At 43.9% G+C, this 72,089-nt stretch overlaps 1 protein-coding gene across 1 annotated transcript; it reads left to right on the plus strand.

Annotated features, from left to right (window-relative positions):
• Positions 1-15,144: 15,144 nt before the first annotated feature.
• On the plus strand, positions 15,145-58,614 carry HAL (histidine ammonia-lyase). The gene is made up of 20 exons (XM_073650688.1): positions 15,145-15,515; positions 16,550-16,610; positions 17,777-17,804; positions 22,366-22,440; positions 25,063-25,135; positions 25,224-25,290; positions 26,919-26,956; positions 27,037-27,162; positions 27,414-27,553; positions 27,792-27,839; positions 40,083-40,230; positions 40,309-40,404; positions 44,354-44,412; positions 44,846-44,926; positions 46,687-46,752; positions 46,852-47,017; positions 47,157-47,291; positions 55,059-55,167; positions 55,262-55,331; positions 58,269-58,614. The coding sequence occupies exons 1-20, from the start codon at positions 15,269-15,271 to the stop codon at positions 58,434-58,436; spliced, it is 2,001 nt and encodes a 666-aa protein (XP_073506789.1). The 5' UTR covers positions 15,145-15,268; the 3' UTR covers positions 58,437-58,614.
• The last annotated feature ends 13,475 nt before the right edge of the window (positions 58,615-72,089 follow it).

Genomic DNA, 72,089 nt, shown 5'->3' on the forward strand with positions numbered 1-72,089 from the left:
CCTGCCCCATCTGTCTCCATCCTGCCGCATGTATCCCATGATACTGCCCTATTTGTCTCCATCCTGCTCATCTGTCCCATGATCCTGCCCCATCTGTCTCCATCATGCCCATGTGTCCCATGATCCTGCCCCATGTATCTCCATTCTGCTCCATCTGTCTCCATCCTGCGCCATCTGTCTCCATCCTGCTCCATGTGTCCCATGATACTCCCCCATCTGTCTCCATCCAGCCACATGATCCTGGCCCATCTGTCTCCATCCTGCTCCATGTGTCCCATGATCCTGCGCCATCTGTCTCCATCCTGCCCCATCTGTCTCCATCATGCCCCATCTGTCTCTTTCCTGTTCCATGTGTCCCATGATCCTGCCCCATCTGTCTTCATCCTGCTCTATGTGTCCCATGATCCTGCCCCATCTGTCTCCATCCTGCCCATGTGTCCCATGATCGCTCCCCATCTGTCTCCATCTTGCTCCATGTGTCCAATGATCCTGCCCCATCTGTCTCCATCTTGCCCCAGGATCCTGCCACATCTGTCTCCATCCTGCTCCATGTGCCCCATGAACCTGCCCCATCTGTCTCCATCTTGCTCCATGTGTCCAATGATCCTGCCCCATCTGTCTCCATCTTGCCCCATGATCCTGTCCCATCTATCTCCATCCTGCTCCATGTGTCACATGATCCTGCCCCATCTGTCTCCATCCTGCCCCATGTGTCCCATGATCCTACCCCACCTGTCTCAATCCTGCCCATGTGTCCCATGATCCTGCCCCATTTGTTTCCATCCTGCCCCATGTGTCCCATGATTCTGCCCCATCTGTCTCCATCCTGCCCCATCTGTCTCCATCCCGCCCCATGTGTCCCATGATACTGCCCCATCTGTCTCCATGCTACCCCATGTGTCTCATAATCCTGCCCCATCTGTCTCCATCCTGCCCCACATGTCCCATGATCCTACTCCATCTGTCTCAATCCTGCATATGTGTCCCATGATCCTGCCCCATTTGTCTCCATCCTGCCGCATGTGTCCCAGAATGCTGCCCCATCTGTCTCCATCCTGCTCTTCTGTCCCATGATCCTGCCACATCTGTCTTCATCATTCCCATGTGTCCCATCCTTCTCAATCCTGACCCATCTGTCTCCATCCTGCTCCATGTGTCTCATGATCCTGCCCCATCTGTCTCCATCCTGCCACATGATCCTGCCACATCTGTCTCAATCCTGCTCCATGTGTCTCCATCCTGCCGCATGATCCTGCTCCATCTGTCTTAATCCTGCTCCATGTGTCCCATGATCCTGCCCCATCTGTCTCCATCCTGCCCCATCTGTCTCCATCCTGCCCCATGTATCCCATAATCCTGCCCCATCTGTCTCCATCCTGCTCTTCTGTCCCATGATCCTGTCCCATCTGTCTTCATCATTCTCATGTGTCCCATGGTCCTGCTCAATCCTGACCCATCTGTCTCCATCCTGCTCCATGTGTCCCGTTATACTGCCCCATCTGTCTCCATACAGCCACATGATCCTGCCCCATCTGTCTCCATCCTGCCCCATGTGTCCCATGATCCTACCCCATCTGTCTCAATCCTGCATATGTGTCCCATGATCCTGCCCCATTTGTCTCCATCCTGCCCAATGTGTCCCATGATCCTGTTTCACCTGTCTCCATCCTGCGGATGTGTCCCATGATACTACCCCATCTGTCTCCATCATGCTCATCTGTCTCATGATCCTGCCCCATCTGTCTCCATCATGCCCATGTGTCCCATGATCCTGCCCCATGTATCTCCATCCGGCTCCTTATGTCTCCATCCTGCCCCATCTGTCTCCATCCAGCTCCATGTGTCCCATGATACTGCCCCATCTGTCTCCTTTCTGACACATGATCCTGCCCCATCTGTCTCCATCCTGCTCCATGTGTCCCATGATCCTGCCCCATCTGTCTCCATCCTGCCCCATGATCCTGATCCATCTGTCGCCATCCTGCCCCATCTGTCTCCATCCTGTTTCATGTGTCCCATGATCCAGCCCCATCTGTCTCCATCTTGCCCATGTGTCCCATGATCCTGCCCCATCTGTCTCCATCTTGCCCCATGCTCCTGCCTCATCTGTGTCCAACCCGCTCCATGTGTCCCATGATCCTGCCCCATCTGTCTCCATCTTGCCCCATGATCCTGCCACATCTGTCTCCATCCTGCTCCATGTGTCTCATGAACCTACCCCATATGTCTCCATCTTGCTCCATGTGTCCAATGATCCTGCCCCATCTGTCTCCATCTTGCCCCATGCTCCTGCCCCATCTGTGTCCATCCCGCTCCATGTGTCCCATGATCCTGCCCCATCTGTCTCCATCTTGCCCCATGATCCTACCACATCTGTCTCCATCCTGCTCCTCGTGTCCCATGAACCTGCCCTCATCTGTCTCCATCCTGTTCCATGTGTGCCTTGATCCTGCCCCATCTGTCTCCATCTTGCCCCATGATCCTGCTTCATCTGTCTTCATTTTGCTCCATGTGTCCCATGATCCTGCCCCATCTGTCTCCATCCTGCCCATTTGTCCCATGATCCTGCCCCATCTGTCTCCATCCTGCCCCATCTGTCTCCATCCTGCCCCATGTGTCCCATAATCCTGCCCCATCTGTCTCCATCCTGCTCTTCTGTCCCATGATCCTGCCCCATCTGTCTTCATCATTCCCATGTGTCCCATGATCCTGCTCAATCCTGACCCATCTGTCTCCATCCTGCTCCATGTGTCCCGTGATACTGCCCCATCTGTCTCCATACAGCCACATGATCCTGCCCCATCTGTCTCCATCCTGCCCCATGTTTCCCATGATCCTACCCCATCTGCATCAATCCTGCATATGTGTCCCATGATCCCGCCCCATTTGTCTCCATCCTGCCCAATGTGTCCCATGATCCTCCTGTTCCACCTGTCTCCATCCTGCCCATGTGTTCCATGATACTACCCCATCTGTCTCCATCATGCTCAACTGTCTCATGATCCTGCCCCATCTGTCTCCATCATGCCCATGTGTCCCATGATCCTGCCCCATGTATCTCCATCCGGCTCCATCTGTCTCCATCCTGCTCCATCTGTCTCCATCCAGCTCCATGTGTCCCATGATACTGCCCCATCAGTCTCCATCCTGCCCCATGATCCTGATCCATCTGTCGCCATCCTGGCCCATCTGTCTCCATCCTGTTCCATGTGTCCCATGATCCTGCCCCATCTGTCTCCATCTTGCCCCATGATCCTGCTTCATCTGTCTTCATTCTGCTCCATGTGTCCCATGATCCTGCCCCATCTGTCTCCATCCTGCCCATGTGTCCCATGATCCTGCCCCATCTGTCTCCATCTTGCCCCATGCTCCTGCCCCATCTGTGTCCATCCTGCTCCATGTGTCCCATGATCCTGCCCCATCTGTCTCCATCTTGCCCCATGATCCTGCCACATCTGTCTCCATCCTGCTCCATGTGTCCCATGAACCTACCCCATATGTCTCCATCTTGCTCCATGTGTCCAATGATCCTGCCCCATCTATCTCCATCTTGCCCCATGCTCCTGCCCCATCTGGGTCCATCCCGCTCCATGTGTCCCATGATCCTGCCCCATCTGTCTCCATCTTGCCCCATGATCCTGCCACATCTGTCTCCATCCTGCTCCATGTGTCCCATGAACCAGCCCCATCTGTCTCCATCTTGCTCCATGTGTCCAATGATCCTGCCCCATCTGTCTCCATTTTGCCCCATGATCCTGCCCCATTTATCTCCATCCTGCTCCATGTGTCACATGATCCAGCCCCATCTGTCTCCATCTTGCCCCATGATCCTGCCCCATCTGTGTACATCGTGCCCCATCTGTCCCCATCCTGCCCCATGTGTCCCATGATCCTACTCCATCTGTCTCAATCCTGCATATGTGTCCCATGATCCTGCCCCATTTGTCTCCATCCTGCCGCATGTGTCCCATGATACTGCCCCTTCTGTCTCCATCCTGCTCTTCTGTCCCATGATCCTGCCCCATCTGTCTTCATCATTCCCATGTGTCCCATGATCCTGTTCAATCCTGACCCATCTGTCTCCATCCTGCTCCATGTGTCTGATGATCCTGCCCCATCATCTGTCTCCATCCTGCCCCATCTGTCTCCATCCTGCCCCATGATCCTGCTCCTTCTGTCTCAATCCTGCTCCATGAGTCCCATGATCCTGCCCCATCTGTCTCCATCCTGCCCCATCTGTCTCCATCCTGCCCCATATGTCCCATAATCCTGCCCCATCTGACTCCATCCTGCTCTTCTGTCCCATGATCCTGCCCCATCTGTCTTCATCATTCCCATGTGTCCCATGATCCTGCTCAATCCTGACCCATCTGTCTCCATCCTGCTCCATGTGTCCCGTGATACTGCCCCATCTGTCTCCATCCTGCCACATGATCCTGCCCCATCTTTCTCCATCCTGCTTTGTTTCTCATGATCCTGCCCCATCTGTCTCCATCCTGCCCCATGATCCTGCCCCATCTGTCTCTATCCTGCCCCATTTGTCTCCATCCTGCCCCATGTGTCCCATAATCCTGCCCCATCTGTCTCCATCCTGCTCTTCTGTCCCATGATCCTGCCCCATCTGTCTTCATCATTCCCATGTGTCCCATGGTCCTGCTCAATCCTGACCCATCTGTCTCCATCCTGCTCCATGCGTCCCGTGATACTGCCCCATCTGTCTCCACACAGCCACATGATCCTGCCCCATCTGTCTCCATCCTGCCCCATGTGTCCCATGATCCTACCCCATCTGTCTCAATCCTGCATATGTGTCCCATGATCCCGCCCCATTTGTCTCCATCCTGCCCAATGTGTCCCATGATCCTCCTGTTCCACCTGTCTCCATCCTGCCCATGTGTCCCATGATACTACCCCATCTGTCTCCATCATGCTCAACTGTCTCATGATCCTGCCCCATCTGTCTCCATCATGCCCATGTGTCCCATGATCCTGCCCCATGTATCTCCATCCGGCTCCATCTGTCTCCATCCTGCCCCATCTGTCTCCATCCAGCTCCATGTGTCCCATGATACTGCCCCATCTATCTCCATCCTGCCCCATGATCCTGATCCATCTGTCGCCATCCTGCCCCATCTGTCTCCATCCTGTTCCATGTGTCCCATGATCCTGCCCCATCTGTCTCCATCTTGCCCCATGATCCTGCTTCATCTGTCTTCATTCTGCTCCAAGTGTCCTATGATCGTGCCCCATCTGTCTCCTTCCTGTCCATGTGTCCCATGATCCTGCCCCATCTGTCTCCATCTTGCCCCATGCTCCTGCCCCATCTGTGTCCATCCTGCTCCATGTGTCCCATGATCCTGCCCCATCTGTCTCCATCTTGCCCCATGATCCTGCCACATCTGTCTCCATCCTGCTCCATATGTCCCATGAACCTACCCCATATGTCTCCATCTTGCTCCATGTGTCCAATGATCCTGCCCCATCTGTCTCCATCTTGCCCCATGCTCCTGCCCCATCTGTGTCCATCCCGCTCCATGTGTCCCATGATCCTGCCCCATCTGTCTCCATCTTGCCCCATGATCCTGCCACATCTGTCTCCATCCTGCTCCATGTGTCCCATGAACCTGCCCCATCTGTCTCCATCTTGCTCCATGTGTCCAATGATCCTGCCAATTTGTCTCCATCTTGCCTCATGATCCTGCCCCATTTATCTCCATCCTGCTCCATGTGTCACATCATCCTGCCCCATCTGTCTCCATCTTGCCCCATGATCCTGCCCCATCTGTGTACATCGTGCCCCATCCTGCCGCATGTGTCCCATGATCCTACCCCACCTGTCTCAATCCTGCCCATGTGTCCCATGATCCTGCCCCATTTGTTTCCATCCTGCCCCATGTGTCCCATGATTCTGTCCCATCTGTCTCCATCCTGCCCCATCTGTCTCCATCCCGCCCCATGTGTCCCATGATACTGCCCCATCTGTCTCCATGCTACCCCATGTGTCCCATAATCCTGCCCCATCTGTCTCCATCCTGCCCCACATGTCCGATGATCCTACTCCATCTGTCTCAATCCTGCATATGTGTCCCATGATCCTGCCCCATTTGTCTCCATCCTGCCGCATGTGTCCCATGATACTGCCCCATCTGTCTCCATCCTGCTCTTCTGTCCCATGATCCTGCCCCATCTGTCTTCATCATTCCCATGTGTCCTATGATCCTGCTCAATCCTGACCCATCTGTCTCCATCCTGCTCCCTGTGTCTGATGATCCTGCCCCATCTGTCTCCATCCTGCCCCATCTGTCTCCATCCTGCCCCATGATCCTGCTTCTTCTGTCTCAATCCTGCTCCATGTGTCCCATGATCCTGCCCCATCTGTCTCCATCCTGCCCCATCTGTCTCCATCCTGCCCCATATGTCCCATAATCCTGCCCCATCTGTCTCCATCCTGCTCTTCTGTCCCATGATCCTGCCTCATCTGTCTTCATCATTCCCATGTGTCCCATGATCCTGCTCAATCCTGACCCATCTGTCTCCATCCTGCTCCATGTGTCCCGTGATACTGCCCCATCTGTCTCCATCCTGCCACATGATCCTGCCCCATCTGTCTCCATCCTGCTTTGTGTCTCATGATCCTGCCCCATCTGTCTCCATCCTGCCCCATGATCCTGCCCCCTCTGTCTCCATGCTGCCCCATAATCCTGCCCCATCTGTCTCCATCCTGCCCCATGTGTCCCATGATCCTAGCCCATCTGTCTCAATCCTGCCCATGTGTCCCATGATCCTGCCCCATTTGTCTCCATCCTGCCCCATCTGTCTTCATCCTGCCCCATGTGTCCCATTATCCTGCCCGATCTGTCTCCATCTTGCCCCATGTGTCCCATGATCCTACCCCATCTGTCTCAATCCTGCATATGTGTCCCATGATCCTGCCCCATTTGTCTCCTTCCTGCCCAATGTGTCCCATGATCCTGCTCCACCTGTCTCCATCCTGCGCATGTGTCCCATGATACTACCCCATCTGTCTCCATCATGCTCATCTGTCTCATGATCCTGCCCCATCTGTCTCCATCATGCCCATGTGTCCCATGATCCTGCCCCATGTATCTCCATCCGGCTCCATCTGTCTCCATCCTGCCCCATCTGTCTCCATCCAGCTCCATGTGTCCCATGATACTGCCCCATCTGTCTCCATCCCGACACATGATCCTGCCCCATCTGTCTCCATCCTGCTCCATGTGTCCCATGATCCTGCCCCATCTGTCTCCATCCTGCCCCATGATCCTGATCCATCTGTCGCCATCCTGCTCCATCTGTCTCCATCCTGTTCCATGTGTCCCATGATCCTGCCCCATCTGTCTCCATCCTGTCCATGTGTCCCATGATCCTGGCCCATCTGTCTCCATCTTGCCCCATGCTCCTGCCCCATCTGTGTCCATCCCGCTCCATGTGTCCCATGATCCTGCCCCATCTGTCTCCATCTTGCCCCATGATCCTGCCACATCTGTCTCCATCCTGCTCCATGTGTCCCATGAACCTGCCCCATCTGTCTCCATCCTGCTCCATGTGTCCCATGATCCTGCCCCATCTGTCTCCATCCTGCCCCATGATCCTGATCCATCTGTCGCCATCCTGCTCCATCTGTCTCCATCCTGTTTCATGTGTCCCATGATCCTGCCCCATCTGTCTCCATCCTGTCCATGTGTCCCATGATCCTGGCCCATCTGTCTCCATCTTGCCCCATGCTCCTGCCCCATCTGTGTCCATCCCGCTCCATGTGTCCCATGATCCTGCCCCATCTGTCTCCATCTTGCCCCATGATCCTGCCACATCTGTCTCCATCCTGCTCCATGTGTCCCATGAACCTGCCCCATCTGTCTCCATCCTGCTCCATGTGTCCCATGATCCTGCCCCATCTGTCTCCATCCTGCCCCATGATCCTGATCCATCTGTCGCCATCCTGCTCCATCTGTCTCCATCCTGTTCCATGTGTCCCATGATCCTGCCCCATCTGTCTCCATCCTGTCCATGTGTCCCATGATCCTGCCCCATCTGTCTCCATCTTGCCCCATGCTCCTGCCCCATCTGTGTCCATCCCGCTCCATGTGTCCCATGATCCTGCCCCATCTGTCTCCATCTTGCCCCATGATCCTGCCACATCTGTCTCCATCCTGCTCCATGTGTCCCATGAACCTGCCCCATCTGTCTCCATCTTGCTCCATGTGTCCCATGATCCTGCCCCATCTGTCTCCATGTTGCCCCATGATCCTGCCCCATCTATCTCCATCCTGCTCCATGTGTCACATGATCCTGCCCCATCTGTCTCCATCTTGCCCCATGATCCTGCCTCATCTGTGTCCATCCTGCTCCATGTGTCCCATGATTTTGTCCCATCTGTCTCCATCCTGCCCATAGTATAACATATGATGGTGTGATTATAGTCCGTGCTCCTCCGTGTACAGATGACGATACCAATGAATAAGGTTACATCTTTTAATCAATGGCTTAAAATACAACGCGTATCATGGACGTCCTGTCCACTTCCTCAGGTAAACATTGGTATCGTCATCTGTACACGGAGGAGCTCAGACTGTACTCACACCATCATATCTTATACTATGTGCTTCAAGATTCCCTGCGGATCGGTGTTTCCTGCAGCCCTCCAATACGCTGTTTATATAGGTTGTGCATCATCACAACTCAATAAGGTGAGCAAATTTTAATCACATCACGATTGTGTTACCGGGTAACAGCGCTATTTGCGCCCCTCTCCCTACTTTTTCCATCCTGCCCATGTGTTCCATGATCCTGCCCCATCTGTCTCCATCCTGCCCCATGTGTCCCATAATCCTGCTCCATCTGTCTCCCTCCTGCCCCATGTGTCCCATGACCCTACCCCATCTGTCTCAATCCTGCCCATGTGTCCCATGATCCTGCCCCATTTGTCTCCATCCTGCCGCATGATCCTGCCCCATGTGTCTCCATCCTGCTCCATGTGTCCCATGATTCTTCCCCATGTGTCTCCATCCTGCCCATGTGTCCCATGATCCTGCCCCATCTGTCTCCATCTTGCTCCATGTGTCCCATGATCCTGACCCTTCAGTCTCCATGAAAAAAGTAAAAAAAAAAAAGATTCTCCTTACCTGGTCAGTTTAGTACTGGAGACCGGGTCTTAGTGTTGATCCCCATGGTGGAAAGTAACTTCCTGGCCAAGTGGCAAGGGCCATACGAGGTGGTTGAAAAGTTGAGTGATGTGAACTACAAGGTCCACCAGCCAGGGAGAAGAAAGCTGTACCAGATATACCACATCAACCTGCTTAAACTGTGATGAGACCGGGAACCGGTGGAAGCTACGTGCCTGAGGGCCAATCCTGGAGCCAAGGTCGAAAATGTCACAGTGGCAGAGACACTGTCACCGGCTCAGAAACAACAGTGCCGAAAACTGCTTCAGCGGAACCGAGACCTGATTCGGAGTTGCCAGGACGTACGCAGGTTGTTGAGAATGAGATCTTAACTGAACCACATGTTCAGGTGAACCAAAGTCATAATGAATCCCTGAAGCCTGCCGCAAGGTGATTTCGAAGGAGATGAGGAGAATGTTGAGCCTGCGCGTCATCGAAGAGTCAAAGAGCGGCTGGTCCAGCCCCATTGTCCTTGTGCCGAAGCAAATGGAGAGTGGCGTTTCTGTAACAACTACAGAAAGCTAAATGAGGTGTCCAAATTCTACGCATATCTGATGCCATGGGTTGATGAACTCATTGAGAAGCTAGGGCCAGCTAGACACATCACCACCCTGGACCTAATGAAAGGGTACTGGCAAATTCTCCTGTCCCCAAGTGCTAAGGAGAAGACTGCCTTCTTTACACCTGATGGGTGCTTTCAGTACACTAGGATGTTGTTCGGTCTGCAGTGAGCCCCAGCCACCTCCCATGGATCATATCCTTGCCTCTCACAAAAAGTGCACTGCAGCTAGCTTGGACAACATTGTGATCTTCAGCCCAGATTGGGGAAGTCACTGCAGACGGTCCAGGTGGTACTGGATGCGCTGAAGAAGGCAGGATTTACAGTAAACCCAAAGAAGTGCGCCTTGGGGAAAGAAGAGGCAAAATGCCTGGGCTACATCGGCGGAAGGGGCGCAAGTGAATAAGGTGGAAGCAATCCAAAACTGTCCACAACCGGTCTCCAAGAAACAGGTTCGGGCATTTCTGGGAATTGTGGGATACTATCGGCGATTTATCCTGAATTTCGCCAAGATAGCCGCTCCCCTGACCGACCTTATTAAGGGCACGAAGACGACGATGGCTAAATGGTCTTCTGAAGCAGAGATGGTGTTGCAAGAGTTCAAGCTCGCCTTATGTAAGCAGCCGGTCTTGCTCGCACCTGACTTCAGTGAGGAGTTTGTGGTCCAGACGGAGTCGTGATGTCCCAAGAAATAAATGGGGAGGAACATCCCATCCTGTGCCTAAGCAGAAAACTCTCTGCTTGTGAGAAAAACTACGCCTTTGTGGAAAAAGAGTGCTTGGCCATCAAATGGGCAATTGACACCCTGAGCTACTACAGGTTAGGCCGAAAGTTCAGGCTAGTGTCAGTCCATGCACCCCTGAGATGGATGAGGGAAAGGAAGGGGAAGAATGCCCGGGTGACTAGGTGGTTTCTAGCGCTCCAGGACTTTAGTTTTCATGTGGAGCACATACCCAGTTTAGACTTCCCTGTTTGGTGACTGAAGGTGCCAAAGTCCCCGGCTTTGGGCAGAGGGGGGAATATGTGACAAAGTCATTGGCAAAGTACTAGAGGGGAGATATGTTTCATTGAGGCTATTAGCTTTAGTGATTTGAAATCTGGAAGTTTGCTCCAGCACATTAAGTGCTGAGTGAGGTTAATCGGCCATTTTAAGGGCTGGATTTTATGTGAACAACCAAAGAGCGGGTGGGAGGTTGTTCACTATATCTCTACCCCCAGGGTATGGTCTGGGCTATAAATAGCGAGGCTTTTGAGTCATTAGGTGTTCAGTGGGTCTGGAGGCGACACCTCCAGTGTTTGGTTAAACTGTGCTGAACCTGGTTGTATCCTGAGCGGATGGATCCCCGCAGACATACATTGGTTTATGCCGTACTTTAATAAACCAGAGAGATTTAAAGTGACAGCGCTCCTATTTCTACCTCCGTGTGCAGCCGAGTGAGCCGATTTACCACAATATATATATTCCATGCGTTGGAATCGGATGTGTATATACTATATGCTCACTGTGAGTTCCCCAATAACTGGCCTAGTAGTGAAAACAGTCGTGGCCTCATCCATCACTTGTCAGTCAATTGCGTAATCGTCCTGACGATTGGAGGAAGCAGAGTGTTGTTCCTTGACAAATTGGAGGCAGCGGTGGGATCTGCATGATTCACTCTGCTCTTATCCCTGACAGACCAGATTAGACTTTGCCAAAAAACATCTAAATAAGCCAGCCCAGTTCTGGAAAAGCATTCTTTGGACAGATGAAACTAAGATCCACCTGTATCATAATGATGGTAAGAAGAAAGTATGGAGAAAGCTTGGAACAGCTCATGATCCAAAGCACACCACATCCTCTGTAAAACATGATGGAGGCAGTGTGATGACATGGGCATGCATGGCTTCCAATGGAACTAGGTCAATAGTGTTCACTGATGTTGTGACTGAGGACAGAAGCAGCCGGATGAATTCTGAAGTGTACAAGGCTATACTTTCTGCTCAGATTCAACCAAATGCAATAAGGTGGATTGGACAGCACTTTACAGTACAGATCGACAATGACCTAAAACATGCTACAAAAGCAATTCAGATATTTTTTAGGGCAAAGAAGTGAAATATTTGCAATGGCCAAGTCAATCACCAGATCTCCAAACCAACCCACAAACAAGCAACAACTGAAGTCATTTGCAGTAAAGGCCTAGCAAAGCATCACAAAGAAGGAAACCCAGCGTTTGGTGACGTCCATGGCTTCCAGACTTCAGGCAGTCATTGCCTGCAAAGGATTCTCTACAAAGTAGTAAAAATGACCATTTTATGCATGATAAAGTTAATTTGTCCAATTACTTTTGAGTCCCTGAAATGAGGAGGCTTTGTAGAAAAACTTTTCACAGGATGTTTTTGTTCAACCCCTTTAATTAAACCTGAAAGTCTACACTTCAATTATATCTCAGTTGTTTTATTTTAAATCCACAATAGTAGCATGTAGAGCCCAAATGATGACGATTTAGTCCAAATATTTCTAGACCTATCTGTATATACTGTAACTTGTGGTTATCTAAGCATGGGAGCGTCAAGATTTTACGTCTTTAGGATAGATGCAAAAATGGCGATGGCGATATTGCATGTATTACTATGAGATCGCATATTCACTTGCAGATCTCATGCATTTGTGATATTGTGATCATGAAAATTCTAACACTTTGACTTTTAGGGAAAATTTTGTGGTTTATCTTCTGCCTGTTTGCTACTATCTCAGTTAGCATATCACATGCAAGCTTATGGTGCAACCTTGCAGTAGACTGCATGACAACCCACAGTTGTGGACCCTGGCTCTCTGGCACATGACTTCCTCTGATCTTGCTTTTGTTGCTATAAAATAGGGGGCACGTAAATAACATTCTGTGGCACTGTGGCATTTTAACGTGATTTAGAAAAAATGGCAGCAAAGACCATGGTGTGTTCAATGCAGTAGTACACCCTATGTCTGTTCATATATTTCACATCAGAGTCCTGGTAACACCTCATTTATGCCCTGTAATATCTGAACACTGTTACATTTCACTGCACAATCAGTATGGAGATAGCCACATTATTCAGGAGTTTACATTCTACAGGAAGACCAAATCTTTTCTTTGTAAGCTTCCTCAATAACAAAGAGATGCTAATGATCAGGTAAAGTGAGCTGCCCCTGTGTAGACAGGCTGTCTCCAGTCCGCACAATGTACAGTATATCAGAATGGGACAATGAATATGCAATATTTCAATGCTATCTCTGTAATAATCTGATATAAGAAAAAAACAATCCACTGATATTTCCGTGATCAGGGAACATAATCGCTTCTGTGTCTTGTAGGGCCAGGATTTTTGGCTTTAGGAACCCCCCGGAAATGTAATATGGACCCTAATTATGGATGTATCACAGTCATGTTTGGTGTGTCTAAGATGGGAATAATATCTTTTGAAATATGGGGGTCTTATAATTCTACTAGGAGGTTCCTATGGGAAAATATCCCATAAATTAGAATCATATCCTGACACCATATAATTAACCATCCTCCTCTCACCTGACCAGGAGGAGGGCTAGAGGGTCTAGTTGGGACCTTTTCAAATCTCTCATCAAGAGACATCAAGGGTCAGAGCCAGGAGAGGCAACTATTATTATAGACCTGTCTTAACCTCAGCAGTTCTTTCCTGCAGGATTTCTCAACAGTAAGCGGTCTTTTTATTTTATCCCCTTGTTTTTGTAACTGATTTGCCTTCGTGTATGTCTTTTTATGTCATCATTTGAGCATTTTTGTAAGTAATCTACCTTTTGTATAGTAACTCTAAAAAGTAAACCGTTTATTGCATGCTGCCCTAAGCAATACCCACAACTTTGAAGTGAGAAAGTTTAACTGAGCTGTGTTACATGTGAATGATAGAGTGCTATAAGTTGACCCGTTTGAAGCTAACGTGCAGGGAGTGCATATGTACGGCTGCTTTACCCATTGTAGGCATCTTACCAGCCTAAGAAAACGGTAAGTGATGGCAGCTAGTAGTGTGTATGTGTGAATTGGCTTGGGGGTGCGCTCAGACCATTTTTAGCCTATTGCAATAAGTGAGTGTGGGAAGTAGAGTAACCATTTACAATCACAATATGAGTTACAATGGGAGTGAGTGATCAATTTATGTAAACATTTATTGTGCAATTTAAAAATCTATATAACAAAAAAAAAAAGATTTCAACTCCATGATAGATGCTTCTAATGGGATAAATTCATTCCAGGCTGTTCAAGAACTACACAAATGCAACCTAATATAAGAAGTACATTAAATGGATTTGACTTGTAAATATGTCACTGCAAGGTCGGTTCAGACAGCCAAATTTTGTGGTCTATATCTGGATTGTAATGCACAGACCAGCAATAGGTCTTCTAATCCGAACTAACAGCCTTATATTTATCTTGTGATACACGCTCATCTGAACTTGGACAAATAATGCTTAATGAGCACATAAAAGCAGCAAAAAAAAAAGAATACAGCGGACTTATAATTAATCATTCAGCAAATTTGAAAGTCTGTAACATTTTCTCAGATATGTACCTTAACTAGGGATTTGTAAACCCAATTTCTTACTGTACATTCAAAAAATAAGGAAGGGGACAAATGTAACCAGACGTGCAACAAATAACACTGTCCTCTCTGCAAAGATGACAACAGGTGGTGCTCAACAAGAGAAAGGCAATCCAGTAAAAAAATAAGGAAGAAAGGAAAAGAAACATTCACCCTGTGTCTTTATTTTGAGTAAAAAATGTGGCAGCTAGGGTACAGCTGGTGCCACCTGTTGTCATCTTTGCAGAGTGGATGGTGTTATTTGTGGCACGTCTGGTTACATTTGTGCCAGTCAGTAGTTGCCCACCCATAGCCTTCATACACATTTTTAATTGTACTTTACTGCAACTTTTCAGTTTAGAGTCTGCCACATGGGAACATAGGATACGAGCAATTTGTAAAGGCAGCTTCAAATGTTGTAAAGTATAAAATATGTATGTGTGTGCATTTGACAGCCCGTGGTTTATGAAATTTAGACATGCATACCGATCATGCATATCCTGCAAATCTCATGCAATGTTAATGTACGGAATGGAATGTGCGCAATTTTGTCCAACAGTAATTGCAGAAATCCAACTGATGTCCCTCTTGACAAGTTTCAACAATCATGGTTATTGTATTGCACACCAGCAGAGCCTCAGCTCAATATGCTGAATATACATGTATGTATGTGTGTGTGTGTGTGTGTGTGTGTATATATATATATATATATATATATATATATATATATATATATATATATATATATATATATACACATTTTAGTTACTCTAAAAACAAGACAGGGTGTGCCTTACTGCTTTGCTTGTAATTGGTCACCCCCCCTTAATCATTAACTTTAAAGGCAGAGTTGGTGACCTGTATGTCTTCACTAATGACATGTCAGTTTAGGCAGCAAAACTAATTCTGTACATCATCTTTTGCAATCAGAGTAGCTGCTTCTCTGTCAAGAAATATGTCAAGATACACAGTGCATGTGCGAGGAGAATGGCTATCGGTGCCTTGTAAGGATCCCTCCAAAACCATTAAATGTCTGGGCAAGGAAGCTCTAAGGAGGTACATCAAAAATAAGCCGGATAATGGAGGCTTTGCAACTCTGGAGAATGTGAAGTTTTACCTGCGAAGATGTAAAGGTTTGGGCTTACTGGACCTTGATGACAAACTAGAAGATGCATTGGAGGATAATGAGTTTGTAGAAGTCGGTGAGTTTACAAGTATTTTTATATGTATAACTTTGAAACTTTTTATTTTTATTTTTTAGTAATGGTAAATTTCATTTAGGGAATTTAAATATACAAGTTAATGCATTGTTTCGTTAACTAAAGTAAATAAAAAAAAAACAAAACAACAGAATACAATATATTATTGTATGTTGATGCTAGCTTAGGTAGACAATGTGAATCAACATTAGGGCCCGAAGTGTGTACACGGACCTTGTACGAGACACATGAAGTCCTCCCTTGGTGTTTCTGAACTGTAGGTTCTTATCCTGAAGTAAAGTGCTGTGGTTCTAGGGGCGAATATTTGTGTAAAACTGGATATTTTGGAGCTTGTGCCTTATTTTACTTATTACAAATTAATCTATGAGAAATCATTGTGTGCTTGCATAGGAAATAAAAGGTTCACAGAGACATAATGCGGGCCCCTACTTGTCAAAGATGGATGGGTTTTCTCTACTGATCTGCACAATATGTTTAAAAAAAAGAACATCTATTTTACTTCTAGATTATGTCCACACTGAGTCTTTAGAGGAGTTTTATGGAGCAGATCTGCTTCAAAAAAATGCTTGGAAACCTCTTGCTATTCATTTCTATGGAAATTCTACTTCGCTGTTTGTACGAGGAGTTTTTGGATAGTTTTTTTTTTTTTTTCCCTGAAGAGAAAACCATCCATTGGACAAAAAAAGTGCACGTGAAAAGCTAGGCACAAATCAAAAGGGTGCAGCAAACTTTAAGAGAGAGACTACCAGAATTGTTTCAGGAAACATTTCAGGAAAAGTAAAAAAGTCTTCCAAAAACTTCTCCCCCACAAAAAAAGAGTGTTTCCTGAAGCGGTTTCCTCTTGAAAAACGTAATTTATTTAACTAAAAAAAAAAACCTGTGTGAACATAGCTTTATGTTTCTCTCATGCAGTATGATGTTAGTCAATATTTTGCAACCTTTGCACTGTGTAAAGAGGCTTAGTCTCCTCTTTTTACTTTGAATCTTATTTTTTTTCATTCTCTCCTCTGTTATAGTTGTGGAAGGTGATGTGATGTCACCAGATTTTATACCATCTCAGCCTGAGGGTGTCCATTTGTATCCTTTACTGAACAGAATTATACAATTATAGCCAGGAGCACTTTAATCATCTCTATATCCATCAATTGTCATAATACACTAGAAAACTTCCATTTATTTAAATAGCATTGAACAACATGAATGCACAAACTGGTAAGATGAGACTTAAGGCCCATTGACACTGGCGGATAATCTAGAAGATTCTAATGCCAATGACTTATTGTTAATGATAATTGTGTAATGTGATTGGGCTGAGCGACTTAACGATGTGTCCAAAAATGCTCGTTCTTCGTGCATAAAATCGTTTAGGTGAGCGAAAAATATTCTCATTTGTCTTTTGAATATTGTGTAATGTAAATGTAGATTGGTTGCTCATTCAATAATTTAACTGCCATAAAGGAGGAATGGAACGATCATTATTCAACCATTTCATTCACAATTCACGTCCTGTGCAAACACTTGTCTGACGTCATTTGCTGGTCGTGAGTCTTGATCTCATCATTCAAAGTTAAAACAATTATCTGCATGTGTAAACGAACCTTTAGACCCCTGCAAATTGTCAATGTGTAGATGGTTATCATTTCTGATGGAGTTTGTAGTAAGCCTCATGGTGGTTTTATTTTAACACGTCTACACATAATTTACACTATCAATCTTTTACTGTAAACTATACACAATCCCTAATACAGTAGAATTCCTTTATTCCTATTTTAATGGCACTTATTAGATGAGAAGATATCATAGCGAAGCATATAAACCCCATTTGAAACATTGGGTAACCTTTAGGAAGACTGCCATGAGAAAATTAAATTCATGGTAACATATTGGGACATATGTATAATGCTAAAAACGCCAGAAATCTGGCATCATTTTTACCCCCCAAAAAAGTTTTCTATGAGCTTCACCATATTTATGTGTTTTAAACACTTTCTGCACCTGATTTGTTGGAAAAGTAGCTTGATAAAGGGGTACAAATTTCAGGTACAAAGTTAGTATACTAATAGGTGCTATGAATTTATATTTTTTGGATTATCGGATTTCAGATTAAAGAAATTTCTCCATAACTATCTTTGTAAATACTGTTTTTTTATTGTAACTTTATGCATGATAAATGTACATGTATATAGATGGTCTATATATTGTCTTTCAAAATTTGCCTTGAAATTTCATTAACAAATACATAGATATAGCAAATATAAAGAACCTGACCAGGTAAGTTGTTAAAGACCTGTTGTACTATATACAACTTCTGTGTCTTAGTTTTTAATTTAATAAAAATAATTCTGCACTGATGAATGAAAGTATACATATAAAAGACAAGTAAGTGTATGAAGCACATATCATGACTCTGTAAACTACAAAGACTGCTAATCTATTAGGTGTATTGTGAGAAGCAAAACAGCTGGAAATTTAAGAAAAAAAAAGTGCTATGGCAGAGGGAGGTATGGCCACAGGGGGTAAATCAGCACCTGGGGTCTTGATTGACTCATGAAAGCCTCTAGCTGCATGTGAATGCAGCTAATCAGTATGGACCATCCTTCCCATTCATACTAAACACAATTTGAGACTTGAATAGTTTGATGTCCCACAGATTGTAGGTTATTTAGGTTTGTCATAAGAACATTTTTAGGACATGACTATTTCTTGTTTCCTCATAAGCTAAATTTGCTATATTTATTACTGGAAGATAAAGAGGTTGGAAATGTCAGTATGTGACTGCAGATTGATGAATCTTGACAGTGTGCATACTTTGCATACTGACAATCATGTGCTCACTAGACATATCTGACTTCTATCAAATCTCTTTTTGAGAGAAACCAGATGACTCTAGTTGGCATGAGACCTCAAATATGCAAATCACATTCATGCAGTCACGTGACCACACACCCCTACAGGGAATACCGGGGAATTGTGACAGCAATGCCAACTATCACGATTCAGCAGTTTGCAGTTACAAAGAGTGACTGCAGATTTTTCATTTCAGCTTGGAGAACCCCTTTAAATAAAGAATGGGCAAAGGGTTCATGACAGTCAAGAGCTGATATTGACAGGAGATATATTCAGTTTCTGGATCCAGCCATCCGCCATGCTTCTCTGCCTCTCTTTACCCAGAAATCCACTGCCAAGTCCGTTTGGTTCATATGTGAGATTCATGCAGTCCTTGTATTACCTACAATGAAAGAACTAGTTTTTCACTTTCCAGGATTGTCAAAATAGCATATCAGACTCCTGGCAGGATAGGAAAGTCTCTGTAAAGCCTGAGACTGATTGCTCCTTTGCTCCTCCTGGATCATACATTTTCTAGCACTAATTTCTGCTAATAAAATTATGGAAGTGACATAAGACAAGTCACTGCTTAGTGGTATGCAGAATTCTGGTGTACGGTCCTGCGCAAAAGTTTTAGTCAAGCGTGCAAAAAATGAAGGCTGTGGGTGGGCAACTACTAAACAGCACAAATATAACCAGCAGTACAACAAATAACACCGTCCACTCTGCAAATGTGGTGGTCAGCATGAAAAAAGACAGGTGGTGGTCAACATGAAAAAAGACAGGTGGTGGTCAACATGAAAAAAGACAGGTGGTGGTCAGCATGAAAAAGACAAGTGGTGCTCACCATAAAAAAGACAGTCCAGTAAAATTATAGGGAAGAAAACAAAAGTGGCACTCTTCATAAGTTTCTTGTATCTTTATTTTGAATAAAAAATGTGGCAGGTAGGATACAGCAGGAAGAAGCTGGTACATGTAGGCCATCGCAGGACCACCTGCGACATCAGCAAGGAGGTGGCGAAGTCATGTTTTGGGCTGGAATCATGGGGATGTCCAGGGTCCCTGAATGTGTGAAAATGACCTCAGTAAAGTATGGCCACAATCCTTTCCTGACCTCAATCCTATTGAGAACCTTTGGAATATCCTCAAGCAACAGATCTATGAGGGTAGGAGGCAGTTCACATTAAAACAGCAGCTCTGGAAGGCTATTCTACATTCTGCAAAGAAATTCAAGCAGAAATTATCCAAAATCTCCCAAGTTCAATGGATGCGATAGTTGTGAAGGTGATATCAAAGAAGGGGTCCTATGTTAACATGTAACTTGGCCTGATAAGAAGTTCTTGATTGAAAAAGCTTTTGATTTCAGTAAATGTGACCTTTTAATGCTGCAAATTCAACAAATGACCTTTTTTGGTTCTTTACAACCTATAAAATGTTTGGAAACTCTGTTTTGCATAATAATTTGTGCATTTTGAGTTTTTTTAGTTTTGTATACTGTTATCAATGGGAGGATTGTTCAATAAAATGTGATTTATACTGTAACAATTGATGATTTGAACATTTTATTGACTCATTTGCATCGACCATTTCCGAAAATCAGAAAAAAATAGCATTTGCATAATAATTTGGAACGCTGTGTATCTAAAAAATAAATTTAAATCAAATCAATATTTGGTGTGACTACTCTTTGCCTTCAAAACAGCCACAAAGCATCAATTCTTCTAGGTACACTTGCACACAGTTTTTGAAGAAATTCAGCAAGAAGGTTGTTCCAAACATCATGGAGAACTAAATGTGGTTGTAGAGTTATGCAATTCCTTCTGTCACTTCCTGTCTTCCCAGAAAGACTCGATGATGTTGTGATCAAGGATCTGTGGAGGCCAAATCATCACTTCCAGGACTGCTCATTCTTAATTACATTGCCTTTATGTTTGAGATTGTTGTCCTGCTCAGAATAAATTTGGAGCCAATCAGACGTCTCCCTGATGGTATTGTATGATGGATAAGTACGGTATCTGTATGTGTATTTTTCAGCATTGAGTATACCATTAATACTGACCATAATTTACAACTTCCATTTGCTGAAATACAGACCCAAACGTGCAAGCACCATGCTTCACTTTATCTATAGACACACATTATTGTACCACTCTCCAGCATTTCGGGAAAAAACTGCCTTCTGTTACAGGCAAATATTTCACATTTTGACTCCTCATTACAGAGCACTTGAAGCCATTTTCTGTACCCTAGTTCCTATATTTTTGTGCATAGTTGAGTCACTGTATGCTATTGGCTCTAATTCTTCCATAAAGAGCACTTCTGGCCTGTCTTCTACAAACAGTAGATGGATGTAGTTGGGTCCCAGTGGTTGCTACCAGTTCTGAGCTGATGGCACTGCTGGACATCTACTGATTTCAAAGGAAAGTAAGCAAGATGTGTCTTTCATCCACTGCACCAAGTTTCCTTGGCTGACCACTTCATTTACGGTTTTCAATGCTGCACATTTATTTGTGTCCTCAATGCCGAGAAATACAGGCAGATACTTCTCCATCATGCAATACCATCAGGGAGACATCTGGTAGGCTCCAGCAGAACAATGGCCCCAAACATACAGCCAATGTCACTAAGAATTATCTTCAGTATAAAGATAAAAGAAAAAAAATATATATAAAGAAAAAGGAGTACCAGAAGTGATGATATGGCCCCCGCAGAGCTCTGATCTTGCTATATGTGATTGTGCGGAATTACATGAAGAGACAAAAGGATTTGCTCAGCTTACACCCACAGAGCTGTGGTTAGCTCTCTCACTTCCCCCTGAGGAAGACATATTGTGGCGATACACATGGGGTCCTTTTTTCTTTCTTTGATCAGTCTTGTGGTCATATGGGCTGATAATCATGGAGTGCTAAGTGTTTTGCTACTTTCTTTTGCTTGTGTATTGCTGGCTTATTGCTCTTATTGGGATTGGATCATGTTTTATGCCATTTATGACAGGGTTTGGTACTGGCACTTCAGCCCAAAGACGATCTTTTGAATCATACATTCATTATTCATAGGTATTGTGCTTGCAACACATTATTTACATGAATTGTTTTTTTGATTGCATGATGTCTTGCTTAACCCTGGATATAATTTATTCATTGCATGCACAAGGACTATTGTATTTGTTGTAATATTAGCTTAGCAGCTTGACCTTATGCTTGGTATTGTACACACGATTCTGCTCACATTAGGGACCGCCACAACCATATAAAGGTTGTTTTGGTTTGGGTTTGGAGCCATGGAGCTTTTTTAAATGTTTTTAATTTGATGGTTTTATACATGTTATTCATTGTATTTAATAAAGTTACTTGTTTTATCATGGTGATCCCTGAATTTGCATACCTCTTTTTTCTTGTTTTGCTTTACTCTCCAAGAAGTTGGGAACAACCTCCCTGCCGAGTTCCTTCAAAAACTGTCCACAAATGTACCTTGAAAATTGATGCTTTGATGCTGTTTTGAACTATTAATAATTCTATTTTTGAAAGCATTCTTACTTTGCAGAATTTTTACACACCTGCCTAAAACTTTTGCATAGTGCTGTATATCAGAGCTTTGTTATTCTTTTCTAATTGTCTGCTACTTTTCATGGGAGCTCTCTAGCTGTTGTGTGAGTGAGTGTAGTAGTCGTGGGCAGAGATCCTGTACAAAACATCTAGCACGAATCAGTTTTTGAAAGTTGGCATGTAATGCATTCAAGTAACGTGTATTTGCATTGCTGCATGAAACTCAGACAGGTGATCATCAGTAATCTGAAAAATACATTTATTTGATGTAATGCTACATTATTGTGTTGCAAAACAGTAACTATAATATGTTCTATTTAATACAATATACTATATAACTATTTCTCCTTTCAAATGAGTTTGTGTATCTGGTATTCTAATTTATCCTTTTCCTCTACACGTAACAATGGATAAGTCTGCCTTTATTTACATTTTATGACACTAACAGTCCTTCTATGCAGTATATTGAAATAGACGGAGAAAGTCTTACAACAGAAGATTTGCTTAACCTAGGAAAAGGACTCTATAAAATAAAGGTAAATGTCCTATTCAATTTAAATAAGCTTCAAATTAAAGAGGTTATACCCTTTCAATAAACATTTGCCCATAGGCTTGAATAAAAAAAACCCTGAACTTTATTTACCCTCCCCTGGTCCAGCAATACATCTCCACTGCTGCCCCGTCTGTGTTGACAAGCTGCAGTAGTGATGTCTCATCGACAGCACTGCAGCCAATCACTGAACTCAACGTCTCGTGCCATCTACAGTACAGACCAAAAGTTTGGACACACCTTCTCATTTAAAGATTTTTCTGTATTTTCATGACTATGAAAATTGTACATTCACACTGAAGGCATCAAAACTATGAATTAACACATGTGGAATTATATACTTAAAAAAGTGTGAAACAACTGAAAATATGTCTTATATTCTAGGTTCTTCAAAGTAGCCACCTTTTGCTTTGATGACTGCTTTGCACACTCTTGGCATTCTCTTGATGAGCTTCAAGAGGTAGTCAGCGGAAATGGTCTTCCAACAATCTTGAAGGAGTTCCCAGAGATGCTTAGCACTTGTTGGCCCTTTTGCCTTTACTCTGCGGTCCAGCTCACCCCAAACCATCTCGATTGGGTTCAGGTCTGGTGACTTTGGAGACAAGGTCATCTGGCGTAGCACCACATCACTCTCCTTCTTGGTCAAATAGCCCTTACAAAGCCTGGAGGTGTGTTTGGGGTCATTGTCCTGTTGAAAAATAAATGATGGTCCAGCTAAACGCAAACCAGATGGAATAGCATTCTGCTGCAAGATGCTGTGGTCGCCATGCTGGTTCAGTATGCCTTCAATTTTGAATAAATCCCCAACAGTGTCACCAGCAAAGCACCCCCACACCATCACACCTCCTCTTCCATGCTTCACGGTGGGAGCCAGGCATGTAGAGTCCATCCGTTCACCTTTTCTGCGTCGCACAAAGACACGGTGGTTGGAACCAAAGATCTCAAATTTGGACTCATCAGACTAAAGCACAGATTTCCACTGGTCTAATGTCCATTCCTTGTGTTCTTTAGCCCAAGCAAGTCTCTTCTGCTTGTTGCCTGTCCTTAGCAGTGGTTTCCTAGCAGCTATTTTACCATGAAGGCCTGTTGCACAAAGTCTCCTCTTAACAGTTGTTGAAGAGATGTGTCTGCTGCTAGAACTCTGTGTGGCATTGACCTGGTCTCTAATCTGAGCTGCTGTTAACCTGCGATTTCTGAGGCTGGTGACTCAGATAAACTTATCCTCAGAAGCAAAGGTGACTCTTGGTCTTCCTTTCCTGGGGCGATCCTCATGTGAGCCTGTTTCTTTGTAGCGCTTGATGGTTTTTGCAACTGCACTTGGGGACACTTTCAAAGTTTTCCCAATTTTTCGGACTGACTGACCTTCATTTCTTAAAGTAATGATGGCCACTCGTTTTTCTTTACTTAGCTGCTTTTTTCTTGCCATAATACAAATTCCAACAGTCTATTCAGTAGGACTATCAGCTGTGTATCCACCTGACTTCTGCACAACACAACTGATGGTCCCAACCCCATTTATAAGGCAAGAAATCCCACTTATTAAACCTGACAGGGCACACCTGTGAAGTGAAAACCATTTCCGGTGACTACCTCTTGAAGCTCATCAAGAGAATGCCAAAAGTGTGCAAAGCAGTCATCAAAGCAAAAGGTGGCTACTTTGAAGAACCTAGAATATAAGACATATTTTCAGTTGTTTCACACTTTTTTGTTAAGTATATAATTCCACATGTGTTAATTCATAGTTTTGATGCCTTCAGTGTGAATGTACAATTTTCAAAGTCGTGAAAATACAGAAAAATCTTTAAATGAGAACGTGTGTCCAAACTTTTGGTCTGTACGGTACATAATTTGTTATTAGTATATCAGAATTTTAATTTAGAACTATGTATGAAACCCAAATCTAATCTGACAATGAAACAGGCAGTGTGTAATAAATAACCAAAATATCTAACAATTTCCCATGAAAATTTAGAGAATTTTATTTTTTTCTCACTCTTTTTTACATTTTTTTTATCAAAACCAGATATTATTATGATTCATGGAAAAGAAAAATAATACTTGACATATATTATTGCTAACTAGAACAATAATATGTACAGGGGATGAACCTTTAACAAAGTTAAGGGGTTTTCCACTTTTAGGAAAGTGGACCCCAAACGTTCTAAAATACTTAAAATAATACACAGAGCAGGTACTCGCCCGATTCTAGTACCAGCGTCCCGCCACTGCTCTGAACCTAGTGCTTTGCCAGTAGCAGTGACATCACAGCAACAGCGCGCGTCATTGCTGTAGCCATTCACTGAGCTTAGCGGCTTATGCCATTTACCTTGCCACAGCGCTGAGCTCGGTGATTGACTGCAGCCAAAACCCCTAGACTGAAGTGGCAGCTGGGAGTCGGCCCTGGACCATGGGAGATTAAGTACCTGTCTTTTCTCTATTTGTTATTTTAGGTATTTTAGAGTGTTTGGGCACCACTTTCCCGAAAGTGGAAAACTCCTTTAAGGTGACGTAGGGTATGAGTGGGAGGGAGGTGTTTTATTATTTTTCTATCAGCAGTTTTATAATCAAAGCTAATGATCTTTTTTTCTCCCTATTGTAATTTTACAAGCTCACTTCAGAGGCTGAGCATAGAGTGACGCAGTCCAGGCTTCTCATAGAAAGCATTGTGAAAGAACAAAAAGGTACTTGGCTGGTTTTGTTACATATTGGGCAAGTGTAAAAGTTATTGCTGTGCCTTCTCTCATATGTATGATATAATATTTATTCCAGTGGTGTATGGAATTACTACAGGATTTGGGAAGTTTGCTCGCACTGTAATACCCATCAGCCAGCTGAAGTAAGTGATATCTATGCCAGCATTATAATAAACCTCTTTGCATGCACAATTAGCAGTCTCATCATTTAAAGGGGTTGCCCGAGATGGTAACGGCTCAGGAGTTCTGCTGAGACTGGACACACCATTCCCATCACTTTAACCCCTCAGATGCCGCTGTCAATAGTGACAGTGGCAAGTGTGGAGTTTGAAAAAGGAAGATCACTCACTTTGCAGGCCTATTGACACCCATGCAATGTGATTGAGAGGGTGCTGATGGTTGCTATGGCAACATTAGTCTTGACAATGACTTCCGTGTCTGCCATAAGTTTGAGCCAATCAGAATCTGCCAACGAAAAGGCCCGATAGGCTTTCTGCCAGTCAATTACTGACAGGTTGGATAATTGCCAATGTAATCAAAGGATCACATGTCCAGGTTTCCTTGGGAGACTAGTAAATTCTGGAAAAAGAGGAAAACAAAGTTTTTTGGGGTTATCAAGAAATGTAAAAGTAAAAAACACAAAATCACAGTTTTAATAATAAAAAATTGTGTATTTGTTACAAAACAGTCCTCTGCAAAAACAACACATATTTGGTATCGCCGTCTTTGTAGCAACCCACACTATAAAAATATATAATTTTTCATTCAATATAGTGAATAAAAAGATTATGAAGAAATCTGACAACAAAAAAAAACATTTTTTTTTTGTGAAAAAGTAGTACCACATAAAAAAGATGTAAATTAGATGTCAGTGTAATTATATCACAGTGTAGAATAAAGCTAACATGTTAATTATACTGCACAGTGAACTCTGGAAAAAATAAAATGTAAAAATAATTTCAGATTTTATATTTTTGTGCATGCCTGATCCCAAAAAAAGAACTGATCAAAAACTTTTATTTACCCCAAAATCATACCAATAAAAACTGTAGCTTGTCCTGCAAAAAAGTAAACCCTTATACTGTTACATCTATGGAAAAATAAAAAAGTTATGTATCAGTATCTGGTGACCAAAAATAAACATTTTCTTATTAAAAAGCAATTTCTTGTGCAAAAGTAGCAAAACCTAAAATATATACATTTATGAAAAATGTCAAAACCTTCAGCTCTCAGAATATGGTGACCCTAAAACAAATGATTAATAAAACCTACCGTAAATAAAACTATATAAATTTGGTATTGCCTTACTCGTACTGTCCCACAGAATAAAATTAACATTTTATTTGTGAAGCAAAGCAAATAGTGTAAAATTTAAAACACAAAATAACAGTGTCAGAATTATTGTTTTGTTTATATTCCTTCCAATAAAGAGTTAATGAAAGTTTACTAAGAAGTGATATCTTAAAATGATGCCCCTGACAAACACAATTTATCCCGAAAAAGCCATCATATGACTATGTCATCAAAAACTTAAAAACTTGGAACATGGCAATAGAAAAGTGAAAAAAAAAATGATTAGGCATATATGCCAAAGGTGTAAACAGGTTGTCCAGAGTTTTTTTTTAATAAAGAATGTGGAATAAAAATCAAATGAACCAATACTTGTCTCCCATGATCCCCTTCCCCTTCAAGGGGGAAACAACTCATTGTCACTGAATAATAAATGCTGACTGGTCTCTATATGTATGATATATTTTTTCTTCCCACTTAGGGATCTACAAGTCAACCTTGTTCGTTCCCATTCAGCAGGTAATGATTTAATTCATGTTTATAACATTGATGCTGTACTCGATTTAAGGTAATTTTATGATTTTTTTATGTATCAACAGGTGTTGGAAAGCCCCTAAGTCCTGACCGTACACGTATGCTTTTGGCTTTGAGGATCAATGTCTTAGCAAAAGGATATAGTGGTATTTCTCTAGAGACACTACACCAAGTGATTGAAGCATTTAATGGTAAGCCTGTATCTTAGAGGCCACTGCGTTTTATTTTTTTAAGTGACAAATGGAGTGCATTGCGACTTCAACTACAGTTGGAGGTTTCTCATGACTTTTTCTCTTTATTTTTAATCATATTAGATCCATTAATAATTAATTGTATCCAGAGGAGCCATCCCCTATTTACTAGAGTGTATACATTTCACATTCACTATAGTCCAAAATGTTTTTAGCATGCTTCTTGCTAAAGATCTATTTCATCTTTCTAGCATGCTGCTTGCCTTACATCCCTGAGAAAGGCACGGTTGGAGCCAGTGGAGATCTTGCCCCTCTTTCTCATCTTGCTTTGGGCTTAATTGGAGAAGGAAAGATGTGGTCACCAAAAAGTGGCTGGGCTGATGCTAAATATGTAAGAAATGATCATATGACACACAGTTATTTTGGGCCTGATTTACTAAAACTATTCTAATCAAGCGATAAAGTAGAAATTGTATAACAGAAGCATATGTTGATATTCATTTGTTTTATTGGGTGCAAGATGTAAAAACGCAATATTTTTTTTATACCACATAAATGTAAAAACGTTTAATATTGCACTAAACAATATAATTACTTATTTTATAAAATTAGATATTTTTTGTATTCAGGTTCTTGAAGCTCATGGATTAAAACCAGTATCTTTGAAACCAAAAGAGGTAAATAATTTTTGTATATTACGTTTTTAGTGAAGCAACATAGAAGAATCCTCTGTATGACCCATTTCGTAATGCTTTGATTAAAATCTGTTAACTCCATGGTAACATCAACCATACATGTATGACGGATGTGTGCACTGCATGTATGGAGTGGGCTCAGGAGCTGAAACCGCTTCATATAGTAGAGGTGCTGACTGTTTTATACAGCAGTCACCCGAGAATAACTGCTGCTGCATCATATTAATCTGTCAATTGTGACTGTGGCACTTAAGAAGTTAGATACTGGGCCTACCCTTTGTTGACAATTGCCTGGGTTGTGATCGCGGGGTCTCATGGGGCCTACTGTTTGCCATGTTTGTACCCAGTGAGAAGTGTAAAAACACAGATCAGTAACTATGCAAAAGATTGCAAAACTACAGTACAGCAGTGTATTATATGTTACGGGTCCGGGTGGTGGAACCTCTGTGCTTTGATGCAGGGGCGTAACTAAGTGCCTACTCGGACCGACCCAGGTCACACGGCGGCTTAGTTGACTTCGTGAACCAGGGTGGGACCGGGCAGGTGAACCAGGTGCCACTCTGGGACCAACCTTGTGTGAGAGCAGGTGTCAGATGACAGGAGCTGACCGGTACAGCGGATGAGCACTGCAGGTAGGCTGGCGGGTGATCCGGATACACAAGCAGGCGGGTATGGCAGGTAACTGGCAGGTGCTCCGGGTTGTCAGGCTGGCGAGCCCGGCAGGTAAATGGCAGGTGCTCCGGGTAGGCTGGCAGGCGAGCACGGCAGGTAACTGGCAGGTGTTCCGGGTAGGCAGGCTGGCGGGCACGGCAGGTAATCTGGCAGGTGTTCCGGGTAGGCAGGCTGGGCGGCACAGCGGGTAACTGGCAGGTGCTCCGGGTAGGCAGGCGGGCACGGCAGTTAATCTGGCTGGTGCTCCGGGTAGGCAGGCTGGCGGGCACAGCGGGTAACTGCAGGTGCTCTGGGTAGGCAGGCTGGTGGGCACGGCTGATAGGCTGGGGGGCAGGACTGTTAGACAGACTGGCGGGCAGGACTGTTAGACAGACTGGCGAGCAAGGAACCTGAGGGCTGAGGAGAGTGTTAGCACACAAACAACAACCTTGCACTGGCACCTCCATTTTGGAGGAGGTGCTCAATATAGGGGCAGTCCTCCGGCCATTGGCCGAGGACTCTTTAGGACATCGCGCGTACACGGCCCCTTTAAGAGGGAGGGAGCGCGCGCGCCCTAAGCACAGTGCCCGGGAAGCTGCGCGCAGTGCGCTCCTTAGCAGCAGTGGAACAGGAAGACGCCGGACCGGGACTGCGGCGGTGAGGGGAACGGCATCTCTGCCCAGCAGGAGGCAGAGAAGCCGATGCTACAGTACCCCCCCTTTACGCCCCTCTTCTTTAAGCCCGCGAGAAATTTTTCTAGAAGATGAGGGGCATGAATGTTCTCCCTGGGCTCCCAAGACCTCTAATCAGGGCCAAACCCCTTCCAATCCACAAGAAAGAAAGTCTTTCCTCTTACCCTCTTGGTGGCCAAAATGTTTTCTACCTCAAAGACGTCCTCAGCGGAGACTGGAGCTGGGGTGGTACCTGGATCGTCAGAGAAAGGATTAAGGACAACCGGTTTGAGGAGAGACACGTGAAAGGAGTTGGGCTTCCGTAAGGAGGCCGGGAGTTTCAGCTTGTAAGCCACAGGATTAATTTGGTTCAGAACCTCGAACGGACCGATGAACCGCGGACCCAACTTGTAAGATGGTATCTTAAGACGAACATATTTGGAAGAAAGCCAGACCTTGTCTCCTGGACGGAATTGAGGCGGATCCAGACGTCTCTTATCAGCATGCTTCTTCATCCTCTCCAATCTCTATGGTGAGCGTTGACAAAGTGTCAAAGAAAACTGGTGAGGATTTGATTGATGTGTTCCATTTGGCCATTGGACTGAGGATGATAGGCCGAAGAAAAATCCAAGGAGACATCCAGCAGCTTGCACGTGGCTCTCCAGAAGCGCAAAGTGAATGGAACTCCGCGATCCGAGACAATGTGGAGGGGTAAGCCGTGAAGACGGAAGATGTGATGGATGAAGTCCTTAGCCAGCACCGATGCAGATGGAAGACCAGGCAGGGGAATGAAGTGGGCCATCTTAGAAAAGCGGTCAGCGACCACCCAAATTACAGTACAACCGGCAGAAACAGGGAGATCCGTGATGAAGTCCATTGTGATATGTTGCCACGGAGCGGAAGGCATGGGAAGAGGAAGAAGACGACCGGCTGGAAGGTGCCTAGATATCTTGTTACGGGCACAAGAGGAACAAGCCGCGACACATTCAGCAACATCCTTGCTACAAAGGTCTTACCAGGAGGTAGATGAGACAAGTCAAATGAAGCAACAGTCATTATTTTGGAGGGATCAATAATATGTAGAGGCTCCGCCTCCTGGTCGGTAGACAAAAATGAATGGGATAGTGCGTCGGCTTTAATGTTCTTGTCTGCCAGGTGGTAGTGAAGAGTAAAGCAGAATCGAGAGAAGAATAGTGACCATCTCGCCAGACGCGGGTTTAGTCTTTGGGCATTCTGCAAATAAGCGAGGTTTTTATGGTCAGTGTAGATGACCACCCGGAGCAGAGCCCTCTCCAGCGAGTAGCGCCACTCCTCCAGCACTAATTTGATGGCCAGCAGTTCCCGATCTCCTATTGAATAGTTGCGTTCGGACGAGGAGAAAAGCTTGGAGAAGAAGTCGCAGGTTACCATTCTCCTGGACGAGGATTTTAGGGTAAGCACTGCTCCGGCCCCGGAGGAGGAGGCTTCAACCTCCAGGAAGAACTGCTTGTTGCAATCCGGACGGTGTAGCACTGGAGCAGAGGAGAAGGCTTGTTTTAGGGAGACGAAGGCTTTCTCCGCCTCGGAAGACCACTCCCTGGGATTTACTCCTTTACGGGTGAGAGCAGAGATGGGAGCAGTCCGGGAGGAAAAATAAGGAATGAAGAGGCGGTAATAGTTCACGAAACCCAGAAACCGTTGAATCACCTTCAATCCCTCCGGTCGGGGCCACTTTAAGACGGCTGACACCTTCTTGGGATCCATGCGCAGACCGGTCTCAGAAATGATGTAACCGAGAAACGGCAAGGAAGTCTGCTCAAAGAGGCATTTCTCGTATTTAGCATACAGGCGATTCTTCCGGAGCCTCAGCAGAACCTGACGAACATCCCTCCGGTGTGAAGGCAGATCCAGGGAGAACACCAAGATGTCGTCCAGGTACACCACCACGCAGGAATACAGGAGATCTTGGAAGATGTCGTTAACTAGCTCCTGGAAGATGGCTGGAGCATTACAGAGACCAAAGGGCATCACGCCGTATTCGTAGTGACCGTCCCGGGTATTAAATGCCGTCTTCCACTCTTCTCCCTGGCAAATCCGGACCAGATTGTACGCCCCCCAAAGATTGAGCTTGGTGAAGATCTTCGGGCCTTTTAGGCGGTCAAACAACTCCGAGATGAGAGGCAGGGGGTACTTATTTTTGACGGTAATCTGGTTTATACCCCTATAGTCAATAGAAGGACAAAGCGAGCTGTCTTTCTTCTTGATGAAGAAGAATCCTGCTCCACCTGGAGAGGTGGATTTCCGGATAAATCCCCTAGCAAGATTCTCCTCAATGTACTCAGACATAGCGTGGGTCTCGGCCAACGACAAGGGATAGATTCGCCCACGAAGAGGTGAGGCACCAGGTATTAGGTCGATGGGGCAATCATACGGCCTATGAGGTGGTAGTGTCTCAGCCTCCTTTTTGTCAAAGACGTCCACATAGGACCAGTAGGGTGCCGGCAAGCCAGGTAGGTTAGCCGGCTTAGACGGGGGTTGAGCACGATGAACCGGAACCAGACAGGATTTATGGCATTTCTGACCCCAAAGAAAGCACTTTACCAGATCTCCAATTCAGGATGGGCTCATGTCTCTGTAACCAGGGCAAACCAAGCAAGAGGGGATGAGAGGGGCCGGACCGCACATGAAAGGAGATCTTCTCCGGGTGCAGCATTCCCACCTGAAGAGTTATAGGCTCAGTGACCAGCCAGATGGTTTCCGTAAGAAGCCTCCCATGCACTGAGGAAACCGCCAAGGGTTCAGCCAGATGTATGGTAGGAATCTGATAACGCTCCACAACGGCCTGTTGAATGAGATTTCCTGCGGCTCCGGAATCCAGAAAGGCAGTCTTGAAGAAGTGGGTCTCAACACTGGTGACATAAATGGACAGAGTCAAGGATAGAGAGGAGAACTCTTGCCTTGGACGACCTCTCCGAGCGGTCCTAGACAGTGGAGTTTCCCGGTCTCTCCGGGCAGGAACGGATCAGATGTTCTATACTGCCACAGTAGAAGCAACTCCCCTCGGCGCGGCTTGTCTCCTGGCGAGACTTAACCATCTTGGCTTGGTCAATTTGAATTGGAGAAGACACCCGGGGGATTGCTGGTTGCGAGACAGGCCTTTGGATGGTTGGAGTGAGACGCGGAGGTCTTCTCTCCCGGGTCGTCTCCTTAGCACGTTCCAGAAAGCGGATGTCGATCCGGGTAGCTAAAGACACCAGGTCGTCCAGGATGGGAGGTATGTCTCGGCCGGCTAGCTCATCCTTGATCCGTCCAGAAAGGCCCTCGCAAAAGGTGGACACCAATGCCCCATTATTCAAGGCCAGTACAGATGCGACGGTGCAGAAACGCACGGCATACCATCCCACAGAAAGACTCCCTTGATGGAGTCGGAGAAGTGAGGAGGCAGTAGAAGATCTTCGTCCAGGTTCATCGAACACCTTCCGGAAAGCCACGATGAAGGCCTGGAGATCGGACACCAAAGGATCCCCTCTCTCCCACAGAGGGTTAAGCCACGGCAACACCTCCGGTGAGGTGAGACATGATGAATGCCACCTTGGCCCGGTCGGAGATGAACTGGTGTGCCAGAAGTTCAAAGTGCAGCGTGCACTGATTTATGAAGCCCCGACATAGGACAGGGTCACCATCGAAACGTGGAGGCACAGAAAGCCGGGGTCCAAAGCCGGGTGTCACAGCGCCACAGGGTTGAGGTGCCGCTGGAGTGGGTGCCACTCGATTAGAGACGGACACCGTTGGAGTAGACACCGTGTCCAGGCGGTAGTTGACTGTCCGCAGATAGGATAGGATAGTCTCCTGTTGGGATCTCTGATGAGAGACCTCCTGGTATAAGTCAGAGAGCAAAGGAGCCTGGGAGCCACCGGATTCCATGGCCTGTGCAAACTGTTACGGGTTCGAGTGGTGGAACCTCTGTGCTTTGATGCAAGGAGGGACCAGCGTAACTAAGTGCCTACTCGGACCAACCCAGGTCACACGGCGGCTTAGTCGACTTCGTGAACCAAGGAGGGATCGGGCAGGTGAACCAGGTGCCACTCTGGGACCGACCTTGTGTGAGAGCAGGTGACTCCCATGGGTCAGACGACAGGAGCTGACCTGTACAGCGGATGAGCACGGCAGGTAGACTGGCGGGTGATCTGGGTAGACAAGTAGGCGGATACGGAGGAAAGCCAGACAGGTACTCCGGGTAAACGAACAGGCGGGTACGGCAGGTAACTGGCAGGTGCTCCGGATGGCAGGCTGGCGAGCATGGCAGGTAACTGGCAGGTGCTCCGGGTAGGCTGACAGGCGGGCATGGCAGGTAATCTGGCAGGTGCTCCGGGTAGGCAGGCTGGCGGGCACAGTGGGTAACTGGCTGGTGCTCCGGGTAGGCAGGCAGGCGGGCACGGCAGGTAATCTGGCAGGTGCTCCGTGTAGGCAGTCTGGCGGGCACAGCGGGTAACTGGCAGGTGCTCCGGGTAGGCAGGCTAGTGGGCTTAGCGGGTAACTGGCAGGTGCTCCGGGTAGGCAGGCTGGAAGGCACAGCGGGTAACTGGCAGGTGCTCCGGGTAGGCAGGTCTAGCGGGCACAGCGGGTAACTGGCAGGTGCTTTGGGTAGGCAGGCTGGCAGGCACAGCGGGTAACTGGCAGGTGCTCCGGGTAGGCAGGTGTAGCGGGCAGGACTGTTAGACAGACTGGCGGGCAGGACTGTTAGACAGACTGGCGAGCAAGGAACCTGAGGGCTGAGGAGAGTGTTAGCATGCAAACAACCTTACACAGACACCTCCATTTTGGAGGAGGTGCTTAATATAGGGGCAGTCCTCCGGCCATTGGCCGAGGACTCTTTAGGACGGCGCGCGCGGCCCCTTTAAGAGGGAGGGAGCGCGCGCGCCCTAAGCACAGTGCCCGGGAAGCTGCGCGCAGTGCGCGCCTTAGCAGCAGGGAAACAGGAAGACGCCGGACCGGGAACGCGGCGGTGAGGGGAACGGCGTCTCTGCCTGGCAGAGACGCCGATGCTACATTATATATGCGATCGCAGGTTTATGTTACCTAAGAAAACTAATAAAAAAATATATATATATTTTTCAAAGATATATGAAAGGTTATATTTTGCTTTTCCTTAAATGTAAACAGCAAAATATATATATATATATATATATATATATATATATATATATATATATATATATATATATACAGTGCAGACCAAAACTTTGGACACACCTTCTCATTTAAAAAATTTTCTGTATTTTCATGACTATGAAAATTGTACATTCACACTGAAGGCATCAAAACTATGAATTAACACATGTGGAATTATATACTTAACAAAAAAGTGTGAAACAACTGAAAATATGTCTTATATTCTAGGTTCTTCAAAGTAGCCACCTTTTGCTTTGATGACTGCTTTGCACACTCTTGGCATTCTCTTGATGAGCTTCAAGAGGTAGTCACCGGAAATGATTTTCACTTCACAGGTGTGCCCTGTCAGGTTTAATAAGTGGGATTTCTTGCCTTATAAATGGGGTTGGGACCATCAGTTGTGTTGTGCAGAAGTCAGGTGGATACACAGCTGATAGTCCTACTGAATAGACTGTTAGAATTTGTATTATGGCAAGAAAAAAGCAGCTAAATAAAGAAAAATGAGTGGCCATCATTACTTTAAGAAATGAAGGTCAGTCAGTCCGAAAAATTGGCCAAACTTTGAAAGTGTCCCCAAGTGCAGTTGCAAAAACCATCAAGCACTACAAAGAAACTGGCTCACATGAGGACCGCCCCAGGAAAGGAAGACCAAGAGTCACCTCTGCTTCTGAGGATAAGTTTATCCGAGTCACGAGCCTCAGAAATCGCAGGTTAACAGCAGATCAGATTAGAGACCAGGTCAATGCCACACAGAGTTCTAGCAGCAGACACATCTCTACAACAACTGTTAAGAGGAGACTTTGTGCAACAGGCCTTCATGGTAAAATAGCTGCTAGGAAACCACTGCTAAGAACAGGCAACAAGCAGAAGAAACTTGTTTGGGCTAAAGAACACAAGGAATGGACATTAAACCAGTGGAAATCTGTGCTTTGGTCTGATAAGTCCAAATTTGAGATCTTTGGTTCCAACCACCGTGTCTTTGTGCGACGCAAAAAGGTGAACGGATGGACTCTACATGCCTGGTTCCCACCGTGAAGCATGGAGGAGGAGGAGATGTGATGGCGTGGGGGTGCTTTGCTGGTGACACTGTTGGGGATTCATTCAAAATTGAAGGCATACTGAACCAGCATGGCTACCACAGCATCTTGCAGCGGCATGCTATTCCATCCGGTTTGCGTTTAGTTGGACCATCATTTATTTTTCAACAGGACAATGACCCCAAACACACCTCCAGGCTGTGTAAGAGCTATTTGACCAAGAAGGAGAGTGATGGGGTGCTACGCCAGATGACCTGGCCTCTACAGTCACTAGACCTGAACCCAATCGAGATGGTTTGGGGTAAGCTGGACCGCAGAGTGAAGGCAAAAGGACCAACAAGTGCTTAGCATCTCTGGGAACTCCTTCAAGATTGTTGGAAGACCATTTCCGGTGACTACCTCTTGAAGCTCATCAAGAGAATGCCAAGAGTGTGCAAAGCAGTCATCAAAGGAAAAGGTGGCTACTTTGAAGAACCTAGAATATAAGACATATTTTCAGTTGTTTCACACTTTTTTGTTAAGTATATAATTCCACATGTGTTAATTCATAGTTTTGATGCCTTCAGTGTGAATGTACAATTTTCATAGTCATGAAAATACAGAAAAATCTTTAAATGAGAAGGTGTGTCCAAACTTTTGGTGTGTACTGTATACGCAGGCGTGAATCACCCTGCTGGCACATGCTTCCTGTTGTGGCCTGTCACTCTGGCTGCAGCGTCTTCTCCTGTGCCCACCTGCCCCTTGTGCTCTCTTGATGCCAAAGCCTCCCGCGATTTGGCACACAGGGTTTTATATCCCGGTGTAACAGGCCAAATGAACCCCTGTCCAGATTAAACCCAGGTATAGTTTGGCCCAGGCCAGAGTATACCCCGGGGGATAAACTGTCCTAGGCCAAACTATACCTGGGTTGTAAAATAACCTAAGCCAAACTATACCCATCCAGGCTACAATATAATCCTCCGGGGGATAAACTGTCCTAGGCCAAACTATAAAAAATAGCATAGGCCAAAGTATACCTCTCGAGGATGCAATATACCCCTCTATTTTATGAGCCCTTGTAAATTAGATAGATTTTAGATGCCATTTTTTACCCCTCAAGGCTACAATATATCCCTCTATTTTGTATTTTATGAGCCCTTGAAAATGAGAGATTTTAGATGCCATTTTTAATAGCTTAAAACAGACTTACAGGTAGTGGAAGGTATTTGTGTTGTTAATCACCTGATGAAGATTGATCTTACAATACAATGTGACTGGGACACTAACATCTGAGATGTGTCATGTTTGTTGTAATGACTCAGATGTTAGAGTGCCACATAGATAAAAGATGACTTGCACACATATCAGTAGTATTTGCTCATTAAATTAAAAGAACTTATCTAAACCCTTAGAATGCAATTGTGACTTGATCTTATCAATTCACTGGTCAGTTATCTTTTCACATTACTTACCTGACAAACCTGAACCCCCATTAAGATGTTGAAATACTAAGTAATTCTTGTGTATATTACTCAACGCTGCTGATATAAAGGGGGGTATAATCTGGCATGAGGGGGTATGAAATGGCATATGCCAATTTATATATATTGTATAAATTGGCCTAGGCCATAATATACCCGATGTATAATCAATCCTAGGCTGCTTTAACCCCGCATATAGTCTGGACTCGGGGTATACTATGGCCTGTTACACCAGAACTGTGTCAAGCAAGGCACCTGAGCAGGTCCCGCACAAGAACTAGCTCCCCCTGCAATTCTTCTGGTGCAAACTGGTTCCGCCTGGTTTAGTCCGGCCAGCAGATGGCAGCCTTTCCTCCCTAATTTCACATCATGCTGGGACTCTTCAGAGACACCATTACTTCCTCTTACATTCCTCCTTCCCTTTAGCTCACCAGATCTCGGGCGAGTGGAATCCTTGCAGATTCGAAGTTTCTCAAAGGGTAACCCAAGTTCAGCCAACAGTTGAGCGCACTCTCGGGTTTTCTGCTGATTCTGTGACTAAACAAATTTGTCTTGGGCGTACCGGTTGGGGGGAATACCGGTGTTGGCCAGCTCAGTCCTATGAGGCTCTTCCTGTAGAGGCACTTCTGGAGTATTTGGAGATTGAAAAATAAAAAAGGCATTATCCCTGTTTTTTGGCCACTTCAGAAAAAAACTAGAATAAAAAGAGATTATAAAGTTGTATTGACCTCAAAATGCTATAAAATATTACAGCTTGTCCTGAAAAATCAAGCCCTATACAACTCCATTAACAGAAAAAAAAGTTATGGCTCTCAGGGTATGGGCTGAAGGCAAGCTTTTGATATTTTTTTTAAAGGGGTTCTCCAGTCATGATATTGATGACCTACTGTTTCTGGCTGATGTTGGAGCTAATAGCAATTGGGGGTGCCAGGTGTCAGACCCCCACTGGTCTCATATTGATGACCTCCCCTTGGATAGGTCATTAATATAATTTGAAGAGAGAATACTTTTAAATAATTTAAAAACTATTACATTTATAAATTATTAGGTGATTTTTACCACAAAGTGGTAAAACCCAAATAACAAAGCCCAAATAACTAAGTCTGAATTGCTGTATTTTTTTTCAATTCTCATCTAATTAGAATTTTTTTCACATTTATTTATCTAAGAAAAATGTTTGACGTAGGCAAAATATGAACACTTTAACAAGGCTGCATGATTTTTTGGGCAAAGTTTTCTTCTATGACCCGTCTGTGCACATGCACATACCTCTTCAAAGACAATCTTCCAATATACTGCAATCTCCTTATATATACACGCAGGGAGTCTTTCCCCTAACCTCTGCCACTACAGGTCATACAGTGGCATACATTGACCTTTGACTACAACTGTAAAAACATATACCAGGAGGTGTTTTTGTTGTTGTTTTAATAAAGTTCCCAACTGTAGGTAGGTTACACTTTTTTGTACAATGATAATACATACCAGCTCTGCGTATGCCAAAACCACACCATTGTAATACACTGGGTGCAGGGGGGCCCATGAGCTTGTCACAGTAAACATCAGAGCGAACTCCCAGCATGTCCTGCAAGTCTTGAGAAACAAGTTATGAATTGAGCCTAGTTGTATTATATGCTGGAAGAATGGAAAACAAGAAGGAGGAATAATAGGTATTCTTTAATGTGGACATTGCCCAGTGCAGTCTATAGTAAAGTAGGCTGTGTGGTCTATAGAGGAGACTGGGGTGGTCATTGGTACTTTACTATTTGCGAGAGAAGCATCTGCCATTAGTGAATAAGATACTTTTTAGTAGTTTACTTTAATTTTGGTCTATATTTAAACAGAAAATATTAAACAACGTAAAGTAGTAAGAACTATCCTATAGTACAAAAAATAGGTATATTAACCCCTCCACTTTCTTAGATCAACAGGGAAGTTTCCTGGAAGTACTCTGGATTAATTTTTTTAAATCTTAACTCTTTTAACTCTTTTCTGAAACAACCCCTTTAATTAGTACTAGTATTTTTTCTGTTCTCGTTTTCTAAACTTGATTGTGTGTTATAGTCCAAAACATACCACAATTGGTAAATAAATGTAAAAACAAGAAAGAAAAAAAAAAGCTAATTCAGATGTCATGATTACGTCTCGAAGGGGTATACCTTTTAGAATAAGTTATCTACAGGACAGATGATAACTTTTACATTTGTGTGGGTCTGACAGCTGGGACACCTCCAATTGCCCGAATAAGGCTCTTTTATTCCCTTTCAAATCGAACAACAGTGTGCATGTACAACTGCCCTTCCATTCACTCTCTATAGGACTGTTGGAGCATTGTATTCAAATTTCTCTAGCAGTCATATAGAGAATGAATTGAGCGGTGGTCAACCATGCGCACTGCTGCTCCATTCTAATGGGGAAAAAGCTGGTGTGCCGATCTGGTGATTGGTGAGGGTTCCAGTGGTCCCTATCATATGCATAGGTGATACTCCTGTCACAATTCTGTTGTCCGATTACCCAGGGCCCAGAGGCTCCTTCCCTGTCCCTAGCTATCCCTGCTCCCAAAATTACTTCTGATGGTGATGATGCTGGGGCCACATACCTTGCTGAACTCCTGAATCAACCCTATATCTGTCCTCTTCCCCAACCCATGGAAGTGGGGAGGAATAGTGTATGTATATGCACAAACCAGACAAACAAGGAAGGACTTACAGGGATAACTGAAAATATCAATTCTACAAATATGCACTCACAAACAACAGAGAGGAGCACCAGAAAGAAAAGGAAGGGAAACTAAATAGGAGAAGATTAGGATTTGCACACAGCCGAAACACCTAGCAACAGTCAAAAATAAACACTCCAAACGCCTCTACCAAGAACTGACTACTCACCAGGCAGTACAAGACTTAACACTGGCAATCCAGATTTCCAGAGGCAAGTATGTATAGGGGAAGTGAGTGGCCAATACTGAACAGCTGAGATCATCCAAGCTGGGAAACCTCAGAGATTCCAAACTGAACAGTTTAACCCCTGCACTGCTAACAGAAACCTGCACCATTTAATATGAAGGAGATGTGCTTCTGAGCAGTGCTGGAGTACGTAAAATCAGACGCTGTGGTCTTCTGGCCCCTCTCTGTCGTGGTAAATCCATGACAGATCCAGACAAATTCCAATCAAATACATGACAAAAAAAAGTTCATGAAATTACACTAACTACTGGTGTCCAGTAACTTTTCACGGTATACATTTTATTTGCAGGGTCTAGCTCTAATCAATGGTACACAGATGATTACCTCTTTAGGCTGTGAAGCTGTAGAGAGAGCCGATGCAATCGCCAAGCAAGCAGATATAATTGCCTCCCTTACATTGGAAGTCCTGAAGGGAACTACAAGGGCTTTTGATTCTGGTTGGTTATTATTATACTACTTATTTGAAGTACAAGCTGGGTACAAACTATTATATTAATGAGTGTTTTCTCTTTTAGACATTCACAGACTGAGGCCTCACCCTGGACAGGTGGAGGTAGCTTTTCGATTTAGATCACTTTTAGATTCGGATCACCACCCTTCAGAGATAGCGGGTACTTTAAAATGGTGTTTTGCAGAAGTAATATGTAAGATAATTTAAAAATGTACTTAAAAGGAACCTGTCATATTATGCATGTGACGCGCCCCCTGGGACATATTCCTGTTTGAGGGGAATACCCGGCACCGGATCAGATGGGGGGGGGTTGTAGTCTCCGAGCGGCTGTGACCCGGTCCCGTGCCCAGGGCGTCAAGCTCAGTGTTATGTGGCAGCTTTACAGATGTTACTAAAGTTCTTTTGTGTCGACTACGCCACCCGTTGTGATGCGGTCACTGTGGCCGCCGCTGCAGCAGGGTCCGCTGAGGCTGATGATGGATGCGCAGCTTGGTGGGATAACCCCCAACGGGAGGGGTATAGCCTCAGAGGGGACAGGCGCAGAGGATGGGGGTTGTGGTGGTGTAGTGCAGACGGCAGTGAAGACAGAGTCGGGTATTGCAGTTAAGGGTGTTTACTTACTGCAGATGTTGTACTGGTCACTCCAGCTGCGAGTGACCACCCGAGCCGTGCTGCGTCCACCAGGTCCTGGATCCGGCCAACCCCCAAACAAGTCCAGAGCGTGGCCCTGAGCTCTCCCTCTGTCCTTTCTTCAGCCGTCCCCACCAGTGATTCACCTAGGTCCAGCTCCCTCGGGCCTTCTTTTGGGACACCCTTGGCCCTGGGTTCCCTGACCCTTCGTGTGGTGTGCCTTCGGGGTGAATGTAGTGGGTGACCGTGACAGACACTGCCCACGGTCTCCGGTCTCTGGCTGGGGAATGTCTTTACCCCCACCAGCTTGGGTTCCGGTACCCTCTTGCTGACTCCTCACCCGGTGTTCTAATTTGGGTTCTTGGGTCCCTTCAGTCTTCCCCCTCTGGGTCTTTCTCTTTCTTTCTCCTCTCTCTCTCTCCAGGGCTGCTGTTTCCTTCTCTCTCCTCTCCAACTGACTTGTTCTCAGCGTCTGACCCTAATCTAAGTTGGTGCCCTCCTTATATATCCCTCTATGTGTGAGCTCAGGTGACCAGCACCCAATGAGCTCCTATCACTACCCAGACTGCTCCCCCTATCTGCCCCTACACTACATGGGATGTACCACCCCCCTCCCACTCCAGCCAGGAACAGGCTCGGTTGTACCTGCACATTTCTAAGTGGGAGTACCGTCGGCCTGCTCCTCTGGAATGGGATGTATGTAGTGCATGCAGTCTATCTGAGCTCAGTTCCACACTCCTTCCTTACCCGGGAGTGGAATATCACACCTCTGGGTTGAGGTGCAATACCCCTGTAGCAGCCGAATCCTCAGGGTGCTACACATGCAGTCCGATCTGTGGACAGTATGGCATAGAGTAGGAGAAGCTGAGCAGAATGATATATAGGTTAGTTGGGAAAAATTCAGTATAACTTGTATTTTATTCGTGGAGATCCCTGGTGTTTGTATACATTTTGAGTCCTAATCTGTGATTGGTAGATATTTCTGCATGCACACATACAGGGAAGACTGTCATTCACTGTGTAGGATCGCCCACTGGACTCGTATGCACACCAACACCATGTATTTCCATGAATAAAATACATTTTTTACTGAAATTTTTCAAACAAAAACACTCAGTACATCAGTCTGATCTGCTCCTGCTTTATAACATCAGATGCCATTTTCAACATGACAGGTTCCCTTTAAGTAACAGATGTATCCGTAATATTTACAGTAATCAGCCTTATCATTAAAGGCAATCTGTCATCATGGTTTTTTTTTCTACATATGGGAATCATCGTATGGCTGTACAGGTTTTTGTTTTTGTTCACCAACAAAAATTTTTGTTCAGCTATGATGTACCAGTCGTGAAATCTAATTAGAAGCCATGTGCGATTCAATCTATAGGTGCATTGGGGGCCTGTCAATACACATACTTCCAATTCTTTACCAGCCTGATTTATACACCCCTTAATGACCAGGCCAAATTTTTTAAATCTGACATGTGTCATTATGTAGTAATAACTCTGGAATCCTTCAACATATCCCATTGATTTTGAGATTTTTTTTTCGTGACAAATTATACTTCGTGGTGGTGGTACATTTAGGTTGATATGTTTTGTATTTATTTTTAAAAATGTCAGAAATGTGACAAAATTTTAAAAAAATTAGCAATTTTCAAACTTTGAATGACTATCCCTTTAATCCAGATAGTCACACCACACAAAACATTAATCAATACAATTTCCCTCATGTCTGCTTTAAATCAGCACCATTTGTAAAATGTTGTTTTATTTTGTTAACATTTTAGGTTTAAAAATGTAGCAGTAAATTTTCATTTTTTTTAAAGGAAATTTACAAAACGTATTTTTTTAGAGACCTATTCAGTTTTGAAGTGACTTTGGGGGTCCTATATATTGGAAACCCACAAAAGTGATACCATTTAAAAAACTGAGCCCCTCAACATATTCAAAATTGCTTTCAGGTAGTTTATTAACCCTTCAGGTGCTTTTCAGGACTTAATGCAAAGTGACATGACAGGAATGAAAAAAATTATTTTTACCACCTTAATGTTTCTAACTTCTGAACAGGCCGCTATAGCCGGCAGGCTCTAAGGTCGTTATTTGGCTATAAATTGCATGGCAAACATCAGGACCACACAATCAAGATCTCAGGTGAACGATGGGGTTAAAGAGGGAGCCCCCGGACTCTGTTAACCATCTAGATGCTGTAGTCACTATTGACAGCAGTATTTAAGGGGTTAAACGACAATGGTCGGTGCCAATACTGACCGTGGCTGATGCAGCAAGTTATCAGCTATAATGTACAGCTAATAGCTGCTGGATTGTCACCCCTCAGAGGATGCTAGTCTCTTATATCGCAGGTCAGTTTTAAGTTATATTGGATGTCATTAAGGGGTTATGGTTCCATTTAAGACCACTTGTTTAATATTGTGTAGGTTCCCCTGTGGTCAGCAAAACAGCTCTGATCCTTTGAGGCATGGATTACACAAGACCTCTGTTGGTGTCCTGTGTTATATAGCACTAAGGCATTGGCAGTAGATTCTTTGGGTACTGTAAATTGGGAGCTGAGGCTTCCATAGATCAATTTGGATTTTCCAGCACATCCCGCAAATGCTTTATCAGATTGAGATCTGGGGAATGTGGAGGACAAGTCAACACCTTCAACTCTTTGAAGCATTTCTGAACAATTTTTGCTGTGTGGCAATATCTAGTAAAACGGTCACTGACATTAGAGAATACCATTGCCATGATTGTAACTGGCCCTTGTCAAAGTCACCCAGATCCCAATACTTTGCTGCTTCCAACACAAAAACTGACTGTTCACTTGCTGCCTAATTTATCAAACCCCCTGACAGGTGTCAATGTCACAAAATAATCAATGCTATTCACCTTACCTATTAGTGATTTTACTGATATGGCTCACTGGTGTGTACTTTTTGTAAATTACCGGTATATACAGTATGTGTAATATATAGACATATAACCCCTTAAAGACTGGAGGATTTTTATTTTTTTCTCTCACCTATATAACTTTTCTTTTTTCCATCAACATAGCGATATAAGGGCTTTTTTTTATTTTGTTGGACGAGATGTACTTTTGAAGTCATTTTCCTATATAGTGTAGGGATAAATGGGGAAAAAAATCCAATTAGATTGAAATGGTGAAAAACTACAATACTGTCAGTGTTTTTTTGTTTCGTTTTATGGCGTTCATTATATGGTAAAAATTACATTTCAGCATATTTTTCTTTTAGTCCCACTTGAACCTGCAATTATCTGATTGCTTAGTCTATGTATTGCAGTATACAGTGTAAATCATGGTCTCCTATGAAGCTCATAATAATAACCGTATAACTTATAAAGTTAATTATTGCATAGTTTCATGACTAGGAAGATGTAATCTGTGTCCATTGTCTGTATTTTTGTATATTTATTTATTTCACACACCACGCTAAAATTGATACTTTGTCTTTTAGAAAGTCACAGATTTTGTGACAGGGTCCAAGATGCTTATACACTACGGTGCTGCCCACAGGTACGAAAATGACCAACAAGTGACTAATGCTGAAAAGAAAGCCGTATGTGTGACAATATTGATGGAAAGAATATTTGGAATTTATATTGCTTTTTGATTTGCACATTTCGTAAGATAAAAAGTAAGATTTAGTAAGAACCAACTTACGGTAATTCATCTCAATGTCGGCAATAACAGAAGCATCAGTGTCGGTATTGGAAAAGGAGAAACAAAGACTGGAGAAGAGTAGGCAGCAAGAAAAAGGAAATACTTCCCTGATAGTAATAGACTGGGGTTTTTTGAGTGTTGACATTCTTCATTGAGACTTTGTATATACTGTAACATAACTACAAATGACATAAACAAAGAAAACAGACTTCCAAAACCCTCACACGCTTCGTTTTACTCTGAAACGCTGAATAAGTGCTTGTAATGAATAATATTGTGTTTCTAGGTGCATGGTGTGGCGAATGATACTATTGACTTTGTTAAGAACATAATTTCAACAGAAATTAACAGTGCAACAGACAACCCTGTATCCTTTTATGCATGCTGTATGATTTATTGCACCATCATATTCTACAGCATTTTACAGACATCATCATCACTGTCCCCATTGGGGCTCACAATGTGTATTCCCTATAAGTATGTCTTTGGAATGTGGGAGGCAACCAGAGTACCTGAAGTAAACCCACGCAAACACGGGGAGAACATAGAAACTCTTTGTAGACGTTGTGTTTGGTGGGATTTGAATCCAGGACTCCCAACGCTGTGAATCAATAGTGCTAACCACTGAGCCACCGTGGTGCTATTTTGTCTGGGTTCACACAATGAGGCTGAACCGTGGCAGTGATGTATAGTAAAACTGCGCAGACATGTATCTCTGCTTACAGCTCACAGGATCCCAAAGTAGCAGGCTGCAGCTTCAGACAGGAGAGAGGAATGCCCACACTGACACTGCAAGAGCACAATGAGTGGGCACACAGTGTCAGTGTGGGCACGCTCCCATCACACTCTCCTGTTTCCTGATCATACAAGAATGGGCAGCCGTTGTATATAGGAGATGAGATGGAGACGTCTTGCATGCATTGACACTGTGTGTGTACTCGGCCCCTGCAGTGTTAGTGCAGATGCGCAGGGTCAGGGATTCAATTCAGGCAGCAAAGTGAATTCTGTCAATAAAGCTGAGTGGGAGGGGATGACTCCGAATTAACCCCTTCATGACCTTGTAATTTTCTGCTTTTGCCCTTTTGTTTTTTGCTCACCTTCTTCCAAGAGCCATAACTTTTTTATTTTTATAGCCGTATGAGGGCTTGTTTTTTGAAAGACGAGTTGTACCTTTGACTGACACCATTGATTTTACCACATAGTGTACTGGAAAACAGGAGAAAATTCCAAGTGAGATGGAACTGCAAAAAAATATGCAATTCCACAATTTCTTTTGTTTTTTGTTTTTCTACCATGTTCACTAAATGGTAAAAGTGACCTGCCATTATGATTCCCCAGGTTATTACGAGTATGCAAATACTAAACATTTATAGTTTTTTTTTTTTATTTAAGTGGTAAAAAAAAAATTCTGAAATTTGTAAGAAAAAAAAATTATTTTATGTCGCCATTTTCCGAGACCAGTAGCTTTTTCATTTTTCGGGATCTGGGGCTGGGTGAGGGCTTTTTTTTTGTGCCCTGAGCTGATGTTTGCATTCATATCATTTTGGGATAGATACAATGTTTTCGCCTCTTTTTGCATTTTATTGCAATGTTGCAGTGGAGAAAAAAATATTGCTGCTGGAGTATATCAATTCTTCAACAATGATGATAAAAAGGTTTTCTAATCTTAACGCGTTTCAACTGCGTACCAGCGTCTTTATCAAGTGAAAAAAAGAAATGTGAAGCAGAATTTAACTCCCTTACAAGAACAGTCACTCAGAAGCCACGGCCCCACTATCAGTATTTGGTCAGTATTTTCTCTCAGGAGTGGGAGCCAAAACCAGGTGAGAAACAATCAGAAAAAAGGTATAATAGAAACAAGTCACCAATTCTGCATTTATCACCCACTCCTGGTTTTGGCTCCCACTCCTGAGAAAAAATACTGACCAAATACTGATAGTGGGGTAGCCTTATCAAGAGTACTCTTGTCTACACAATGGGGGTCTCAATCAATGGATTGCCGGCTATCATGTACATATTCCACACATGGAAGGGGGTTGTCAATATGGGGACAACCCCTTTAATTTATAACTGCAGCATAAACATGTTTAGGACTTTGTGAAAACAGACCTTAACCACTCTTTTAAGATGGTTTTTGCAGAAAGGGGAGAAACCATTTCAGGTGGAAACTTTCATGGTGAATATCCTGCAAAGGTACTGTTTTATATATATATATATTTCAGATGATTTGTATTGTAATATTTTGACTGATGTTTTTCACCTCAAAAAGTTTGGATTTCCTGTAATTTGCAGGCCTTGGATTATCTTGCTATTGGGGTCCATGAACTTGCATCAATTAGTGAGAGAAGGATTGAAAGACTTTGTAATCCCTCCCTTAGTGAACTACCAGCATTTCTAGTCACTGAGGGGGGGTTGAACTCCGGCTTTATGATCGCCCATTGTACAGCTGCTGCCCTTGGTAAGAGTTTGATAAATTCCAAGCTTTTGTGTGATCATTGTAAAAGCTTCTAAAAAATTCACCTTGAAGAACATTTTGAACTGTTTGTTTAACAAATTTAATCTTAAATGTATTTTTTTATTCTCAATTTGTCCTCCAGTTTCTGAAAATAAAGCTTTGTGTCACCCATCCTCAGTGGACTCACTCTCCACAAGTGCTGCCACTGAAGACCATGTATCTATGGGAGGCTGGGCAGCAAGGAAAGCTCTAAGAGTAATTGAAAATGTGGAACATGGTAGGAACTAAATTTGTGTATTTAATATATTCTCTAAACTATCTGCATTACGCAATGACATTTCATATTACTAAAAGTTGAGCATTGAACTTGAATTCTTTAATGAGTCTAGAGTGGCGCAAAACGTTTCTAGCTCTGGAGGACCAGACACAGACGCAAACCACATGGACAGCCCATTTTTTTCAGTTGCATCTGTGAAATGCTTAATTTCCTCTATGGTTTTGCTGTAGGTAAATGGCATAATGTACTTACTGCTGGATTCCCACATGAATTAAAACTGATTGCAGTGGAACACAGGATTTTATCAGAGTATCTTCTAAAAAAATGTATTATAAAAAAACTTACAACCCCTTTAATCCACCATGACTTCATTTTACATCATGGGAACAATTTACACTGCACAATCATAATGTCATATATTTACAGCATACAAAGGAGCTGTTTTAATGCAATCAGCATAGGAGCCCAGTGGTGTTTGACTGCTAGGCTCCCTCTGCAATGGCTGGCATTTGACCGTAAGTCAAATAATGGCTTTTTGGCACTTTCAAATGCTGGGTGCACAAGAAGCGTTCCATTCTATATTGTGGTGGCATAAGACGGCTGTGGCTGCAACATCTAAAGAGTTTGACTGATGGAAGAAGCTGATGTATATACATCACATAGGATACACTGAGACTGCTGTATACAAATCACATAGGAGACACTGAGATTGCTGTATATGCATCACACAGGATACACTGAGACTGCTGTATATACATCATATAGGAGACTCTGAGAGTGCTGTACATATATCACATAGGATATACTGAGACTGCTGCATATACATCACATAGGACACACTGAGACTGCTGTATATACATCACATAGGAGACAACGAGGCTGATATATGTACATCACAAAGGAGACACAGAGAGTGGTGTTTATATAACACATAGGAGACTCATATATACACAAGTCCCTGTATCATCTATGTACTGTATATACAAAAGTCCCTATCACATAGGAGACACTCGGACTGGTGTAAATGCATCTGTTAGAACTCTCCTGTTAGTTTTTTTCTATTTTGCTGGTCACATGACCTTTTTTGCCTATTTAATCCTGCTCCGCCCTTCTGGCCTTGCTGGACTTCATTGTAATTTCTACTCTTAAGCTAGCCAGGTGCTTTGTTACCTTACTCCGTCAGTTTAGCTAGGTCTCTTGACCTCTATGTTCTATGTTGTTTGTTTGTCTTTTTACTGCTACAATTTCTGCTAGGAGGTGTCCATCTTTCTCCCAGTCCCTAGTTCTGGTAGGGATCCCTCCCTCGCATCTATAGGTCTTCGTACAGACTAGCTGAGGACTTTAGCGGGTCTGATCGCAGGATCAGGTTCCCCGTTACATCGTAGGGATCTAGCTTAGTTCTATTGCAGGGACAGATCTCCTGTCTTTCCTTAGTACCTGTAGCAGATCATAACAGTAAGTCCAGCCCAAAAAAAAAAAAAAATTTCTCTAAGGAGAGACCTCCAGTTTCCATCATGGTGTCACTTCAGGATTTGGCTCAACGCTTGCAGGGACTCTCTCTGGAGGTGGCCGAGCTCCAGCAACACGTGAGTGGCTGTTCAGGGGCGCATTTTATGGAGCCAAAGGTACGTTTGCCTGATTTATTTTTTGGCGAACAACAAGAGTTTTTTTCCTTTAAAAATGCTTGTTTATTGTATTTTCGTTTGAGACCCAGATCCTCTGGTGATGAATCACAGCGCATAGGGTTCATAATGTCACTTTTGCGCAAAGAACCTCAGGGATGGGCCTTTTCTCTCCAACCTAGTGATCCGTGCTTTAGATCAGTAGATAGCTTTTTTTCTGCTTTGGGGTTATTGTATGATGATCCTGATCGTGTCTCATCAGCTGAGACGGAATTGAGACTTTTGAGGCAGGGATCAGGTAATGTGGAAAATTATTGTACTCACTTCCGTCGGTGGTCTGCTCAGGTGGGGTGGAACGATTCTGCTCTGAAAAGTTTGTTTCTTGCTGGGCTAGGTGAAAGGGTTAAAGATCTGCTGATTGCTTATCCTACACCTCGAAACTTGCAGGAGGCAATGCAATTAGCTATACGGGTGGACAGGAGACTGCGGGCAAGGGTTAATGAGAGTAAATCCTCTGCTGTGTCAGCTCCGAGTTCTGAGAGGGTCTGTACTGATATTGGAGAGCCGATGGAGATTGGGGCGATGTCACCCCGCTCTCAGGAAAAAGACCGCAGGTTTTCCGAAGGTTTGTGCTTTTATTGCGGAAAATCTGACCATTTCATTAAGAACTGTGTGCTTCGTATGAAGAAAGAAAAAAAAAGGTCAGTTACGCCCGTATAGCCTGTTTAAACACTAAGGGTGTATTTCTTTCTGCTACTACCGCTGCTCTGGAAGAATTAATTGAATTTCGGGTATTTGTGGATTGTGGTTCTACTCTGAATGTGATTGATGGGGGATTCTTGGAAAAACTTAAATTAAAACCAAAACCTTTGTCATCCCCTATTTCCGTGGTTTCTGTCGATGGCTCTCCCTTGAAATGTGTTTCTCACAAGGTTTATGAATTTCCCCTCACTATTAATGGTATTCACCATGAAAATTTGGATTTGGCGGTATTAAATAATTTGCCTTTTCCAGTAGTGTTGGGGTTGCCTTGGTTAAAATTGCACAATCCTGTACTGGATTGGTCTACCAATGAAATTAAGTCCTGGAGCCCTAAGTGTTATGACAAGTGTTGTAACGGGCGCATTGCTGCTGTGGATAGAGGGGAATTACCTGTACCTATTAAGGATTTTTGGAAAGTTTTTTCTGAGGAGGAGTCGCAAATTTGCCTCCCCATAGAGACTATGATTGTACCATTGAATTTGTTCCTGGAGCGACTCTTCCTAAAAGTCGTTTATTTCATCTTACTATTCCTGAGAGAAAGGCTTCGGAGGAATACATACAGACGAGCTTGGCCGCCGGTCATATCAGACCCTCTAAGTCACCTGTGGCTGTTGGATTTTTTTTTGTTAAAAAAAAGGACGGCGGTTTACGTCCTTGTCTGGACTTTCGCGAGATTAATAAAATTACTGTACGCAATTCCTACCCACTGCCATTGATTCCTGATTTGTTTAACCAGTTAGTGGGGGCCAAGTGGTTCTTTAAAATTGATCTCCGGGGGGCATACAATTTGTTGCGCATGAAGGAGGGTGATGAATGGAAGACTGCTTTTAACACTCCTGTGGGTCATTTTGAGAATCTGGTTATGCCTTTTGGTCTTGCCAATGCACCAGCATTTTTTCAGAATCTTATTAATGATATCCTTAGACCTTTGATCGGCAAAAATGTGGTTAGGTATCTGGATGACATTTTTATTTATTCGCCTGATCTGGAGTCTCATTGGCGGAGCGTACGTGAGGTATTGCAGTTATTGATGGACAATTCGCTTTTTGCTAAGCTGGAGAAATGTGAGTTCGCTGTACAGAGAATTAGTTTTTTGGGCTACATTATCTCTAGCGAGGGCTTTGAGATGGACTCGGTGAAAGTTCAAGCTGTGCAGGAATGGCTTAGGCCTATTGGTTTGAAATCGATACAGAGGTTTTTGGGTTTTGCCAATTACTACAGAAAATTCATTAAAAAATGTTCTATTATTGTTAAACCATTGACCGATCTCACCAGGAAAGGTGCTAATACGGTTCAGTGGACTACTGAGGCCATTGAAGCTTTTGTGTTTCTAAAGGAAAGGTTCAGCTCTGCCCCCATCCTTATGCAGCCTGATGTGACTAAGCCGTTTTTGGTTGAGGTTGATGCTTCTTCTGTGGGGGTCGGTGCGGTGTTGTCTCAAGAAAACAAGGATGGAGTACATCCCTGTGCCTTTTTTTCAAAAAAATTTTCCGAGACTGAACTTAATTACGATATTGGTAATCGGGAATTGCTGGCTATTAAACTCGCATTTGAACACTGGCGTCATTTCTTGGAAGGTGCTGATTTTCCCATTCAGATTTTCACTGATCATAAAAATCTGATCTATCTTGATGCTGCCAAGCGCTTGAATGCCCGTCAGGCTAGGTGGGCACTTTTTTTTTCGCGGTTTAATTTTTCCGTTACTTACATCCCGGGTACCAAGAATGTTAAAGCTGATGCTTTGTCTCGTAGCTTTTCTCCCATGGTCGGTGCTGAGGAGGAGGAGAGCATTTTACAAGAAGGTGTGGTGATTGCAGCATTGGACTCCGTTTTGGAAGATGAGATTCTTAAAGCACAGGAGAATGTCCCATCTAACACTCCCCATGAGAGGTTGTTTGTGCCTAGGACCTTTAGGAGAGATTTGTTTGTTGAGTGTCATGAGTCTCAGTTGGCAGGTCATCCTGGAATTTCTGAGACCAAGAGACTTGTGGGTCGCAGTTTTTGGTGGCCTGGATGGCAGAAGGAAGTCATTAAGTGGGTGCGTCAATGTATTGTGTGTGCTAGATCTAAGTATTCTCATACTCCTGCTGCGGGGTTGCTTTGCCCAAGGTTTGCTGTGTCCAAGGTTCCTAGTGCACCTTGGACACATCTGGCTAAGGACTTTATTACTGACCTTCCCCCCTCTGAGGGTTTCACGGTCATCTGGGTGGTCGTGGACCGTTTTAGCAAGATGTGTCACTTCATCAAACTGCCCTGCGCTAAGACACTCGCTAAGGCCTTTGTCAAGGAGATTGTCAGACTCCATGGTCTTCCTACTAATATTGTTTCTGATAGGGGACCTCAGTTCGTGGCTCGTTTTTGGCGTGCCTTTTGTGACAGGTTGGGAGTTCATTTGTCATTTTCATCTGGATATCATCCTGAGTCTAATGGCCAGACAGAAAGGAAGAACCAGGATGTGGAGCAGTTCTTGCGTTGTTTTGTGGCAGACAATCAAGAAGGTTGGTCGGAGTTTCTGCCGCTTGCTGAATTTGCCCTTAACAACCATGCATCCTCTTCTGCTGGGTGTTCGCCTTTTTTTTGTTGTTCTGGGAGACATCCGTCTTTTGGGTCATTTTCCAAATTGGTATCGGCTGTGCCCGAGGAGGAGAGTTTTTCCGGTGATTTGGAAAGAGTTTGGACGGATGTGCGTGGTAATCTTCAGGAGGCTAACAAAAAATCTAAGAGGTACTTTGACAGGAAACGTCAAGAGGTTTTGTTTACGGTTGGTGACATGGTTTGGTTGTCCTCTAAGAATCTGCGGTTGAGGATTCCTTCTAAAAAATTGGGTCCCAAGTTTGTAGGTCCCTTTAAGGTGCTTCAGGTGGTTAACCAATCTGCGGTTAGGTTGGAGTTTCCCACCTCCTGGAAGATTAATCCGATGTTTCATGTTTCCCTATTGAAAAAAGCAGATGTATCAGATAGAGACGCCACTGCCACTGTTCCTCCGGTGGTGGAGGACGGGGAATATGAAATTTCCCGCATCCTTAATTCTAGACGGTATAGAGGGAGTTTGCAGTATCTCGTCGCTTGGAAGAGTTTCGGTCCCGAGGATAACTCTTGGGTGAGGGCGGATGATGTTTCTGCTTCCAGACTTGTCTGAGCGTTTCACAAGAAGTTTCCTGATAAGCCTGGGCCTAGGGGATCCGGAGGATCCTCATAGAAGAGGGGGTACTGTTAGAACTCTCCTGTTAGGTTTTTTCTATTTTGCTGGTCACATGACCTTTTTTGCCTATTTAATCCTGCTCCGCCCTTCTGGCCTTGCTGGACTTCATTGTAATTTCTACTCTTAAGCTAGCCAGGTGCTTTGTTACCTTACTCCGTCAGTTTAGCTAGGTCTCTTGACCTCTATGTTCTATGTTGTTTGTTTGTCTTTTTACTGCTACAATTTCTGCTAGGAGGTGTCCATCTTTCTCCCAGTCCCTAGTTCTTGTAGGGATCCCTCCCTCACATCTATAGGTCTTCGTACAGACTAGCTGAGGACTTTAGCGGGTCTGATCGCAGGATCAGGTTCCTCGTTACATCGTAGGGATCTAGCTTAGTTCTATTGTAGGGACAGATCTCCTGTCTTTACTTAGTACCTGTAGCAGATCATAACAGCATCACAAAGGATACAGAGGTTGCTATATTTCTTACATAGTAGACACTGCGGCTTCTATCTTCAATGTTGGGATGGGAGGGCAGAGCACTAACTCCACCTGCAAAAAACGTCCTGATGCTGGCATTCGTTGCATGCACGTATTCACAGTCCAGGAAGGTATTAAGGGGCTGGCCTGCAAAACGGGTCCAGCAACTCAAGCACTGTGGTCCCTTAAAATCTGCCCAGGGGCCGGAAGAAATGACAACGGTCCACGGGTCAGAGATTTCTCAACCCTGATGTAGATGTTGAAAAGATTGTTTGTTCAAGTATCCTCGTAGAACTAATAAATATTATTATTATTTATTATTATAGCGCCATTTATTCCATGGCATTTTACATGTGAAAAAGGGGTATACATACAAGAACAAATTACAATAATCTTGAACACAATGTGACAGCAACTGGTACAGGAGGAGCGAGGACCCTGCCCGCGAGGGCTCACAATCTACAAGGGATGGGTGAGGATACAGTAGGTGAGGGTAGAGCTGGTCGTGCAGCGGTGGTTACTGCAGGTTGTAGGCTTGTCAGAAGAGGTAGGTCTTCAGGCTCTTTTTGAAGGTTTCCACGGTCGATGAGAGTCTGATGTGTTGGGGTAGAGAGTTCCAGAGAAGAGGGGAAGCACGGGAGAAATCTTGTATGCGATTGTGGGAGGAGGAGATTAGAGGGGAGTAGAGAAGAAGATCTTGTGAGGATCGGAGGTTGTGTGCAGGTATGTATCGGGAGACTAGGTCACAGATGTATGGAGGAGACAGGTTGTGAATGGCTTTGTATGTCATGGTTAGGGTTTTGAACTGGAGTCTCTGGGTAATGGGGAGCCAGTGAAGAGATTGACAGAGAGGAGAGGCCGGGGCATAGCGGGGGGGGGGGACAGGTGGATTAGTCGGGCAGCAGAGTTTAGGATAGATTGGAGGGGTGCAAGAGTGTTAGAGGGGAGGCCACAGAGCAGGAGGTTGCAGTAATTAAGGCGGGAAATGATGAGGGCATGCACTAGTGTTTTTGCAGATTCATGGTTGAGGAATGTGCGGATCCGGGAGATATTTTTGAGTTGGAGTCGGCAGGAAGTGGAAAGGGCTTGGATGTGTGGTTTGAAGGAGAGTTATGAAAAACAAGTGTAAAAAAATAAGAATTTTCACTTCACCATAAAATTGTTATTGTTATTGCTTTGTTATGGGGAAAAAAAGAAACATATTTCTTATTGCTGCATCCGTAACATCCCATACTATAAAACAAATGTTTTATTTTTACGCCACGAAGAATGCTGTAAAAAAATATAAAGGAAAAACAATGTAATATTTGATATACTTATGAACATGAAATATGCTTGTTTATTCATTTTTTATTAACTTATAATTTTAAAAGATACATTTTTGTGTCATAGTTTAGGAATTCTAAAACATATTTTTCTGGTAGGGTCATATCCTTTCCTGCTATTGTACAGCTCTACCTAATATACAGTATATTTATAAATTTAGTGTAATCAGCATTTTTATACAGTAGAGAAGTTCATCTATCTCTGATGTTATCTATTATATATCCAGAAAAAAAATATGAAGACAATATATTTTAAAAGCAATTAAAATACACGAATATTCTATTATTTCTAAAATATTTCTAATTTTTCTGGATGGTATCTTGTGCAAAACCTGTTTTTTCATATTCATTAATATTTTTTTTTGCAAACTGGGAATAACATTTCTGTTTTTACAGTGCTGGCTATTGAGCTTCTTGCAGCCTGCCAGGGGATTGAATTTCTACGCCCTCTTAAAACCACAACTCCATTGGAGAAAGTGTACGACCTTGTTCGCTCTGTTGTCAGGTAAAAACAAACAGTATTTCACAGTCTAGGTTTTGAAGGCCTGCATGTTGTAGTGGTTAATGATCAATAATTGTCCCTAACTGTCATCTTGTAGGCCATGGATGAAGGATCGTTTCATGGCCCCAGACATTGAGGCAGTTCACAGATTACTCGTTGACCAAAAGGCAAGACTTTTTTTAAAATATTTTTTAAATGTTTACTTTGTGTATTAAAATGATTGCTTATGGTAAAGAGAAATTGTTATGGGGACACTTTTTCACTCTTTCTATCATAACTCCCAACTGTCCCATATCCAGCCCTCTTCTGATTTGGCGGCGATGTCCCACTGTCCCAGGTGGTCAGGGCTATGTCACTCTGTGTCGGTGATGTCTCCCAGATGCTGTGCAGGCTCAATGCCAGTGTTACTGAGGAGTTCATTGCTCAGTAACTCCACCTCCTCCAACTCATTTTTCACTTTCTTTGAAAAATGGTCTTCCCTGGATTTGAACACTCCATCTCTTGGATGGTAGTTAGCAGATGGTTAATCAGCAACTTTTGTGTACTCCCAAAATGGTGTCAATGAAAAATAAAAGCCCTCATATGTCTTTGTAAAGAAACAACGTTCAGCTCCGCTGTACTGTTAGTTATAATCACACACAGCTCTGCAATGAGATGAGGAGAGAAAACTGTCAGTTATTACATGTGTCACATTGGTAATGCACCCTTTCATTTAAAATAAGCTCTGTAGGCAGATTCTCATTCAGATCTGTGTCCAGCCCGTAGCTCTTAACAGCTGATTTACATAAATGTGTATTTCTCTGGACATTGGATGGGATGACCTGCATGCCCATATAGGTGGCTTAGGCAGGTTGATCCATCTGACAGATTCCCTTTAAGTGGTGAAGACCCTGGAGAAATTGCCCCACCATAAAAATTCCATCATTGATAAGAATAGTAATTGATATTATCTAATAAGCTATTGGTAATTATGTCTACATGATTTCATTGTACCGTGTTTTTCCTTTTATTTTTACTGTAAACGTTCTCTTGTCCTTCCATGTGGAACATATTTGGCACATTAAGGCAAAAACTGTTTTGTGAAGCTGAGTCAATGATTAATGTGGTCAACATACTTTAGATGGAATCAAACTTTGTATGTAAAATGTGGTCAAAGGTTCCTAAACTAGATAAGTACATATTTATTTAACCAAGAGGTGTTGGAGCCACAACACCAGTCTCAGCATTTGCTTATCTTTCCTTATTGACCAATGCTAAAATGTAATGCTGGGAAAACATCATATGGTTTTAGAAGGGACACCTAATACTACGATATGTAGATTACACTCACATATAATACTTGAATAGTATGTGAGAGTGATCTACATATACAGTCATTAAAAAAATAAGTAAAATCTGGTCCTTAGAATGTCTTAAAATCAGGTGTATACAATGTCAGATGAACAACAGATGACAAATTACACAGTTTAATTTATTTAACAAAATCTATGCCAAAATGCTGAAGCAGTATGTGAAAAAATATGTACACCCTCATGAACAACTAGCTTGTAGAAGCACCTTTAACTTGAAATAATCGTTTCCTGTATTTATTCATCACTCTCTCACATTGTTCTGGAGGAATTTTGGCCCACTCTTCTTTACAACGTTGCTTAAGTTCATTGAGGTTTGTTGGCCTTTGTTTATGCCCCACTCTCTTAAGGTCCTGCCACTGCATTTCTATTGGGTTGAGGTCTGGACTTTGACTTGGCCAATGCAACAGCTTGATTCTTTTATTTTTCAGCCATTCTAGTGTAGATGTGCTTGGGGTCATTGTCCTACTGTATGACCCCGTTTTGGCCAAGTTTAGCTTTTGGACAGATGGCCTCACATTTGTCTCTAGAATACTTTTTTTGTATACACAGGAGTTCATTGTCGACTCAATGATTCCTGTGGCTGCAAAACAAGCCCAAACCATCACCCTTCTACCACCATGCTTGACAGCTGGCTTAGGTGATTGTGCCTATTATATGCCATGTTTGGTTTTTGATAATCACAGGATAAGTATAGTCAAACATGTCCACTTTGGTCTTGTCTGTCCAAAGGCATTGCATCTGAACAAACCACAAAACTTTTGGAACAAGATTGCAAACTTATGTTGTGCTGCCATGTTCTTTTTAGCAAGAGGTTTACTTTTGGCAATCCTTCTAAACAAGCCATACTTGTCCAGTCTTTTTCTAATTGTGCTGTTATACTTGAACATTTAACATACTAATTGAGGCCTTTAGAATCTAATTTTTTTGCAGTTTATCTGAGCACTGCATGGAGATGAATTTGCTGGGATGTCCCCTCCTGGGAAGATTGGAATTGACTTGAATGTCTTTCACTTAATCTCTCACTGTGGAATGATGAACTCCAAATTGTTTGGAAATTGCCTTGCAAACCTTTCCTTATTGAAAGGCAGCAACAATTGCTTCTTTAAGATCACTGCTGATAGCTTTCCTACTTGGCAGTGCATTAACACTCCTGAATGCCCAAGATCAGCAAATTTACAAAAATGCAGCTTTTTTATAATTACATTTTTATTGAATTTTCAAAATGAAGTTACAGAATAAAAACACAAAACTCAAGGTAGTAGCATTCAGTTCATATTAGTTAGTTTAGTAATCTACCATCAACAATTCATGGATTCAACACTGAAGAGTACACATCTTAGAATTATATATAGATAAGAACAATGACAGGACATTAACACAGAAGAAGAAAGAGGGAATTCGTTTTTCTCATGACTAACTATAAATTAAAAATACAGAAATTCTGATAAAAACATAAATGTCATTATTAACAATAAAAACACACAATGTGTCAGCTTGCAATAGAATAGGAGAATCAATGGCATCTCATAATGCACAGCTGTCGTAAAACAAATTGCTTTCATATAAATATTTACGGTATGTATACATCATGTAGATCTATTTTTTTTTACAAGATTACTATTCTGTTAGAGCTTTCATTTTGTTCTCACCAAAACTGAGCTTCAGTTTACAGAATGAAAAAAAAAAAAGTCAGCTTGGTTTCTAGAATAAAAAATGTGTTGTTTTTAATTGTTCAATTGGTTTCTTCTGCAGGTTTGGCTGGTGGCGGTACCATACATTGAGAAATACAGAATGGAACACATTCCTGAATCCAGACCTGTTTCGCCTACTGCTTTTTCTGTGGATTCAATGTCAATGAGCAGCTCTTCGATGGCTGACCAACAAGACCAAACTTGTGATCATGATCACCATGAACCTTAGGGCTGCCTTATTTTCAATAACAGTAAAACCATAGCTAGCTTTGTAGTGAAGCACCACCTATCAACCTGAGGTGGTAATAAAACATTTGTAACACAGTATATCACAAAAGTGAGTACACCCCTCACATTTTTGCAAATATTTTATTATATAAAAAGTAGAAGAAATGCGGCAATCACCATACCTGAAAACATCAGTCCTTTATTCCATGTAATGGGACAAACATGTGGCAACAAGGGAAGTGGGGAAAACAGGACGGACAACAGCCGTTTCGTGCTCAAAGTAGCACTTCTGTGGGTCCAAACACATAAGCGCTACGTTGAGTGTGAAATGACTGTTGTTCGTCCTGTTACCCCGCTCCCCCTGCTTGCCACACGTTTGTCCCATTACATGGAATAAATGACTGATGTTTTCAGGTATGGTGAGTGCCACATTTCTTCGACTTTTTATGTATTATTTGGACTTTTATGCATGGCAGAACACCACCAACATACCTCATTTGTTTGCATAAGTTCACAAAATACAGGTGATATTCATTTCTGTCTCAAGGTTGGTGCCAATATCTCCAGAACTTATCATTTTATGATATCTTTTAGTGGGACAACACTGAAGATATGACACTTTGATACAATGTACAGTGGTCAGTGTACAGCTTGTATAACAGTGTAAATTTGGTGTGCCCTCTAAATAACTCAACACACAGCCATTAATGTCTAAACTGCTGGCAACAAAAGTGAGTACACTGCTAAATGAAAATGGCCAAATTGAGGCTAAAGTTCGAATATTTTGTGTGGCCACCATTATTTTCAAGCATTGCATTAACTCTCTTTGGCATGGAGGTCACTAGAGCTTTACAGGTGTCCACTGGAATCCTTTTCCACTCCTCCATGACGACATCATGGAGCTGGTGGATGTTGGAGACATTGCGCTCCTCCACCTTCCCTTTTGAGGATGCCCCACAGACTGGCCAAGGTGCTAGACATGCTTGGCCAGTCCAGCAGCTTTACCCTTAGTTTCTTTAGCAATGCAGTGGTCGTCTTGGAGGTGCGTTGGGGTCGTTATCATGTTAGAACACTGCCCTATGGAAACAGTTTGCGAAGGGAGGGGATCAAGATCTGCTTCAGTATGTCACACTGTTATGCAAGCTGTACACTGACTACTTTACATTGTATCATATCATATCTTCAGTGTTGTCCCATGAAAAGATGCAATAAAATATTTACAAAAATATGATTGGTGTACTCACTTTTGTGATATACTGTATATAAAAGGTTTTAAATAAAATCTTAACTCCATGTACTGTACTATAATTGTGTGGTGTAATCATGTATTTTGTAATTATGGTATTAAATATTCATTGGAACTCAACTTGTGAATAACTATGTATTATATGATGAAAATGGTTACTAATGTCTTGGGTCCATTTTAATCTTTGCGTCACACTTTTTGCTGATGAAGTGGACCCAAGAAAATACACATTTTAAAAAGGCTCTCTAATTTTACAGTTTCTATATGTCTCAAATTTGAATTGTAGCTTGTGCCAGCTGATGAAATATTTCAGATTTATTCTTCTCTTGGAATATTGATAAACATTCTAGTGCCTAAAGCTTCATTTATATTGCAAGATTATCGTGAACAAGCACCCCTAGGAATGCTCATTCACGATGTTCGTACAGTCTAAATGCCGTTTGGTGAAATATTCTTATGGTTTGCACAAAAACATATCATTCTCAGCAGAGCATTGTCCTGTGTAAACAGGACCTGCACTACCGAGAGCAATGTCAGCCTATGTGCACTGAACGATCTATTACAGATCATTCAGTGTCCATCTGAAGTGCAGTTAGCTTGTGTAAACCGGCAACATGTCTGCAAGTCAGTGGTTGTTTGATAGCATGTCATTTAACGCGTTGTGTAAATGGACCCTTACCTATATGGAGCTGATGAGGGCTCTATGTGGCTCCATAGAACCATCCATTGAAGATGCAGGTGCAAACATGAAGCCATTGTATGACCAAGTCCATCAAAGACCATCATGGTGGAAATGAGCAGAGGAGTGTGCTCATGGAATTTATGAGAGTCACTTATCTACAGACCTGGAATCTTTTCATCATGAAAAGATTTACAACGAGTGAACTTTACTTCTGCCACTAGGGAGAGTGTATATTTAAATGGAACCCGAATTCTACATGGGTCCAGCAGTGAAGAAATTACACCAACATGTTTGAATTGTTTTCAATCACAGACATATTGTTTAGGGCAAGCTCAGCGAGCGTATATTATCTCATCTGTGAGAATTGGATCAGTTACGCAAATCACTCTTATCAAATGCTAATCAGAGTTTGATCAGCGTGATCCAATTCTCTCAGATGAGGAAAAGATGGAGAAAAAAAATTCTCCATCTTCTCCATTCTGTCAGTCCTTCGAAATCGGACTGCACTCAGATGTCATCCGATTGCAGACCGATGGTTTTCACGCACTCATTGACTTGCATAGCCGAGTGTGATCCGAATATCAGCCAAAATGAGGCATGCATTAATTTTTTCCTCAGATTAAAGAGGTCCGAGGAAAAGATCTGATATGTGCACAGCCCCATTAACTAACATTGGTCCGAGTGCGATGTTTTGTCGGATTTCACACGGACCGAAAATACGCTCGTTTGCACCTACCCTTAATATGAGAAAAGAGAAATCCAGCAAGTAGTCAATTTGGTGAAATAAAGTTTCTCTCGGCTGTTCACTTACCCTACAGCAGACACTAGTATTCAATAAATCCAATTAAATGAATAATGCATAGATGGGATGCATCCAAAAGAGAAAAAGTTTGCTAGTATCTTTGCTCTGGCTCATAGAACGTGGCTCTGAGGAGAGATGGAGTCATCTACAGGTGCATCTCACTAAATTAGAATATCATCAAAAAGTTAATTTATTTCAGTTCTTCAATACAAAAAGTGAAACTCGTATATTATATAGAGTCATTACAAACAGAGTGATCTATTTCAAGTGTTTATTTCTGTTAATGTTGATGATTATGGCTTACAGCCAATGAAAACACGAAAGGCATTATCTCAGTAAAATGAAATAATTAACAAAAAACACCTGCAAAAGTTTCCTAAGCATTTAAAAAGGTCTCTTAGTCTGTTTCAGTAGGCTCCACAATCATGGGGAAGGCGGCTGACTTGACAGATGTCCAGAAGGCAGTCATTGACACACTCCACAAGGTCCCAGAGTTCCAATTTTCATTTGGAAATCAAGGTCCCAGAGTCTGGAGGAAGAGTGGAGAGGCACACAATCCAAGCTGCTTGAGGTCTAGTGTGAAGTTTCCACAATCAGTGATGGTTTGGGGAGCCATGTCATCTGCTGGTGTAGGTCCACTGTGTTTTATCAAGATCAAAGTCAACGCAGCCGTCTACCAGGAAATTTTAGAGCACTTCATGCTTCCCTATGCCGACAAGCTTTTTGGAGATGGAAATTTCATTCTCCAGCAGGACTTGGCACCTGTCCACACTGCCAAAAGTACCAATACCTGGTTTAAAAACAACAGTATCACTGTGCTTGATTGGCCAGAAAACTCGCCAGACCTTAACCCCATAGAGAATCTACGGGGTATTGTCAAGAGGAAGATGAGAGACACCAGACCCAACAATGCAGACGAGCTGAAGGCTGCTATCAAAGCAACCTGGGCTTCCATAACACCTCAGCAGTGCCACAGGCTGATCGCCTCCATGCCACGCCACATTGATGCAGTAATTGATGCAAAAGGATCCCCGACCAAGTATTGAGTGCATTTACTCAACATACATTTCAGTAGGACAACATTTCAGATCTTAAAAACATTTTTCAAGCTGTTGTTATAAAGTATTCTAATTTACTGGGATAATGACTTTTGTGTTTTCATTGGCTGTAAGCCATAATCATCAACATTAACAGAAATAAACACTTGAAATAGATCACTCTGTTTGTAATGACACTATATAATATGACTTTCACTTTTTGTATTGAAGAACTGAAATAAATTAACTTTTTGATGATATTCTAATTTAGTGAGAAGCATCTGTATAAGCTGAAATCTCCTTGGGGCATATGCATGGGTATCTAGTGCAGTAGAATTTCAGGGCAGCAGTCTAACAAGTAAATTTTTTTTTTTTACAAAAAGTAGCTGTGGGCATGTCTATGTGTTAGTGAATGTGTACAGGTATGTAGAGAATGCACGTGTCTTCTATGCATGTTTGTATATAGTACGTTTTTGTGCCTTTATTTCAACAAGTTTTGTAATTTTTTTTATTTGCTGACCTTGATGTGAGACTAAAGGCCCCGTCACACTTAGCGACGCTGCAATGATCCCGACAACGATACGACCTGTCAGGGATCGTTGCTGCGTCACTATGTGGTCGCTGGTGAGCTGTCAAACAGGCTCTTTCCACGATGTCCTGCTCATGGTTACGAGCCTGCTGAAGCAGGAGCAGGCTGGTAACCATGGTAAACATCGGGTTACTAGGGGCACACGCGCACCTAGTAACCCGTTGTTTATCATGGTTACCACTCTGCTACAGTGAGCGGGAGGTTACCGCTCACTGTAGCAGAGTGGTAACCATGATAAACAACGGGTTACTAGGTGCGCGTGTGCCCCTAGTAACCCGATGTTTATCATGGTTACCAGCCTGATCGCTGCTCCCGCTGGTCACACACAGCGATGTGTGCTGACCAGCGGGAGGGTAACGACCAAAAAATGGTCCAGGACACTTTGCAGCGATCAGCGACCTCACAACAGGGGCCTGATCGTTGCAAAGTGTCACACATAGCGACATCGCTGGTGAGGTCGCTGTTGCGTCGCCAAAACCATGACACAGCAGCGATCTCGCTAGCGATCTCGCTATGTGAGACGGGGGCTTAAAACTCTTTTTCTAGAGCTCTGCACCATGTTTTTTCCTGTCTGTTCTCTTCCCTGCTGCTCACTGCGCCTCCCTCCCCTCTCAAAGAGGATAATGGTCTATGTCACATGACACTTGCAGTCCACCTCATTTGAGAAAGATGGACTTAAAGGGATTGTCCAAGTTCCGCACAAAGGTCTGCAGTCACTTTGTGAACCCTCACAGCTCAATGTAAGAATTCTCTGTTGCCTGGTGATTAGAGATGAGCGTTGTTCTACTCGAACTGTTCGCCAATCTCAAATTCGAGCTGTTTTGGGCGGTGTTCGAGCCGTTCGGCGAACACGAACAATTTGAGAAAAATTCGGCTGTTCGAGGTTATGTTCGATAACTGTTCGTGCACCAAAATCATAACTGGATTTTTTCTCAGTAATGATGAAAATTAATGTTAATACGCAGTTTGAGTGTACAGCGGGGTGGGGGGAGGGGCAGGGGATGGATCTCTGCAGGAACAATGAAGATCTCCATTTTTTTTTTCTCTTTCCCGCATTTACAGTGGGGAGGTGCAATCTGTCAGCCTATCAGCAGCGCACACACGGAGCGAAGTGCTTTTTTTCACACAAGCAAGGGCATGTGTCATTGGCAGTGTATGTCACATGTCCTTGCCCTATAAGACCAAGCCATTTTCCCTGTCGCCACCATTTTCTCACTGCTGCAGCTGCGTGTTAGACGGCACCGCTGTTGCTGTGTGCGCTATACCTTGTTAATTTCAAGCCAATTTTCGCACAAATCTACAGATAGCTTGGGAGTAGGGAATAGTTGTGATTGCAGTCCTTTTAAGGACTAGGTTACAGCATTTCCTATGACTTTTATCAGGCAGGTCTGTGCTCTTAAATAGATAGATTGTGGGAGTAAAGACTAATTGTAATTGGAGTCCTTTTCAGGACTAGGTTACATCAGTTCCTATCAGTTTTTGCCAGGCAGGTCTGTGCCAGTGCTGTGCAAGTTTTTTTCACAGCATTTGGCTGAATCTAGCAAAGCTAATCCTTTTTGGCCTATTGCAGAGTGTGTTAGTCAGTGGAGTAGCCTATCGGTGTTGCAAGATATACCACCTGTGTATAGAATACCAATTTTTTTACTGCACCTAGTGAAGTAAAATCTTTTGGGCATAGCATCATTCTATTAGTCCATCTATACTGACCTCCATCAGGTTGCAAATTGAATATAATTTTTTTCTGCATCTAGCTCTGAAAAAATATTGGGCTTCTAGCTGTGTGTGGGACTTGTTGTATTAGTCCATCTATACAGACCTCCATCAGGTTGCAAACTGAATATATTTTTTTCTGCATCTACCTCTGAAAAAATATTGGGCTTCTAGCTGTGTGTGGGACTTGTTGTATTAGTCCATCTATACTGACCTCCATCAGGTTGCAAATTAAAAATATTTTTTATCTGCATCTACAGTACCTCTGAAAAAATATTTGGGCTTCTAGCTGTGTGTGGGACTTGTTCTATTAGTCCATCTATACTGACCTCCATCAGGTTGCAAATTGAATATAATTTTTATCTGCATCTAGCTCTGAAAAAATATTTGGCCTTCTAGCAGTGTGTGGGACTTTCTCTATTAGTCCATCTATACTGACCTCCATCAGGTTGCAAATTCAAAATAATTTTTTGTCTGCATCTAGCTCTGAAAAAATATTGGGCTTCTAGCTGTGTGTGGGACTTGTTGTATTAGTCCATCTATACTGACCTCCATCAGGTTGCAAATTCAAAATAATTTTTTGTCTGCATCTAGCTCTGAAAAAATATTGGGCTTCTAGCTGTGTGTGGGACTTGTTGTATTAGTCCATCTATACTGACCTCCATCAGGTTGCAAACTGAATATATTTTTTTCTGCATCTACCTCTGAAAAAATATTGGGCTTCTAGCTGTGTGTGGGACTTGTTCTATTAATCCATCTATACAGACCTCCATCAGGTTGCAAACTGAATATATTTTTTTCTGCATCTACCTCTGAAAAAATATTGGGCTTCTAGCTGTGTGTGGGACTTGTTCTATTAATCCATCTATACAGACCTCCATCAGGTTGCAAACTGAATATATTTTTTTCTGCATCTACCTCTGAAAAAATATTGGGCTTCTAGCTGTGTGTGGGACTTGTTGTATTAGTCCATCTATACTGACCTCCATCAGGTTGCAAACTGAATAAATTTTTTTCTGCATCTACCTCTGAAAAAATATTGGGCCTTCTAGCAGTGTGTGGGACTTTCTCTATTAGTCCATCTATACTGACCTCCATCAGGTTGCAAATTCAAAATAATTTTTTGTCTGCATCTAGCTCTGAAAAAATATTGGGCTTCTAGCTGTGTGTGGGACTTGTTGTATTAGTCCATCTATACTGACCTCCATCAGGTTGCAAATTAAAAATAATTTTTATCTGCATCTACAGTACCTCTGAAAAAATATTTGGGCTTCTAGCTGTGTGTGGGACTTGTTCTATTAGTCCATCTATACTGACCTCCATCAGGTTGCAAATTGAATATAATTTTTATCTGCATCTAGCTCTGAAAAAATATTTGGCCTTCTAGCAGTGTGTGGGACTTTCTCTATTAGTCCATCTATACTGACCTCCATCAGGTTGCAAATTGAATATAATTTTTATCTGCATCTAGCTCTGAAAAAATATTTGGCCTTCTAGCAGTGTGTGGGACTTTCTCTATTAGTCCATCTATACTGACCTCCATCAGGTTGCAAATTGAATATAATTTTTATCTGCATCTAGCTCTGAAAAAATATTTGGCCTTCTAGCAGTGTGTGGGACTTTCTCTATTAGTCCATCTATACTGACCTCCATCAGGTTGCAAATTAAAAATAATTTTTATCTGCATCTACCTCTGAAAAAATATTTGGGCTTCTAGCAGTGTGTGGGACTCATTGTATTAGGCCATCTATACCAAGCTCCACCAGCTTTGAAATTAATAATAATTTTTAGCTGCATCTAGCCCTGAAAATAATTTTTCCCAATAGTGGTAGCAATAGAAATATGGGGCGCGCGCCTGGCTAACAAAAATATACGCTTCATAACACAAAACACCAGCCTAGCGCACTGCATTAATAAGATGGCATCATCGTCTCTCCCAGTGCTAGGCCTACTACGCAGGCTAGTATTCCTGTGCCTAAAACACAATGTATGGGTCCGCGCTAGCCACTATGCTGAGGGGTATAAAGCTGCTGCTAACGCTTTATAACAATTCAATTGGCAGATTTTCACAGAGCTCTTCCACAACGCCCACCCATCAGGCAACAGTTGCCCACCCTCCCTATGGGATCTAGTGGCGAATAGTTGATGCCATTAATCAGAGCGTCAGTTGCCCCGTCAACGTGGCAAGCATATGGTAAGGCATGGGAAGAGTGGACACGACTAGTAGCAGGCAGACGGGTTGACCAATGTGAACAAGCCAGATCACAAGTCACCATAGAATTTCTCCACCAGCTAATGATGAGGGGCATATCAGGGGCGTCAGCGCAGCGGTGTCTGACCGGAGTAGCATTTCACTTCCAACTACTGAATTGGGGAGATGTGACAAAGATTCATCATCAGACAATCCATAAAAGGGTGGAAAAGGGGTCAGCCAAGTCAGGAATGTAGACGTCCCGTCCCGTGTCACTAAAACTGATTTCTCACATCTTATCCCTAACACCATTAACATGACACTCACAATTTGAAGCTACACTAATGTCTACTGCATTTGTGATCGCCTTCTTCGGGGCGCTATGTATAAGCGAATTAGTCCCTCAATCCAAAATTACCACCAGTGGACGCTTATTACACCAGGAAGTAGTCATAGCCAATAATGCAATACGTGTACGCATACACCAATCGAAAACGGTTCCAGCGGGCAGGGGTACTTGGGTACTTCTACAACCCACAAACGGTACACTGAGTCGGGTAACAATAGTAAAAACATATCTAACCATCAGATCACAAAGTAATTTCTTCGTATCACACATTGATGGAACGCCATTATCAAGATACCTGTTCCAAGCTATATTTAATAAATGCATAACATCGGCAGGGAACCACCCCAAAGATTACGGGACACACTCATTCCGCATAGGTGCGGCCACGGAAGCAGCAAGAGCAGGACTGTCAGAAACGGAAGTTCAGAGGATAGGGAGATGGCGATCCACGTGTTTGGCGAGATACATAAGACCGGACTTGTTATCCTAACGTGGTTTGTTTCTTTTACAGGTGACGCTAAGCCAACAGTGTGAGTGATAGGCCACTCGTATATATATTGGGCACAAAAAAGGGCGAAAGTCCGCCCAGGCGGGAGGAAATTAGAGTTTCATAACACATATTTCAACTGGAGAGGTATTAGAGGCCTGCTATGGCCACAGATACTAATGGAGGTAATCAAGGTAGGGAGAGAGGCAAGAGGTCCGGTCATCTTAGTTATACAGGCCGGGGGAAACAACCTAGGTCATCACAAGAGCGCATAACTAATGGCAATAATGAAACTAGACACTGAGCGCTTCAGAGAATTTTTCACAAAATTAGCTATAGTATGGTCAGAGATTGTGCCGATAGCGGTATGGCAAGGTGCGCGAGACATCACGGCCATCGAATGGACAAGGCGGGTAATAAATATTCGGATGGCAAAATTTAGAAGAGACAGAGGCGGTGTAGTGATACGACACCGACAACTGGAAGGAGATAAAGCAGGCCTCATACGGCCTGACGGTGTTCACTTAATAGATATTGGACTGGACATATTCCTGTCAGGACTCCAGGACGGAGTGGAACAAGCGTTAAGAGTGATGGGTGGGGGTCAGAGTCCTGCATACGAGTACGCTGGATCCTCCGTGGCCTGGAAATAGAAAGGACATGTTGGAGAGTTACACTTGTTGGCCAACTTGCCGGAGTGGGGACCCAGGGCATGCTGCAACAAGCTGAATTATTTTAGAAATAAAATGCCTTTCTAATGGAATGAGTATAAAGAGTTAATAAAGCTGTGACCGATCCTCACACATCCAGTTGTAAGAGTTACATTATTGGGTTGTCCATGAAAGGGGGGCGGTAGGGGGGCTGAGCATCTGGGTTTGGTTGGGGGTCCCCTCAGTCTGCCTAGGCTAGATTAATTTAAAAATTCTTATTAGATACACAGGCGGTGCAGCTTGCTTCGCAGCTGGGCTACTACGCCCAAAGTATTGCCTAGGCTAGATGCAGTTAAAAATTCTACGCTGACTAGCAGACACTGAAGATTTGGAGCAGACCTCTGAGTAAACAGCTCTTCAGACTCAACCATCTGTGTTACCCCAAGCCATAGTGTATGTAGTTTCTTACAGTTAAAAGGGGGGGGTGCGACCCAACCCACCTGGAATTGACGATGCCAACGTCACGTAAGACACAGCAAGGGGGCTCCCAAAATTGTGGCACAGACACCACTTAACCCTAGAACGCATACCTGTGGCCTTGCAGGCCCGCCCAGTTAATTGTTTTCTATTTTCTGCAAGATTGCTTTAGTTAGAATTTTGAAACTCTAGGTATTCTTCATGTATATAGTTGTTTGTTATTTGAGTTTGAGTTATTCCATGTTATTTGCACACGGGCCTAAAGGGCCCCAGGTATGTGAAAGTGTAGATTTTTATGGTCATGCGTTCTAGGGTTAAGTGGCATCAATTGCCCCACTGTTGCTTAAAACGGTTGGTGAGGTGATTTTACCAAATCCCCAAGCTTTTAGTCTCCCAAGGATGACACAGGGGTAGAAATGTCCTTGCGAATCCATGATTTGATCATCTTTATGAACGTGAGTCTGTCTACATTCTCAGTGGACAGCCGCGTGCGCTTATCTGTCAGCACACCACCAGCAGCGCTGAACACACGTTCAGAGAGAACGCTGGCTGCATGGCATGACAAGATCTCCAAGGCGTGAGTGGCGAGCTCCGGCGATTTTTCAAGATTGGAATACCAAAATGAGCAAGAGTCCAGTGACACAGTCATGGCTTCGATGTTCACTTGGAGATTCTCCTGTACCATCCTCTCTAGGCATTGACTATGTGTCAGACTTCTTGTCTCCTGTGGCCTTGCAAAGGATGGTCTAAAAAAGTGGTGAAACGATTCCACAAAATTGCTGTTACCAGCAGATACTGTGTTACTGTTACTGTTTGAGTGATGAAGACTCGACAGTCCCACCGTTGGCAAGTTAGAACTGTGAGATTCACTACGTGCACCACTGGTGTTTTGTGGAAAAGCACATGTAAGATTCTGCAACAGATACTCCTGCATTCGTTAATACCTTTTTATGGCAGGAATTATTTCGGCAAATATACTTTTGTACCGGGGATCTAAGAGTGTGGCAACCCAGTAGTCGGGATTACTTCGAATTCTGACAATCCGGGGGTCATGTTGCAGGTAGTGCAGCAAGAAGGCACTCATGTGTCTTGCGCATCCAGAAGGACCAAGTCCTTGTTGTGTTGGTAGCGAGGTAAGAATCATGCTTCCTTCCTCTGCCCTCTCCCTCCAACCTCGCACAACAGAAATGTGATCAAGGTCTCCCTCATCTGATGAGTCTTCCATGCCCATTGCCAGTTCGTCCTCCACTTCTTCCTCGGCTCCTGCACCTTCCTCAACAGTTTGGCTGCTACCATGCGCCCTGGTTAATCCCTCTCCCCCACCCTCCCATGCCTGCCGCCTTGGTGCTGCCAACCGTCTGGACCTTGGAGATGTTATCCCTTCCGCATACGACTCCTCCTCTACTTCCTCCACCTCCTCTTGTCCCACCACCTGACTCCGAATTCTGTTTAACATGTGCTCCAGCATGTAAATCACCGTAATAGTCATGCTGATAATGGCATCGTCAGCACTAAACATCTTCGTCGCCATTTCAAGACTGTGCAGAAGGGTGCATAGGTCCCTGATCTGAGACCACTCCTCCAGCGTGATTTGCCCCACCTCTGGATCTCGTTGGCCCAGGCTATACGTCAGAACGTATTGCACCAGGGCTTGTCGGTGCTGCCACAGTCGCTGCAACATGTGCAGAGTTGAATTCCACCGTGTCGGCACATCGCATTTCAGCCGGTGAACTGGCAGGCCCAACGACTTCTGTAGAGATGTAAGTCGTTGAACTGCGGGATGCGAACGGCGGAAGTGAGCACACAGCGACCGTGCACTCTGCAGAAGGCCATCTAGTCCGGGATAGTGGGCTAAAAATTGCTGGACAATAAGGTTCAACACGTGAGCCATACAAGGCACGTCTGTGACATTGCCCCGGCGAAGTGCCGCACCCAGGTTTGCAGCATTGTCGCACATGGCCTTCCCTGGTTGCAGGTCCAGTGGAGACAACCTTTCATGAAACTGGGTCTCCAGAGCTGACCAAAACTCCTCAGCTGTGTGACTCACATTTCCCAGACATTTCAAAGTAAACACTGATGCGTTGAGCCCTGCTGCCAGCATAGTAAGGAGGTGTGCAGGATTCCTTCTGCGCAGTTAGAAAGCAGGTGGCATTACCAGACAGGCTTTGGGTGCAGGTGGAGGACCGAGAGGAGGTTGAGGAGGCAGAAGCAGTGGAGGAAGTTCGAGATAAAGAGGATTAACACACAACTCGTGGGGACGGTAAGACTTGGACAGCAGCCCCTTGTCCTGCTGTCACCATAGTTACCCAGTGCCCAGTCAGCGACATGTAACGCCCCTGTCCATGCCTTCTCGTCCAAGTGTCTGTGGTGAAGTGCACCCTGTCACACACAGAGTTTCTCAAAGAAGCGGTGATGTTGTGTGCGACATGCTAGTGGAGCGCAGGCACACCTTTCTTTGAGAAGTAGTGCCGACTGGGCATCTGGTACTGGGGCACTGTGACGGACATAAGGTCTTGAAAATCCTCTGTGTCCTCCAGGTGGAAAGGCAGCATTTCTGTAGCCAACAGCTTGCAGATGGTGAAATTGAACCTCTTAGCTTTCTCATGGCTAGGAGGAAATGGTCTTTTACTTTTCCACATCTGAGGGACCGAGGGCTGGCTGTTGTGCTTAGACGGTGTTGAGTAGGGTGTCCCCGGCAACTGCCGGTCTGTGAGGAAGATGCAGGCGGACATGTTAGGTTGCCTTGATCCAAAGGTGGTGCTCTCGATGTCGGAGAGCGCTCAACACTAGCAGGTGTTTCCACTTCCCAATGAACTGACGACCTGCCAATCACACTGGCTGTTGCGGGTAAAGAGGTGGCAGGTCTGCGTCCAAAAACATGTGTGACTGCTGTCCCCCCAGTCACAGAGGATGAAGAGGCTGCGGATGCACAAGATGGGGCAGACGGTGGTTGGCCCAGCCGGCTAGGCCGCATTGTAGCACAGTGAGCTTCCCACTGCAACTTATGCTTCATATCCATGTGACGGTACATGCATGAAGTACTCAAACTATGTATTTTTTGGCCTCTACTTAGCTTTTGCTGACAAATATTACAGATAACACGAGTTGGGTCATCCTTATCGATCTGAATAAATGCCCAGGCTATGCAAGGCTTAGAGCCCATGTGACCTGAAGAGCCACTACGACTTGTGGTCAGAGGCAGAGTTGTGGTTGAGGATGCAGTTGTTGACGTGCTTCCAGTACTCCGTCTCTGTTCAGGAAGGCGCAACCTAACCTCGTCGTCAATAGCATCTGTGATGCCCCACTGCGCTTGGTATCACAGATCCTACAAGAGTGCATTGATGGAATCCTCCACAAGAGGCCCCCATAAACATTCACACATCTACACCTTCCACCTCAGACCAGCAGAGGGAGCCCGTTAGTGATATAAATAG

Source organism: Phyllobates terribilis, unplaced genomic scaffold (assembly GCF_046119375.1).
Source record: "Phyllobates terribilis strain yellow unplaced genomic scaffold, ASM4611937v1 Scaffold_11__3_contigs__length_659146591, whole genome shotgun sequence".
Taxonomy (NCBI): domain Eukaryota; kingdom Metazoa; phylum Chordata; class Amphibia; order Anura; family Dendrobatidae; genus Phyllobates; species Phyllobates terribilis.

Bases quoted from the DNA above. Each gene is read 5' to 3' on its own strand.
- HAL (XM_073650688.1), top strand. From the start codon at position 15,269: ATGTCAAGATACACAGTGCATGTGCGAGGAGAATGGCTATCGGTGCCT. The intron at 27,840-40,082 runs GTAAATAATTTT...TTTTATTTGCAG, and splicing joins TATCTTTGAAACCAAAAGAG to GGTCTAGCTCTAATCAATGG. The intron at 46,753-46,851 runs GTACTGTTTTAT...TGTAATTTGCAG, and splicing joins ATGGTGAATATCCTGCAAAG to GCCTTGGATTATCTTGCTAT.